The sequence below is a fragment of the Megascapheus bottae genome, chromosome 5 (assembly GCF_031878675.1).
Source record: "Megascapheus bottae isolate mThoBot1 chromosome 5, mThoBot2.hap1, whole genome shotgun sequence".
Classification (NCBI taxonomy): domain Eukaryota; kingdom Metazoa; phylum Chordata; class Mammalia; order Rodentia; family Geomyidae; genus Megascapheus; species Megascapheus bottae.
Window position 1 is genome coordinate 79,153,751 of NC_143513.1, and position 72,089 is coordinate 79,225,839.

Genomic DNA, 72,089 nt, shown 5'->3' on the forward strand with positions numbered 1-72,089 from the left:
AGGGTAGCAGGTAAAGGGTTTTGTTTGTTTTTTGTGGCTCATGGGGCTTGAACTTGGCCTGGACACTGTCCTTGAGCTCTTCAGCTCAAGGCTATTACCTACCCTGGAGCCAAGCTCCACTTCCAGTTTTCTAGAGGTTAATTGGAGATAAGTTTCAGGTCTTTTTGTGCCCATGCTGGCTCCGAATCATGCTTCTCAGATCTGAGCCTCCTGAGTAGCTAGGATTACAGGTGTGAGCCACCGCACCCTCGGGTAAAGTTTTAATGCATTTGATGCATTAAGTAATGCTAGAATAATGTTAAGTCTTTATCTTCTCAATTGTCATTGTTTCTTTTTTCCTTTTCTTGTGTCATTTCTTTATGGTGAAAACTTTCTAAATCATTTCTTCAAACTTCTTAAAACCTATCATGTACTTTTACCTATAGTCATGATGTGTGCAATAGCGTACCTGCTGTTTTTGCTGCTATACGCCTATGATATAATACCTATTAGTTTACTCTTTCCATCCCCCTAACACTCCTCGGACTCTGTAACCACTATTTTGATTTTTTGCTATCAATCTGTGTAAGATCACCATTTGTTTTATATTCCACTAAATACAGTGATCATGTGATACTTCTTTTATGGTACCTGGCACATTTTACTTTAACGTAATGACCTCCAGTTCTGTCTCTAGTGTAAATGGCAGAAGTTCACTCTTTTTTTCATGTATTTTTATTGTAATTAATAGAAGGGTTACATGATATTTGCCAGATAGAAGGTACATTAATTCACATACCTTTCTCATGTTTTGGTCCCCATTTCCCTCCCCCCCACCCCACCCCTCATCTTGATTTCCCCCTTTCCCTATCCAATTTCAAATAACCAAATACAAATATATCCAATATATCAGATAACAAAGTGAGATACTGTAATAATATGAGATAACCAAGGGACAGCAAAGGAGATGAGAGATAACATAGTACATTAAGGACAACAATCACTCATTATATGGCTTTTGTTTCTATATCCTAGAGGTCCTTTCATTTAGCATCATACTATATGGCCTTATGTATCTAGGTTTTTCTCTATTGCAAATTTCTGCTTGGAGAGCCCAAGGTTTCAACTGATTATGACAAATGAGGGAAATTCTTTTTAATGATTATTCACTTCCTGTTTTTGCATCCCAGTTTTATCTGCTCATCAGTTATTTGACACAAATGGTACTTCAATTTATTGATTACTATGAGTAGGGTTCCAGTGATCATGTGGGTTCAAACACTTCTCCAATATACTCAGGTTGCTGAACCTTATGATTGTTTTTAATTTGGGAGGGTGGGGTATCTATGCTATTTCTTCATGAGGCCACTCCAGTTTATAATATCATGAGATCATATATAATTATTTCCTTTCTGCATTCTCGCCAAATTTTACATCTTTTGCAATTTTTATAGTACTCATGGTCACTAGAGCTAAAGGTTTTGATTTAGAGTTCCTTAAGCATTTTTTATATCCACTTCTTGGTCATTCGTATGTCTCCTTTTTTATCTACCCATTCTTATTCCTTTTCTTCTACTTTCTTCTCCTACTTTTCCTTTTCCTCCCTCTTCTTCTTTAGGTGAAACTGGCATTTGAAATCAGGATTTTGCACTGATTAAGCAAGTACCCAAATGCTTGAGCCATATTTGCAATAGGTTGTTTTCCCAGACAGGTTTTTCCCAGAGCTGATCTTTAATGCATACTTCTACCTTTCCACCCTGAATGCCTAAGATTATGGCTGCCAGCTATTATGCCATGCCCTCTTAATGTCTTCTTTGGGTACATTTCTATATGTCTTTTGTCCATCCACTATTGGATGTTTTGGGAGTTCCTAATTTATTTTGGTTATTAACCTCATGTCAGATGAGTAGTTTGAAAATGTTCATCCTCTTCTGTAGGTTGGTCCCTTCTGCTGAGAATTGCAGGATTATATAATCCCATTGGTCTCTTTTGTTTTTGTTTCTTTTATTTGAGTATATGCTCTCACCCCCATTCTTTGACCATTCTGTTGTTCGGAAGCATTTTTCCATGAGTTTTTGTTCCTGTAGATACATCGAGTCAGAATTTCCACTTAATTTTCAATGAACCTTTGAATTTATTTTAATAATAATAAGATAGTGCTCCCATTTCATTTTCTGCAGGTGAATACATACTTTTTCCCAAATTACATTGGAGAGAATACCCTGCCTTCCGTGAGTGTTCTTAACACTTCTGTCAAACACCAGTGGGTTGAAATTATTACTATTATTTAAAGCCTCCGTACTCCATGAAGTTGCCAACAGATTGAATGCAACTCCTCCCAAAATATCAGTAACATTCTTCATACAACTATTAAGAAAAAGACTATCAAAGATTATCTTCAAGCACAGAAAGAAACAGAACAGCTGAAGATATTCTAATCAAAAGAATGAAATAGGAGTCATTAGAGTACTAGAGTTCAATACATAATACAAAGCCTTAGTAATCAAAACAGCATGCTGTTAGTATTAAAACTGACATGAAAATCAAAAGAAGTATAGAAATCCTACAGATACACCCACAGACTTGTTCCTAAATTCTTAAGAACAGAGCTCAGATTGTTAATCAGAGACTTCTCATTTTTTAATGTTAAGTATTCAATGCTATAAATACTCAATTTAGAATTACTTTGACCACATTCTTGAAACTTCAGTATATGATATTTGTTTCCTTCCATTTAATGTGTTTTTGGCTTTCCCTTGAAATTTGTTCCATTCCATATAGATTATTTGGGAGCATGCTGTTGCATGTCTGTGTATTGGAAACTTTCTTGTCTTTGTCTGTTATTGGTTCGTAGCTAAACTATGTGATCTTTATAAATTCAGTTTCCCCAATTTTGTCTGTTGTATGCTCTGGGATACAGTGTAACTCGATATATGGTCTATGGCACTGGGAAGGTAGGAGGGCAACTTTATTACCCCCTCATCAAAAATAAGTATCCAGCTCTTTAACCAGCTATACCCTCACCCCAGGAGTAATGAGCATAAATCTAGGCCCATAATTCTGTGAACAGGAATGGAATTATTACCTTATCTTATGTTGTTTGCTTAATGTATTGTGATATTTTTAAGCTTTCTATAGGATCCTTTTCTTTTCCCTTTCCTGAATCTTTCACTAAAGCAATTGAATTTTTGAAAATGTTTTATTTAGTCATTTTTGGCTGCTCATGTGGGTATATTGTTAGATGGTGCAGCTTCAAGGTAAGAACAGATGAACCCAAAACTTAAATCAAAACAACACAGCCATACAATATAGAGAATTAACAAACAACAGTGTTGTTTCTCACTTCCCAAAGTCTGTAACTACCCACCCTTTTGTCTTATATATCATGTCTTGGAGAAATAGGAAAAAAATATGTTCTATGTTTCCTGACTTTTCCTGACTTTTTATTTTTAGTTTTATTTTTATTATAGAACTTGGTTTTTTTATAAGTAAGAAAAATTCAGAGCAGAGCAAAAAAAAAAATGGAATTCATTGGATATCTTTTTGGGGGGCGGGGAGAGGTCATGGGGCTTGAACTCTGGGCCTGGACACTGTCCCTGAGCTCTTCAGCTCAAGGCTACTGCCCTGCCTTTTGAGCCACAGCCCCACTTCTGGTTTTCTAGTTAATTGGAGATAAGAGTCTCAGGTCCTTTTGTGACCAGGCTGGCTTTGAACCTTGATCCTCAGAACTCAGCGTCCTGAGTAGTTAGGAGGCATGAGCCACCTCACTGGCTGCATTGAATATCTTAATTGATAATATTTTCTATGCTGTGTTTCTACATGGATTACTTGTTTTGAGAGGTAATGGTCGATTTTCATATGAGAGATTACTTGTTTTGAGAGGTAATGGTCAATTTTCATATTGAATTGGCAATGGGAGTTATTCCTGATCAGTATTATGAGGAAAAGAGCTGTAAACCTGTCACCCCTTAGTGTAGAGGTAGTAGAAACACAATGACTATTTAAAAAATAGCCATTAGCCAAACAATCCAATCCCTGCTTCCTGGTGTTCCTGTGACTGTTGATGCACAAACGCTGAACATGCAAAATCACAACACTATCCTATCTTAGCAAAATAAGGACAACTTGCAAATGTGTCCAGACACAGATGTATTATTAATTCCATTTGGAACAATATACTGTTTTTAGAAAATAGAAGGAAAGTGGAACTCACAGCTTCTTGTTGGGCAAATTGGAATAACAAAGACACTATTAATTTTTGTTTCAGTCCCCTTGTCTCTGATAGGAAATCTGGAAAGAAATTTCCTGTGTTGTGATTCCCTAGCAGCTGGTTTTGTTGTAACACAAGCATTACTTAATTTGTAGGATCAACAGGGCTAGTATTAGAGAATTATTTTTCTCAATATTTTAATAATCACAGCTGTGCTGTCATAGGCAGAGAAAAGGCATGAAAGGATAAATTCCTAGGATTTTTGTGATCATAGAGAATATTATTCCTGCGGGTGACCATAGTTCAAAGAGACATTTATTCCTATTCTGCAGATAAACTGCCTAATTAGCAAGATGCCTGGATCCCATGGTTGGGAAATTATATTTGGAGAAAATGAAATTGCAGGCTTATTTGGATACAGAACTGATAGATTTTTTTGGAGTTTTTAAAATATAATAAGAGATCTGCTATATGCACTTAGAGATGCAACAAATTATTTAATGCTTTTCTTAAGCTAATGTGCTTATTGTTGTAACAAATTTGAATACCAGAAAAGTAATTTAAAGGATAACTTTTAAAATAGGGAATAAATTACAATTTTCTTTCCTTCAGAGTTTATTAGAGTGCTGTGTATCTGCAGACTGGTTTTGAACCTGTGAATTACAATTCATTTTAGAATTATAAGAGTTCTACCTTTAAGAGAAGGTAAATTTAGTGGTAAACTTTCAAAAGATAGAAAATAAGACATCAACTAATAGCTTCATAGTGAATAATAATTCAATTTATTTTATTTTACTTGACCACATGCACCAAGCCATGTATACTTTCATACTAAGTTAAAGTTAATGTTATATGATATACAAACTACTATAAATCTCATTATAGGTTATTTTCTCCCTTTACATTGCTACCAGATTTCACCCTAGTTCCAGTTAATTAGCTTATCTTTTCTTCAAGTATCCAAAGTAGTCATAAAAATGGGAGCAATTAAACAGCAGATGTTCAGGGAATGAAGAAACAATGGTAGCACTGTTTGATTAAAATTGAATGAAAAACTCACAAAAATAGATTAATATCATTAGAATCAAATATATCTTAAAGTGTAGGGAACAGCCCTGTTCAATACATTTTTGTGTCAATATTCTTTGACATAAACATCTTCAAATTAACCAATGCATGATAATTCAGATAGAAATTAACAGGAACCCAACCCCAAAGCTTCCCTTATTCACAATTATTTTGAAGTAATGGGAATCAAATTGGTTTCATCTAATATGCCAAGAAAGCAGTCAATTTTGTTCTCTTATGAGTCTGTACAATAAAAATGTTCATTTTCTTTCTTTGGAATTTTCACATATGTATTATTTTTCTTGATATGAACAGCACAGAACTCATCAAATCAAATGAAATTTATACAGACTCACTGAGATTTCTCAAGCCAGTTTCAGAATTTATAATCATGTCACATGCTTGTATTTATAAGACCTCTGAAATTGATGTTTATCTTTTTTCTTAAGAAATCTTGATTAGTTTTGGGGATGTAGAATAGTAGAATGTGAGGAGTACTTGCCTAATACAACCAAAATCCTGGACTTCATTTCTTGTACCACAAAGAAGGGAAGGGAAGGGAAGGGAAGGGAAGGGAAGGGAAGGGAAGGAGCAAGAGAGGGAGGGATCAAGAAAAGAGGAAGGGAAAGAGGGAGGAAGATTGAAAGAAGGAAGAAGGAACCTTGATTATTTTACCTATTAAAAACTCCTTTCTTCTTTTTATCTTTTCCTTAAGTTTAGTACTTTTTTTTTGTCAGTCATGGGGCTTGAACTCTGGGCTTACGAACTGTCTTTGAGCTTTCACAAGGCTAGAATTCTACCTCTTGAGCCACAGCACCACTTCCAGCTTTTTCTATGTATGTGGTACCAACGAATCAAACCCAGGTCTTCATGCATGCTAGGCAAGCACTCTTATCACTCGGCAAAACACCCAGCTTTTAAGTTTACTTTTTCTTTTTTAATCATGTCCTATATTCTTGTTTTCATCTATTTATTTTTTTCATCCATCTATTTCTGTGCACTGTGGGGCTGGCACCATGCGGACCCTAAATTTTTGGCATGTTTTATATAGTATTTGCTACTATAAGTATTTCTAGTTTGGTGGACAAACAGAAAACAGCTTATTACAATCCAGTGATCCACCTGGTATTTTCTTTTTCTTTTTTTTTTTCCACCTGTTATTTTCAATGTGAAGGAAATGATAAGGGCAAAACAGAACATAGACAAAGCCATAAATTTTATTGAGAACTTTAATGAACTCCAAAAGAATGAACTTCATTTCACAACTGAAAGACAAAAGACAAAACAAGTAGAGGACACAGTCCAGGGCATGGCTTAAAGGACTGAAGAATTATTTGGGGGTGGGGGTGTTAGACAAAGTGCATTGAACCTGTTGTACTCTGTATGTTGAGGTTGATAATGAGATACCAGGATAGACAAGGACCAGCTGATAATGTAAGTTCTCTTAGCTCTTAGCCTTTGTGATTGAATCCCCAAAAACATATGAACCGCTTCCTTCTGAAAGCTCTTCTTCCTCACACTTGGAGAGATTGAATAAGAAAAATCAACGCAACTCATTCTGCAAAATGCCTTCCCCAGTCCACTTTACAACGGCACTGTAATTCCTTCAGGTTGACCATTTTATTTGGGATTGGTATTGTAGATAAATAGGACCCTTAAAAACTTAGCCCAAATTAACTTTTCCAATGTAATTGACTTCACACAGAGGGACCAAGAGGGATTTGGGACATGATGTAGGCCCATTTCAATGCAAATGGAAAAGGAACAAAATTCTGCAGACATTGGCTGCTATTCAGCAGAAGACCTGAACCAAATGCTGAAATACACTTACTAGATAACCAACGTCACAACACGAATCTTTCCCTTATTCAAAGCTAAGGCAATGGCTAATTTAGTGAATTTTCAGATACTGCAGTCAGTTATGATTGAACTAAACATATGATCTTTGGGGAAAGAAAGAGGAACTGTCTTCCCTATAGATTATTACCAGAGCTGTGGACAGAAATACTAATGATTCACTTTGAATTATATTTTGAGTTAACATTAACCTTTCAATGTCCAATTTTGAATTTGTAGTTAATTACCCTATAAGCATAGATTTGAATATGAATGTGAAATAGACCAGTTATCTCAACACAGTCAAGCTAGGGAGATAAGAAGTTCTGCATCAATTCATGGAACTCTTGATCATGTTGATGGCAACCAACATGTGAATGAAATATCTTATTGAACATGCATCATCCACCCTATCATAGAAGGTCTTTACAGAGTTACAGGGTTTAAAGCACACAAGGAAAAACTGAGATGTAAATTCATGTTAACTTTATCACTTAATTTTAAAGTTTTAGATTCGGACAATATGGACAACAAGATTTCTCTATGAATTTTTACAATAGAAAGTGGAAAAAACTTGATGAATATAATCTCTTAGTATTTTACTTGGGTTCTAACCAACATTTTACTGTCCTTTGTTTCTTATTTCAAGAAGCACAGTAACAACAGCAGGGAACTCTTTTATTAAATCAGGTAAGCTGCCTGTGGGAAGGCACCTAATTCCTGAATGGCTCTTCTGGGACTTTCCAAATAGCCACTGGAAGCCACTATTAACCAGTGTATTCAAGTTTGTACCTTTATTTAATTTCTTCCTACATCAGAGGATATATAAGCCAATAGGATTCTGGTTCAAATATATATCCTGTAAGAGGCAGGTAATTTAAGATTAACTTATCCCATGCACTTAATTTTAGTTGTCATCAGAAACAATTAACCCTTCTTTTGACAGAATACTCTTAAATGGGATTTAAAGTTGTCTCTAGATCAGCTGTGTGATAAGTTGAGAAGAAGGTTATGCTTTGAGCTGAAGGACTCAAGAACAATGCCCAGGCCCAGAGTTCGAGGCCCATGAACAACAACAATGACAAAGCTGAGTACATTATCCAAAGTTCCATAAAAGCAACCATGGGAAAGTCTAGCAGAAATCAAGGAGTTCTTTTGATATTCAGAGACTTTGAGGTACCAGTGATGATATATAATGCTTGGAAATCAGGAAGCTCTGTCTAGGGAGACTCTGAGAGAACCCAATATGCAGAGGTTGGGTCTCTCCTTGCCTCTTATATGGCACCAGCTACTGACAGACTGCCTGGATTCCAAGCACACCTCACTAGTTTATGATTCATTCTATAGAAAGTATCCTTAGTTTATACAGTAATGAGCTAGAAGAGGATGAAGAAGAGGCCCTTTAACATCTTTTGAGAGTTTTATTCATCTGTATGTCCTCTGTAAGTAATAAGTAACAGGATATTCCTTTTTTTGTGAAAAATTTCATTAGCTCTTTAATGAAATACACAAATATAAGGGACAAAATTTAACTTTCATATCAACAATTGAGTGGTTTATCAGAGCCAATGAGGTATACTACAATTAAATTTAAGATACCTAATATAGGGCCGGGAGTTTGGCCTAGTGGTTAAAGTGCTTACCTAGCATGCATGAAGACCCGGGTTCGATTCCTCGGTACCACATACCACATATATAGAAAAAAGCCGGAAGTGGTGCTGAGGCTCAAGTGGTAGAGCTCTAGCCTTGAGAAAGTCCAAGGACAGTGCTCAGGCCCTGAGCTCAAGCCCAGGACTGGCAAAAAAAAAAGATACCTAATATACAATTTTTTTCTTCTTTTAAGTGTCTTCCTATTTTCCCTCATGCTGCACGATGCAAATCTGATAATTTGTGATCATAGAATTTTTTCTCTGATTAGTTTGTACCCTAATAAGATAGTACAGAAATATGACACCCACAGGGAGAAGGCTGCATTTTATGTGGATTTTCTTGTTTAGTACATAAAAATCCAATATGTTTTTGAAAATATACAGTTAAAGTTTGAAGGCTGTATAGAAGTGTAGAGATATATGGAAGTCAGCAAGGTTGTATTTTTTCATAAGCTGCATAAGAGGGCAATTATTAAAAATTTATTATATCAGTACTGGGACTGTAGTTTAGTGATAGAATGCTTGCCTAGCATGCATGAAGTCCTGGGTTTGATTACTCAGTAACACATAAGCAGAGAAAGCTAGAAGTGGTGCTGTATTTCAACAGGTAGAGCACTAGCCTTGAGCAAAAGAAGCTCAGGGACAATGCCCAGGCCCTGAGTCAAGTCCCAAGACTGCCAAAAACTAATAATTATATTGGTATAATTGATTTGGAGGCCATCCAAACTATGGTCTTAAAGTGTTTCTTTCCCAACACAGATTTGGGAAAGTTAATTCCAATATCTAAAATATGGAATTGCGAAGAATGGACAAATTCTCTAGTGTGTGGATAATTTTTTGACAAAGTTCAATATTGTTTCCTTTTTCCCACCTGACAGTCATTAGGAAGTTAGAGCATGATGGCAGGGCCCACCTTCTGATACCCCTCAGTTCAGTGATCTAAGTGGAAGCAGGTGTTTATTGCTTCTCAGATGCAAATGACCCTTTACAAACATCTGCCAACTCAAGCCCTGCAGAACTTTCGAGATTTGGGTTTGCTACTAAAGCTTGTCAAAAAAAGTTATATTTGGAATGTTTCAGTTCATCTAATGTCCTCAAGTGCATATGAGAAAAATATTGCAGAAAAGACCAGTTAATGCACCAAATGGCCTCTAGAGTCATGGTGATTCTATGACCACAATATGTACACAAAACACCTTTAAACTTTGCCCTGAAATGTAAGCCATGAAAGTCAAGAGAAGGTGTTACGTTTAACTTTGTGGACTTATGGTAGTTAAGGAAAGTTAAGTTTATCATGTCATAGTCACTCTGTTACTTTATATGGAATTTTGTACTTGAAGGGGAAATGCATCGGAAATAAAACAATCTGTATTATTTAAAAATATTTATAGGAAGATAATCTTCTTTATCTGCTATTTGTTCTCAGGTTCTCTAAGTGCTAGAGAGGTATATGTTTATACACAGAAATATGTGCTAGTACATGGGTTTGTACATGTATGCATACATTTCAAGTGGTTTCTTAATTTTGTCTTCAGTTTGCTGATTTCTGTGTATCTGGTTTCTTTTTGGTTTTAGGTAAACTTTGTTTAAGGTGTCAAGTCTTTATAAGATTGCCCAGGTACTGATCCCTTGATCTTGGGCTCAGATAGTCTTGCCTCAGCATCCAGAGCTGAAGGTACTACAGGATTAGAGTATTACACCACTGCTTTCTCTACCATCGTTTGGATTGTTTTTTGTCAATCCAGGGCTTGAGCTCAGGGCCTGAGCACTGTCCTTGGACTTTCTCAAGGCTAGAGCTCTACCACTTGAGCCTCAGCACCACTTCTGGCTTTTTTCTATGTATGTGGTACCGAGGAATTGAACCCAGGTCTTCCTGTATGCTAGGCAAGCACTCTACCACTAAGCCAAACTCCCGGGCCCTATCATTTGGATTTTTATAGTGAGTAACACATGAAAGTTTCTGCCTGTTTTTAAACTATGTGATATTTATGACTGGCTTATGGGGATTTTACGAATGCTACATTCTATGTGTGTATGAATGCATGTTGTAATACACTCTTGCAGCCTGATATTTTCAGTCTAACTCCCGTATCTTCATTTTCCTATTAGGCCCATATATTTCCTATTAGGCCCATTGTCATTCATGTGCATGTTTTAAATAAGTTAATTTATTCTGCTATAACTGTAATAGTTGGAAATCCATAGTCTATGTGTGGACAGCATGTTAGTTCCTTCTATAGGCTGTGAAGATAGAATTTGTTCCAGAACTTTCACATTCCTTTGTTCATGCCAGTCATCTTTGTCCTTTGTACACAGTTTTCTGTGCAGAAATTTGCCATCTCATTACAACACTAGCCACATTGGATTCACAAAGCATTCTCATGACCTCCTCTCGGTTTACATGATTATAGCTGAAACCTTTGTTTCAAGTCACATCTTGAGGTGTTGAAGATTCATGCTTGAATACGTGATTTCAAGTGTGGGAGAGGACACCAGTCCCCTGTTGACTTCTGTGGCGCTACAAACACTTGCTACACCAGTGTGCAAAGATCATGTCCCGAGCTTTAGTCCTCAGCTTTAAAAGAGAAGCTTTCCTATTTAAGTTAGAGATTTGTCTCCGGCTTTTATCCTTGTTGGTTGTGTTTATATTTGTTTCTGCAAGATAGAAATTAAATTTCACTTTTCCCACTCATGATCAAGTGGCTATAACTATTTATAGCAAATGATTTTTTTTCCACACTGATTTCTTTTGTTGCCTTCCTTTAAGATGAAAATGAATTGGCCATCTTTACAATGTTATTCTCTAAAATTAAAATTGGCTGTATATTTGTCAAACCATCTTTGGATTTTCTAGCCTATTGCTTTGAGCTATTTCTTCTATGTCTCTACCAATCTCAGCACTTCATTAATTACTGGAGCTTTCACTGGAAGTCCACTGTAGCATCATAGTAAATCTTGAAGTCCTCTCCAGTTCCAAATAGCAGCTGCCTTAAGAATCCCACATTTGTTTCAGTGTTTCCTCTAACTAATGAGATATCTGTTCTTGATTTTCTCTTCTTTTCTTTTTTCTTTTGTGGTTACGTCTCTGCATCATAGTATTGAAAGTGCTTCCAGGAAACAAAAAAATGCTGCCAGCACTCACATTTAAGACATTGTTCTGAAAATCTCCAGTCTATCTCTAACTAGTGAATGTACTCTCCTTGATGGTTCTAGTTACACATTACCTATGTAATGCTCAGAGTATTTCATCTGGAGCCACTGACAAAACCAAAAAAACAAACCAAGCCACCACCACAGTAAATCACAGCAAAGAGGGGGCAGAGAGAGAGGTGTGCTCATGTCTGCTGTTTGTTTTAGCTGAATATTTGTGTAGGAGAATCATGCATTGTGAGCACACTGCTCTGATCCATACAATTTGATTTCTTGCTGAAATTCTGTCCTAAGAGCCCCTTTCCTTTCTCTCTTGATTATTACAAACTCTTAGGCTCTCAGAAATTCCACCAACAACTTACAGGTCCCTTAGCCACTTGTTCCTTATATATATTGTACAAAGACACACTTTATTTGTGTGACCATGAGTTCTCTCCTACAGGGCGAGCCCTTTTATTAGCATCATGGGCAATGTTGTGTTTATCTTTAAGAACTTCAACACAAAATCTGGCAGCAGTTGGACAGATCTTATTAAAAACATCACCAGTAAATAAATAAATAAGATGTATGGAAGCGACATTTGCATTTTTAATTATGAATAATTTTTGCAGATTACACTAGATACATGGCATGCTTTGATTGAAAGAACATACTTTAGGGTTCGGCGAGATACCAAAAATCTTGTACTGTTAGAAGCACAGCATTTCAGAATGGAAGACCTTTTGATGAGCTATTTAGCTTTATTAGTGTTGCTCTACATAATTTGGGGATTGCTGTGAGGAAGTGCCATATGGTGACAATAAATATGTCTTCAGTGAGTTTCACTTATCCTTTAAAATGAGCATAAAAGGTCAATTATTCCTAATTAAGTCACTATTTTCTTTGGTAAGGATGTGTGTGTTTTCCTAGTCAAGCACCCAGTGATGTTACTATTTCTGCATGACTTATTAAGGACATAGCAGAGATAGAAGCCCAAAGAAAAAAATGCATTTTCTTTCTTCCATAACAATGGAAAAGATTGAACAACAGCAAACACACTTTGGGGGCTACTGACCCCTCACATCATTAACATTTTACATGTATTCCTGGTAAAAAATATTGTTTTTACACGTTTATGGCTCTGCTCACTAGCTGGACAAATGTAAGAAATAACCTAGGATAAAGTCACATGAACATGTTTGGTCTGTGTGTCGCGCATTTGCACACAGCATTTAAGATCTCCCAGCAAATTTACACTCATACACATTGTGAGTTAAGGCACATATTCAGGACAATAACCCCACACATCAGCAATGGGCAACTAAATCACAAGATGCTGAATGGTGTACAAGAAAGGAAAATGCAGCCTGACAGGAAACCAAGAGAGTTATTATCTGCTACAGTCCCTTTGTAAGGGTTTTTTTTTTTGAGAATGCTAATACGTATTATTTACTTTTCTCCCACGTTTTCCCCTCACACCTACTCCACAAGTTGTATAGTTCATTTACAATAGGATCTAGTGAGGCCCACCGATGCATTTGTTCATGATTATCTGTCATTAGGACTGTGAGAGGCGCAGAAATGATGAGCAAGTGGTGAACAAATGAAGCAGCTATAAGAAATTTTGAGAAAAAAAATGCACTTAAACATATGCAATCCCAAAGACTGACAGTTGAATCCCACAAAATGTTGCAAGAACCAAATTGAGCAGGATAATCTGTATACAAAACTATCAAAGCCTGAATAATTATGTCTCCCAGAATTTGTCTTTGTACCTTAGCATCTAACCAGAAAATCCCTTATCAAGACATCATGAGCACCTTGCACATTCTTGTGCATTGCTGCACCATTCACAACAGCCAAGCTGTGGAAACAGCCCAGAGACCCTACAATAGATGAGTGGATATGAACGAGTGGTGTCTATAAACAATGGAATTTTCCACCGCCATTTGACAGAACACTATGACATTAGCACGAAAATGGATGGACCTAGAACAAATTATGTTAAGTGAGGTAAAACAAGCTCAGAGCCACAAATGGTTCATGTTTTCTCTAAAATACATCAAGACAGGATAAATCTTATGTGACTAGGCATTCACAGACGGTGAAACCAAGGGAAGATACTCTTAGAAGAGGAACACAAAGGCACAAATGTATATGTGCAACGGATCATATGAAATAATATTTATCAAACTAACTCCAGGTTATGGAAACAATAAAGTTTTTTAACCTTATTGCTATTGTTGTTTTCTATTTTTTTTGTCTTTTTGTTCATTCATCTGTCTTTGAGAAGATGAGAGGCACTGAAATAGTGGAACAAAGGGTGAAGAAATTCAGCAGCGACACTCACTAGACACTATGCTGAAAATGGAAAAGTACAGCTTGTGGGTGGGGATGGGAGGGAGAAACTCGAAGAGAGTGAGGGAAAGGGTAACATTGTCCCCAAAACAAATGCATTACTTCTTACCTGTAACCCCCAAACCCCCGGTACATCCCTTTATAATAACATTTTCAAAGAATGTGTCTTCTATCCCCTTTCTATCATGATGGCATGAATAGGTGTGGTCTGTGGGGCGGAGGAGAGTCTCCATGAAGGCCACAAAAACTGGACTAATGTCATTATAAAAAAAACACAAAGAAGGTTCCAATGAGAAAACAGGTCTCTGTGGTTCTCACCACACGTGGACTGTGCTGATGTCTTGATGTTGGACTTCTTAGATTCTGGGAATATGAAAATAGTGACTGCCTGCCCTTGTTAGCCACCCATTCTATAGTATTTTTAGGGAACATCAAATGAGCTAAGCAGAAACATACAAATATGTTCCAGAAAAGTGTAACCCAAGATAAATAAAAGCTATGAGATAATATTTTCTTAAATTAATAAATTGCCTAAACAAAATTGTTGAAAGGAGGATGTCATCAATACTAACTAGAAGACACGAGGGATTCAGCAACTAGAAAAGAAGTTTTAAAAGTGGGAAGAAGCCACAGGAAATAATTAGAAAATTTAAAAATTTCATTTGTGTAACAAATTATGTAGTAAGGAATAATGTAACAAATTATGTAGAAGGAACGAGAGGCTGAGTACACATAATAACAAGGAATAGTAAGGAAAGAAAATAATTATTCTGACAAATTAAAATAAGATACAAGAAAGATTTGAGAAGGAAAAAGACTTTGAGACCCAGTTGATGCTGCAGGGGCCTCCTAAAAGCAGCAGGGCATGCATACAGCACGGAAACCAGGGTGTCTCCTCTTACTTTGGGGAGGTCAGAAACAATTTATGATCACCGAGCAGATAATTACTTCACTAGGTGTTTCAAATTGATGATGTATTTTTCTCTTCATTCGATTGCTATACTTCAATTTGTAATCAGTACAGAAAACAAAGAAATGTTAGATGACATCACAGTGAAGAATGAAGAGACAAAAACCTTCTTCCCAGAATTTTCAAATTAATTAATTATAAGGAATGATACAGCGAGAACTGATTGCATTGCATAGAACTCATTTGCATAGTTATTCCAATAAGCAATTTTGAAAAAGAGTTAAAATTTTCACAAAGAATGACTCTGTTAATAATCATTAGTAATTAACAATGATTCAGCAAGTTCAATGATTAATTTACATCTATGAGCGATGATATTTGAAGGGTTACTCAATAAATTGGACAGGCTCATTACTTTAAATGAAAATTATAGCTCATGGGTGCCATCTTGGCCACGTGGTGGATGGTAAGATATTCACTGGCTCCATCTTGTCTTCCTGATAAGAGGCAGGGAAATTCCACCTCAGGTGATGAGCATGCCTGAATTTCTAGGGGCAGGGGAAGGGACCTAGGTGATAGATAGGTCACTAGACCTGTCAATCCTGTGCTTTGACCCCAGCCCTATTTAGCCCCCAACCAGCTCAGGGTCTGTTATGCCATGCTTCTTGTGTGTGTCTCCTGGCCTATCTCCTAGCTCTCTTCCAGTTACCAGGGTGACCTCTTCAGTTCTCCACTGGGGATGATCTGGTTTGTTGGTATTGTTTTTCTGCTCGTTCTTTCCTCTGCTGCTCTCATGGTTCAGTTTTTGAACAGAGTTAAGTAGATTTGAGGGGCTGCAGCTTTTTGTGACAAGAGTTCACCTGCTTGCTGTTCAATAAAGACTCCCAATTAGACCTCTCAAAATGTGACTTCTCTGTTTCTCCTGAGTTTTGCTACAATGGTAAAACGTGGTAGGTATATTACACATTTATTTCTATACTCATGGTAGCACAAAGGCCCATGATAGAGATGAAATAGTGATTTGTTTTTCAGATTTCTGTTATGTCTTTTTTGGTTCAGATGGTATTGGGAACTAAATCCACAACCCATGTTGGTCATGAATGATGCCCCACAGTCTCCTCTGCTTTCAATTTGCTTTCAGACCATCTTGTGTATTAGCAATTAATCTTAGTTCACATGTTGAATAGTAGTGGGATTTGTGCTGCCTTGGACTTGAACTCAGCCATCATTGACCCACAGTTTTTCTCCATCTTCCTCACAAACGCTTGAGACCACAGATGTGTGCCCAGACACCTGGCATATGGTTATTATTTTATTATTATTAACTTAAACTACTTGTCAATGTGGTTTTAATTTAACATGTTCCTTTACTTATGAGTTGCATCTTAGTTAGTGATACCATGTCCATCATTCTTCCTAATGCCTGTGCAGGGATAAGATCACAATTACTCTTGTCCAGTTGACTTGAGTGATTATGTAAGAGACCTAGACCTTAATTCTGATGCACTGCAGACTTTAGAGTTTGGGATATCTGTTGAATGAAATATATCAGTACACTGAAACAAGATTACAGTTGATTGATTCCTAAAGTATTTTCATGGTAAATTATGTGTATTAAAAGTTCATGATTAAATAAAACTTAAAATAATCATAAGAGTTCATGATATTTTAAATCAGTCATAACAGGGTGCAAACCACAAATCCTCCCTGGTTTCAATGTGAAATAATTAATTCATCAATTAAGATACATTTCTCTGGCCAGGAGTTTGGCCCAAGTAGAGTGCTTGCCTAGCATGCACAAAGACCTCGGTTAGAATCCTTGGTACCACATACATAGTAAAGCTGGGCACTAGCCTTGAGGAAAAAGCCCAAGGACACTGCTTAGGCCCTGAGTTCCAGCCCCAAGACTGGCAAAAAAAAGATAAATTTCTTTGTGAAGGAATACTGTCATTCAGAACCCTCAAGAATTATTCGGCATCAAGTTATAACAGCACCTGTTCTCTCTTCTGATGCTCAAAATTAAGAAATTTTCATATTCCACAATTTACAAACATGCGTTGAACCACATTAACGTCTGTAAAATTGTGAACATTCTTCTTACATTCACAAAATGTTTATGTGAGATTTAGTATTTTTCATCCACCGATTTGTTGTGTGTCATCCTTTTAATACATTAAAATCTCTTCACATGACTCTTTCAAGGAAAAAAATGCTATTTTAAAACATAGGATTTGGTTTTGATCTACAATTCAGTCACCCCTCAAATCCTGCCAATCATCTTATGACTGAAACAGCTCTCCTGTTCAGATCATAATGTAACCTTTAAAGCTTGGCTGTCATTTCAAGTTTATACCATTCTAAGTCAGGACTGTGTCCTTTGTAGTGCTCTCCATTGAGAAGACTTAAAGGAGAGCTCAGTTTTATTCTGATTCCCACATTCTAGACAGAGGAAGACTCAAAATGACCCCTTGCTCTGTATTCAATACAGACTTACCCTTTCCTACATTCTGTGATTGGCTCTCTGTACACTGAACAGAAAACCTTGAACTCAGCTTTATAATCCCAATATCTTCTTCACATCTCAGGTCCTGCTTTTGGATCTGCTTCAGAAAGCTATTCTGTAAAACTCTCATAGACTATAAACTCCTCTCTGCCGTGTATTCCAGCAAAGAAGAGTATCTCTACCTTAATAATAAATATACTTTACTAGTGATTAAATTAAGTGGACGTTAGTTACTTCGTTGCTTAGCCTATATCTACTAATTTCCTAAAATAATTATCTTTCATAGCTAAATTTAAGCATGTTTAAATGAACAGGAATTAATTTAAGACAGAGATATGTTTACAGATTAATTGATTAGCCATTATCCCTTCTCTCCAGACTGTTATAATTGTATTCATGCACTAGTTGTTTTTCATTTGTCCACCCTTTCAATTTCTTCCTCCCACTATCTCCTCCCATTGTTCTCCCTCTCATCAAAGCAGGTTTTTATGTCCTGATATTGTTAAACAGTTAATTGTTTAAAAGGGTAACCGCATGGACTTGAGTATCTATGTATGCTATTCATGAGTGCACATCGCACCATTTTCTTAACTTTTTTTTTCTCAATTTTATCTCATGTTTGTGTTATCTATGGCATTGTAACATCCCTGGTATTTATTGTCTCACTACAGCCGACATGTGCTTCATAAAGTTCAGGACCTGCATGTCCTTTTTAACTCATCAATACACACCGAGTGCCTAGAACAACACATGGCTCATAGTTATACCTAAGAATCCTTGTTTGATAGATCTATCTCTCTGTCTATCTATCTATCTATCTATCTATCTATCTCTTTCCATCCGTCTCTCTCTGTCAATATGTCTATCTGCCTGTCTGTCAGTCTATATATCACTCTGTGTCTAGCAATATTTCTCTTGTTTTCTTTGATGGAATAGAAGGTGCAGAGTACTATTTTTAAATGCTTTCCTTTCATTTATTTACACTTACAGTTTCTAATATATTAGCAGATTTATGGGTGTTTCTTCATACCTGAGTCCTAGCTACTGAGCTGAGTAAAGTGCTCTAAATGTCATTTGCTTGCTAGGGAAGATGGCACACTTTAAAGAAGATGACCAATTCAGATGGAACCTTGAACAAAATTTCCTGTGGAATAGCTTTTCTTAAGGGTTCCCATGCTTTCTCCTCTTCTGGTGTGGACAACGTTAGCAATGCCATTCCCTCCTCAGTCCCATGCATTTCATTTCTCTTCATGGTAAAAACAAGTCTCAGTAAATATGCTTGGATGTAGATAACACAATAAACCTACATGAAATGGTTTTAAAATTTGATTGAGAATGGGCGGGGAGTTTGGCCTAGTGGTAGAGTGCTTGCCTACCATGCACTAAGACCCAGGTTCAATTCCTCGGTACCATATACATAGAAAAAAAGCCAGAAGTGGTGCTGAGGCTCAAGTGGTAGAGCTCTAGCCTTGAGAAAGTCCAAGGACAGTGCTCAGGCCCTGAGTCCAAATCCCAACTGGCAAAAAAAAAAAATTGATTGAGAACCTCCCTAAGAAAAATTTCATTTCATGCAGAAGAAAAGAAAACCAAGTATATCTATTAGTAGGATTTAAAATATATTAATGGGAAAATCCAAAGCATCTTGACAGAATGATAATTTCTTTGATCTGGAAGTTAGTCAAATTTGATATCAAATTATGAAGATTCTGACCCAATAAATCTCCAACTCCAACTCAACTTTTCTCGTAAGACTATGCAGTCTCAGAAAGTTCCATGATTTTTATATTTTGAATTGTATGGGCAGGGTGACTTTTATAGAGTGCACATCCAATACACTTCTGTACTGTCTCAGTAGATTTTTCCAGTGAAGGAAGGACAAATTCTGTATCTTTACCTATTTTAAATAGGCCACATCTGGTTGAGCAGCGATCTGCCTTGGTGAGTTTGTGCAACAGGCTCTTGGAACCAGAAATGCAAATGATTTCAGGACTAAATCACAAGCTTGCAAAGCCCATCCCCAAACTTTTTGTATCCTCCAATCACCTTCCCCCAAGACCCCACTTATACTCTTCCACCTTTGAATTCCATGCATACCATGCTTGCTTTTCAACATTGATTTATTTTGTGTTTTCTGGGGTTTGGACTCAGAGCCTGGGTGCTGTCTCTGAGGTTTGTGCTCAAAGCTTATCCTCTACCACTTGAGTCACAGATCCACGTCTGGATTTTTTGGGGTTAACTGGAGATAAGAGTCTCGGCCTGCTCAGGCTGGCTTTGAACTATAATCCTCAGATCTCAGTCTCCTGAGTAGCTAGGATTACAGGTGCCAGCCACTACTCCTTAACACTGAGTTCATCTTATTTTTTAAGGAAAAAAAATGAGAATGCAGGGTTGAGCTGGGATGGTAATCAAATGTGCTCTAAAATTGTGTTTGTTTTTTCTACCCAGAGACACAATTTATGGTCATTATGTAATATTTCTCATTTTAACCCATAAAATCACATTTATACAATTACGTATGCATATTTTGTGGATTTAATATTCACAATACTTACAACTCCAAGGCAGAAAATTTTGAGCCTAGAAAATATTTCCTGGATTCCCCCCTTTAAAATGGCCTTTTATTCAAAAAAACTCCTTGCATTAACATTTTATAAAACATGTGAGTTGATCTCTCTGTCTCTGTCTCTTCATCTCTCACTGTCTGTCTGTCTGTCTGTCTGTCTCTGTCTCTGTCTCTCTGTCTCTCTTTCTCTCTCTGTCACTCTTATTCATTAAATTATCCTTTTGGAATTTTGGCATGGGTTATTTTCATTAGATTTTAACAAGCCTTATCAACTAGAGTGATGAGTATACTTAAACTTCAGGGAAGTTCTTTTGAAAATAATATCTACGACTGAAGTATTTACTTCTTTAATCATTTTCTGTGATATTGATCCCTGTACATGTGAGCAACTTTATTTTTCTGTGTATGTGGTGCTGAGGAATCAAATCTGGGTCTTTGTGCATGCTAGGCAAGCACTCTACCACTAGGCCAAACTTCTGGGCTCCATGAGCAATTTTTACTACATGTAAAAAGTACCCAACAATCAGACTGCTTTATTTGGAGTAAGAGATAACTATTGTATAGTTTTTAATCCAGTGTAGTAGCTTGTTGAGTATTGTTGAGTAATGAATGTAATAAAGCTTGATGAATAAATATCCTGATTGTACGCATAAAGATGTGATTATAGCTGCTCAAATATATTTCTTAGTGAATTTCCTTTAGTGGTACATGGACTGAAATTGCTACCACACCAATCCTTTAGAAAATGAATATCTTAGTGTGCTTTCAAGGAATTCTTCAACCTCAGATCCCATGTCATCAGTCCAAAGAGTATGGAGATAAGACCTAGGATAAATTATTAATGTTTATTTCATTGTAGTTCCTGCTTATAAGCTGCTTTTAATGTGATTGATCTGATGAGAAGAATTTACTAGTCTGATTATCCATAAATGTCTGATACCTGAGAATTACAGACATCCCTGACTGAGAGGAGGCATATTTATATTTTAATGTTCCCTGATCAATTGAAATAAATTGATGAATGGCTTTATACAATGCACAATGCTCATGGATACTAGAGACTTTTCATTTTACAAGCCCGTTTATATTCCATAAATCACCTTGTATTATGTCCCAATTCACGTACTTTATACATTTGTCCACTCAGAAAATATCTGCATGGTATCTGGACTACTTCTCTCAAATTGTATTGGAAGCACTGAGGTTGCATCTGAGGAGATTGCTATTCTTAATGAATGTTTATGTGAGAAAAGACAAGTGACACATTTATGATGTATTGACAAGACCCAGAATGGGACGGAGGGAGTGGCATCTGAGTAGAGCTTTTTAAAAAAGCAAGGTATCTGGAAGATGAAACTTGCAGAAGGAATTTTATGCAAATAGATTCTTACTGAAAGAGCAACTACAGAATGTACCCAGGTGGTTCTAATTGGAGAAGAGTGGACAGGAAGAATTTGTATACCAGCCAAGGACAAATTGTAGAAGTTGCATTGGCCAGTGGTGGAGATTTGGATTCCAGTCAGACTGTCAGTAGGAGATACTGAAGTAGAAAATCTCAGTTAAGACCTTGACAACTGAGACAGTGATGATGTGATTTTGCTGAGGGGAGAATGCTACAAAAGAGCGAGAGAGAACGTCCTGATAGTCTGATTTGAACTATTTGCATTAAATGACAAGATGCAGTGCATGGTAAGAATTACATCCAGTGTCTTCTTCCAGCATGGTTGTGCCTTTTGCCTTCCTAATAGTAATGAAGGAAAATTCCTGGCATCATAGTATCTTCTCAGAACTGATGTCACTCTCAGTGCTTTTATTTATGCATGTTAAATAGTATTTTCCCATATGAGTATTCAAATTCTATCAATTCAACATTTGCTAGCATTGGAATATTATCAAAGTCTGCTCATTGTTTGACTTGCTTTCCATTTTGGCAATTTCAAATAAAGCTGTGGCTGGGCTCATACCTACAATCCTAGCTACTCAAGAAGGTAAGATCTGAGTTCAGTGGCAGTCCAGCAAGAAAGTCTTTCAAACTCTTATCTCTAGTTAACTACTAAAAGTCTGAAAGTGGAGCTATGATTCAAGTGGTTGAGTTTTAGCTTTGAGTACAAAAGCTCAAAGACAGCACATGCCCTTAGATGTAGCCCAAAGACTGTCACAAAATAAGATAATAGCAGTACAGTTGTAATGAATATTCATCATGGTGCTTTGAGACAGGCAGCTGTATTCTGGGAATGGAGAGTTTCTTATTATATTAACTCTATATTAAGCATTTTACAGAATTACCAGATCATGTTCCAAAGTGAATATTGTTAATATCATACCAATTTCATGGTGTTGTACTAAAAATTGCTTTCAAAGAACAATAAGAAGGGAGGAAAGGGGATATGACACTTTGTGGCCATAGCAGTTATCTAATTGCCTTTATAAAACTTCTCATTTTGGTGTCAGTCTGAAATCCTAACAGTGACATGTTGGTTCAACCTACAAAAACTACTTAAGAACTTTTATGAGATGACTTCTAATATTGAATATTTTTATCTTATTCCTAGAAGTAAAATATTATTTATTTTTCATTCTTTAAAGACATGTCACCGACAATGACTTTCCTTTCAGCAGTTGATAGAAGCAGAACCCCTTGTGTTTTTGCTTGTGTTCCTACAAGAAGTCAGATGTGAGTCACACTAAATGTGAATCTTAGTGAGTCCCTCCTGAATGAAGAGTTCTTTTGATTTGTTCGCTTCAATATTTTCTATGTTTTTTGTGTGTTTCATTATACTTACTATGATATTAGTATAATATCTGGATATAAATGTAAGTAAGTATAATGTGTCTGGGTATAGAACTATCAACTATCATACATAGTTTGTTGAATTCATCTGGTGTTAATACTAATGTTTTCTTCAAATGAAGAAAGATTCTCAAACTTATATCTTATCTCCAAAGTTTTCTTTTTTTCTTATCTCTCTGTCTTTCTCCAATGAACACATTCAGTCAATCATTTTTCAAATATCCTCCCAATTTCAGGGGTCTCTTTCCTAAACCCCACATGAAGGAAGCAGTATTCATTAACAGAATGATGCCAACCTTCCTCCTACTCCTGTTTCTGCGTGGGTCAACTTTTTCCTACACATCTAATTTAAGGCAGTTCTACTAATCTCACTCCATTATTTTAGTCTGGCTGATGATTTAATTGATTTAAATTTCTTTGAAATTTGACAAGATTGGAGAATAATATTGTTTCTAATGAACTCTTGCAAACAAATTTCTTTTTTTAATTTTTATTTTACTTTATTGTTACCATAAAGGTAATATACAGAGAGATTACAGTTCCAAGAGTCAAGTAACAAGTACATTTCTTTTTTCCAGCTTATTCTACTTTTTCCCATATATTTTTATTGTAATTAATAGAAGGGTTACATTATATTCACCAGTTACAAGGTGCATTACTTCATAAACATTGATACCCTTTCTCATGTCTTGGTCCCCATTTCCGTCCCCACACCCCCACCCCTCATCTTGTCCCCCGCCCTGTCCAATTTCAAATAACCAAATAAGCACATATACAATATATCAGATAACAAGGTGAAGTACTCTAACAATATGAGATAACCAAGGGACAACAAAAGAGATGAGAGATAACATAGTACATCAAGGCCAACAATCACTCATCATATGGCTTTTGTTTCTATATGCTGGAGGTCCTTTCATTTAGTATCATATGGCCTTATGTATCTAGGTTTTGTTCTATTGTAAATCTCTGCTAGGAGAGCCAAAAGTTTCTACTGATTATGACAAATGAGCCTATGTTCTTTTGGGTCTGGCTTACTTCACTTAATATGATTTTTTCTAAGTCTTTCCATTTCCTTACAAATGGGGCGATGTCATTCTTTCTGACAGCAGCATAGAATTTCATTGTGTATAAATAACAAATCTTGTTGATTCACTCATCAACTGAGGGGCATTTGGGTTGGTTCCATATCTTTGCTATGGTAAATAGTGCTGCAATAAACATTGTTGTGCTAGTGAATTTAGTATGTCCTTGTTTCTGGACTATTGGGTAAATGCCAAGTAGTGGAATTGCTGGGTCATAGGGGAGCTCTATGTTTAGTCTTTTGAGGAACTGCCATACTGCTTTCTGTAGTAGTTGAACGAGTTTGCACTCCCACCAACAGTGTAGTAGTGATCCCTCCTGGCCACATCCCCACGAGCATCTGTTGTTATTAGTTTTCTTGATCCTGGCCATTCTAATTGGAGTGAGGTGGAATCTTAGAGTTATGATTTTGCAAACAGATTTCTAAGACTAAGTTTTTGGTATGTCATGGGGCTTGAACTCTGGGCCTGAGCATTGACCCTGAGTTCTTCAACTCAAGGTTATTGCTCTACCCCTTGACCCACCACTTCCGGTTGTCTGGTGGTTGGTTGGAGGTAAGTTTCATGGACTTTAGTGTACAGGCTGGCTTTGAATCATAATCTTCAAATCTCAGACTCCTGAGTAGCTTAGAATTACATGCGTGAGCCACCCGCACCTGGCTCTGAGTCAATCTTTTCCTAGATGTCTGGTAAAATAGAATGCCTATCACACTGCATCTAAACATGGAAAAGTTCTGATCTTAGTTAAGAGAGAATAAAAATTTTAGTTTTGTTTATTCCCATTTCTGTCACCTAATCATATACTTGAAAAAAAAAGGCAGTCTCTAAGAAATAAGGGCAACCAAAATTGAAGTGAAGTAATACTTGAAGACAAATCAAAGATGGTCAAAATTTGCAAATATGTGATAATAGCAAGCGAAAAGAAGACTGAAATTTCATGGAGAACACGATTCGAAATAGAAGAGAATAGACTTCCTTCTTTAACAACTGAAGGGATGTTTTTTTAAAGTTGGCTCCCAAGACATTCACAAGTTGTGTAGTTTGTAATTATTAGATTATTATGTGTTTCTGTTAAGTTCATTTTTCATAGAATTTAATCACACTTTCATTTATAATGAATTTTCTCAGAAAAAAACATTCAAATACAAAAATACAACAAATGGTATATGATTTTTACTAAAATGAAATTGTTAGTTCACTTTAATTGTAAGTTTAAATTATCATACTTTGGGCATTTGTAAAAAATAAACACAAGAGCATATACAAATCTTTTGAATATTCAGGACATATGAAAGTGATATTGGTCATGAGAATACCTATTAGTTCCTTAGATGCATAATTTATCTTCAGCAATGTTAGTATCTTTGCACCTTTACTGACATACACTTACAGGTTTGAACTCAGAGAAGTACAACAATAGGAATTCTAAGTCCAATTCCAACCCTTGCTATAAGGGCAATTTTGTTTTTGTGTTGATGGGGTATTGACTTGGGCCTCTGTTTATTACTGGTTACCACTTTATGAAAATATTGTGTGGTTGTCACTTACAAAAAAGTTCACAAAGTTACACAATGCATCTAATTTTCTGCCATGTATTCTGTTAGAATTTTCTCTTTAAGCAGAAAGTTGGGCAGGTAAATGTATCATTCACCCAGGTTGCTCAGGAGAGAAACATTCTATATCATGGAGGGATCAGGAAATTTCTTTCATAAAAAAATTTCCAGGAAATTATCTGGTGTGCAAAACACTGACACTGATGACATCAGTGCTTAGAAGCCCATCAAGAGCCACTGAAAAAAGAACTGGCTATTCCACTAGAAATCTGCCTTCTATTCAAACTAGTGATGAGATTATCATCTTTGTATTATTGTCCATAGGCTACAATATTCAAAAAAGAATTTTTGCCTTCAAAGCACCCAGTGAAGATAAATTAAAATATATAAAATACATAGTTTCCTACAGAAGAAATCATTTGTATTAATTCAATAAAAGCATAAAATGTAGTGCCTGATCGTGCTGTCTTTGAAAGGGGCTATTGACTTAGTGACATTCATCCCCAACACTGTGGTTCTTGTTTTTAAATATAAAATTTTGAACTCCACCTATTACCGACCTTCCTCATATTTTTCATCTTTGAGACATTTCTGCAACCTTTCACAATGATTTAAACTGTGAATATTTGAGGTTTTATCAATACCCTAAAAATGGGATTGGGAATACTTTAACCAGTCAAATGTGACAGGTTAATTTGGTTCCCATATTTATAACTATATCATAAAAAAGAACCTGCCTTAAACCATGAGAAAAATGACAGTTTATAATTGCATTAAAACACCCAATGAATGAATTCCATCACTGAAAGTACCGCTATGGCAGGTAACTTCTCTCTGTGTATTCATGTATCTACCCATATCACTTGCCTGGAACTTGGACTATCTAATTTCTGGCTGTCCTAAATCCTTCAAGATCAGCTCCAATGAAACTCCAATCCCTAAATGAAAGTGCACTCAAAATTCGATTTCTTTTTATAAAACTATTTAGTTGAAGGGTTATAAGTGTTCTTTAAGAAGAGAAGTTTCCAGTTGTGTCCTTGATCTTCACATTTACTCGAGGGTATCACACAGAGAAGTAAACAATCTAATAAAAGATTTGAAAATTAGAATTGAATGGTGACTTTGGGGCCCACTAAAACAACAAAGCACAGAAATCTGGAAGTTCCATGAAGATGCCCCCTTGAAATATTTTATTTCTTATGTCTGCCATTTAGAGAACAGTTTCTTCATCCATCTGTAAAAAAGGAACTTATTCTGCAATTCTATTTCCTTTTGTTGGGTCTTAGCCTGGCATGTTGTAGTTGTGTTTCAATGCTATGAGATTTATTGTACAAGATATTCCTAATATGCATACAATAGTTCTTTCATAAGATTTTGCTTAAAACACTAAATCTACTTATTACTATACCCAAAGAGGAACATGTTCAGCTTCTCTATAGATTCTTTTTTATCATACATCTTGCTTTAGGATTTATTAGTCACCTCATGATGTTCCAGCATGAAGAATGTGGAAATAACCTTTGCCATTAGTATGCCAAGACATTCCTGTTTCTCATGAGAAAAATACCATGAGAAGAACAATAATAGTGACCACTGACTGAGTTAGACAGCATATATGTACAACTTTAATCTTAGCAGCAATTCAGTATCATTATTTACGATAATGGTTACCTACAGACAGATGACCAATGTGAGGACTTAGGGACATGCAGAACTGGGTGACCAAAACAGAATAGAAATCCAAAACATCTCGACTCCAATACACTAATCTCGATGTCCACCCACTTTACCTAATTACATTCTAGTAGCAAAGATAAATGACTCGTGTTAAGGCAACTGAATGAATCCATGGTAACATAGATTATTAAGTATACAGTTTATTAAACCAAAACATAATAAGATTAATTCTTAGTGACTAAGCACATTTATCATATATAGATGAACAGTTTCTAATACTTTAAGACTTTTATTTCCTGTCACTCTGGTACTAATTTGGGGAATTGGGACTGAAGATTTTTTTTTGGATACTTAAAAAGAAAACCGAGGGGGGTATCCGTTCAACAGGAAAGGTACTCACTACCTTACATATGTAATTGTACCCTCTCTGCACATCACCTTGATAAGAAAATAAAATTTAAGGGCCAGGAGTGTAGCATAATGGTAAAGTGCTTGCCTAGCATGCACATAGCCCTGGGTTCTATTCCTTTGTACCACACAGTCAGAAAAGGCTAGAAAGAAGTGATGTGGCTCAAGTGGTAGAGTACTAGCCTTGAGCAAAAAGAGTCCAAGGACAGTGTCCAGGCACTGAGTTCAAGCCCCAGGATTGGCAAATAAATAAATAAATGAAAAGAATTAAAAAAAATATGAAAAAGAAAATTAAAAAAAGAAAACTGAAAAAAGCAACCTACCTACAGACGCATCATCAGCACATATGTGTGTCTGCACATGCATGTATATAAATTATCTTATTTTCATTCTTTTTTGCAGGTCCTGGAGATTCAACTCTGGGTGCTGTCACTGAACCCCTTTTGCTCAAGGCTAACACTCTAGCACTTGAGTCTCAGTGCCATTCCTGGCTTTTTTCATGACTTATTGCAGCTCATGGACTTTTCTGCATGGGCTGGTTTTGAAACACAATCCTCAGTTCTCAGCATCCTGAGTAGCTAGAATAACAAACTTGTGCCTCCAATGCTAGGCTCAAATGAACATTGTTAAGTGTTCCCTGTATACAGACATGGAAGAACAAAACTTTTAAAGACAAATACTTGGAGAATTCAAGAATTTTGTGGGACATTGATTTGTGTATTGAATTTTGTGGGACAGATGTCAGCCATGGCTGGTTGAGAATCACCCTGACACATGGTGGAAGTATTTACAGCACAGAGGCTGGTAAACCCTAAAGAGATGCCATCCTGCAGACCCATTGTTATACATGTGCCAGCTCACCACCAGAGATTAGCTTCTTAATTAAAAACAAAAATACACGGACTGTAAAACATATGTTTGACATATAACATGTAGTATATTAAAGATAGTATGAACTCAAGATTTCAAGAACATCTTGAGATTCTATATGTGAAGAACTTAGTAGAGATTCTATATCTTAAAATATTTGTTATATCATCATATTTTGCTGCCCTCTTGATTTGTGTGTGTGTGTGTGTGTGTGCATCACAGGGCTTGAACTCAGTCTGGGCACTATCTCTGAGCTCTTCAGCTCAAGGCTACACCCTACCCTAGAGCCAAGCCCCACTTCCCCACTTGTCCCATTTTCTAGAGGTTAATTGGAGATAAGAGTCTCAGGTTCTTTTGTGCCCCAGCTGGCTCTGAACCTTGATCCTCACTTCTCAGCCTCCTGAGTAGCTAGGATTATAGGCGTGAACCACAGGCCCTGCTGCCCTCCTGATTTTTATCAAATACTTCTGCCTGTACTTTCTAATGGCAAGAAGATAAAGCAAGGGCTCTGTATTTTTAATGACAGGGAAACAAATACTAAACTGACAACACCTGTTCTTCAGCTTACTTAAGGAAGACGTATGGAATAATATGGAATAATAAAGCACTAAAATGGGTTGATATATCTGCATCTGCTTGATGATCTCTTAAAGATCATCATTTACATCATGTTTTTTAGACAATGACCGTGCAGCAACTGGATTTGCAGGCATGGAGGAAGAGGCATATAGAGCATTTATTTTAAGAAATGCCCACCTGTATTTACTGCTTGCCCTTGCTATTTCTTTCTTTTGCATAGAATCTCTTGTTTAGTATTGCATTGTCCTGGTTGCATTTAGTTAATGAGTTTTCTTTGCTGTTGCAGACTGTTACAGACTTTGCTGGTCACACCTAGGATTTTCATCCCCTGCTGCCTCCACTGCCACAGCCTTGAGTGGCTGCAGAAGTCACTTCCTTCTAGTCTCTCATTGGCCACAGGATTGCTGCTTTTCTACCACTACCAGCACCTTTATTGGCTTCTGATATCCCTGCCACCCAGGACAGGTGAGTCCTGCTGCTTGCTATTCTTGTGGCTAGACCCAGCTATTTATTGTATGAGGCACAGGTCATTCTACTGTTGATTTGGCCAGGCTGGGACTGAGGCTCTCGCCTCACCCATCATTTCTTTTCTTCTCTATTCTTTACGTTGATCTCAGTTGCTTGACCAATGACAAGAACCAAAAGTGGGCAAGAGAAATGACTGGAGACAAGTTGTTATTAGACAGGCTGTTCCCCCTGGAGGCAGCCCGGAGAGAGTGTCTCCTAGCTGCTCACTTTGGCTGAACAGCCCGCTTCTGTAGCCAGGTATGGGCGGTGACAGGGTGTCTGCCTCAGGGAGAACAATCCCCTTCTGCAAAAGGCCCTCTGCGTTTTAACCCGCCAAATACAGTCCTTGCCAGGAGTCATGGCGGTTCCTTGTGCAAATGAAAGACTGCAGTGGGAACCAGTCCCAGATCTTATGCTGGAGTCCTAGGGGATGTGAGTTTACATATTTGACTTCATGGCCACCTGAACTTCCCAGAGTCTTGAAGTGGCAAAATAAGTGGGGAAGAAAAGGGTTGGTGAGATGGTGTCTTCAGGAGTAAGCTGTGGTTACTGGTAGCTTCCTCATCATGTGTGCTGGTGTTTCAAGCAGCAAATACTGGAGTCGGGACATAATCATCTAGGGCCTTGGCAAAGTGTCCTTTAATCAGAAAGCTGAGATTTGAAGGGATGGTCTAACAGTTATCAGTGGTGGACATAAATCTCACCGGCCTCCCAAATGGCAGTGCATTTTAAAGAAAAAGTGAAGGATATAAGAGGTCCTGATAATTAAGGCTTATCAGAACTGACAGACGTGTTTCAAGGTGTTTTCATGTTTGACTCTTGACTTGGAAGCTAAGGGATCTGTAGGCTGCTTTCCTAACATCTCTCTCAGTCTACATTTACTACTTGTGTCTCTCATTTTCCTGTAATTAGCAAATGTATCCTAAAGTAATTTCTAGAGATAAGGGATATAGTATATGACAAATCTGGGCCCAAAGACTTACTTTCTATGCTCTACTGCTCTTATCAAGCTTTATGTAAGTTCATTACATTATATAAATTCAAGAACAAAGCATAGACACACATGCCTTCATGGTACACTGGAGAAGGCACCACCTACCTTTTCTTTTTAATTGTCAGGATGATGTATAGTACCTTACATTTGTAAGTACTGAGTACATTGCTTCTTGAACATTGTTACCCTTTCCCAGGTTTTCCTCCCACTTGCCCTCCCCTGACCCAGATGGTTGAACTCAAGGGCCTAAATTGCTTTATTTCACTAATAATTTCCTTGGATTCCTGGATTCCCCCAGTTAAGGAACAATTAAGAAAGCCTCATTAAATTCAATCACAAGCTAAAGCCATATAACCACTGTGACTTACATTGAATGCTTGAGAAAGAAAGGAAAATAATATCAACAATTGTCATAAAGGTACTACTGTTATTCACTCTCTCCAGTTCTGAGAAAATGGTTTTTTTCTCATTAGAATTTTAACTACAGCAGTTAAAATTGTTAAACTTGTGAAGTTATTATTATGAAAACTGTGAAGTCAGCCTTTTCCAGTGGAATTAGGAATAAGGATTGTGCATGGGAATAATTCTTAACTTTAAAGTTCTATGACTTGTTTGGTAATAGCCTGTTCATTGTCTATTGCTGCGATATTCATTACAATAAAGATTTCAGGGAAAATCTTTTCAGTGTTGTTAAAGTGCAGAGTTAACATGAGCATTATAATTATTCCCCAGAAACTATTTAATAAATAAGGAAGTACTAGATATTTCCTTAAACACAAGTGTTATTTTGAAAACATTTTTATTGGACAGTAAATCTGTGTTTATTAATCTAGCTGTGAATACTGTTAGTATTTTACAGTTAATCTTTAGCCATGTTGAATGTGACAGCTGAAATATTTTCAATAATAAATATTTCTTGTGTTACATAATTTTAAAATTTATGGCTGCTTTACATGACTTAATTAAATTCAATAATTTCTGACTTCCCTCATATTCTGATAAAGTCTGTATGAAATCATACCAGTTTAAGTCAGCACCTTACAAGGTCTTGGAAGATAAAGTGGTATTTAGAAACAACTATTATTTTATTTATTTAATACTCAATACTCAATTCCTAGAAATTAAAGCATGCTGAATGGCTGTTAAATATTGGTATAATTAATAGTGTATGAACAATATGAGCAATGCATGTTATTTTGTCATAATAAAATAAATTTGGCTGGGGCCGGGAGTTTAGCCTACTAGTAGATTGCTTGCCTAGCATGCATGAAGACCCCGGCTCAATTCCTCGGTACAATATACATAGAAAAAAAGCTGGAAGTGGTGCTGTGGCTCAAGTGGTAGAGCTCTAGCCTTGAGAAAGCCTAGGGTCAGTGAGTTCCAACCCAGGACTGGCAAAAAATAAATAAATAAAATACCTTTGGCTAAAATCCTAATATACTGGCCCATAATACTTTCAGATCATGAAATTTTCATAAATAGCCTATCCTTAAAGATGTGAGTTCCAGAAATATTTTTAAACTTTCATTGTTGTATTTAATATAAAAATAGAAAGTGGTCATTTTTTGTTTAGGAGTTTATCAGCAATGTCCAGTTTGATATGTGGAAAATAAGAGGGGGAGAAGGAGCGGAATGGGTGAAATGGCAACTCACAAAAATCTCAGATCCTTCACCAAGAAATCTGGTATGGTACAAAACACCACCATTAAGCATTGATGTGGCTCACAAGTGATTGAAAGAAACTACCCCGCACAAATAAGAAAACCTAGAAGTTCTAAAAAATGCATTTACAAAATTGGACAATCCCAGAAGTGTGTAGAAACGCCTCGAGTTCTCTTCTCTACACAGTCTAGTGTCGGGGTCTCTGAAGATATAGAAGCCATGGTTCAAGTTGACCCTGTGACTTGCTGTGCTGTCTACAAACCTTCTCCACCTTCTTTCTTGTCAGAGGGGAAGCTATGGACACATGTGGTAGATGGGGGAAAATTATTTACAAAGAGAACCAGCTTCCACCTCAAAAACAAACAGCTGCTAGACCCTGATGGCTCAAGCCTGAGATCCTAGCTACTCCAGAGGCTGAAGTCTGAGAACCATTGTTCAAAGCCAGCCCTGGCAGGAAAGCCCAGGAGACTCAGAAGACCAAAAGTGGCACTATGATCAAAGTAATAGTTTGCTAGCCTTGAGTGTAAAAAGCTCAGAGATAGCACCCAGGCCTGACTTCAAGCCCCATGGCCAACAGCAACAACAATAACAACAACAACAGCCAGCTATCGAACTTTCCAAAAGGCAGAACCAAGAATGAATGAATTATAATAAAGCAGCTTTGTTACTGAATAAATTGAGCGTGAATGTGATGTGCATTATCAGGCATCTGAAGAAATCTCTCTTTCGTGTACACTAGCAAACACAATCCAACACACGTTTGCCCACTAATTTCTCTATTTCTTAACTGAAGAGCCTGATGACATCATTGGCCACACACAGTTCATCAACATTCACTTTTGAATTGTGTGGTCCCTTGAGTTTGCTAGCTAGCTTTGAACAACGATGACAAGAACTGTCCTTCAGTATGGACGCAGGTAGACCATCAACCTTTTGCACTAAGAAGCCAGTGGAGGGGCCGGGAGTTTGGCCTAGTGGTTAAAGTGCTTGCCTAGCATGCATGAAGACCCGGGTTCAATTCCTCGGTACCACATACATAGAAAAAAGCCGGAAGTGGTGCTGAGGCTCAAGTGGTAGAGCTCTAGCCTTGAGAAAGTCCAAGGACAGTGCTCGGGCCCTGAGCTCAAGCCCAGGACCGGCAAAAAAAAAAAAAAAAGAAGCCAGTGGAAGGCTATGATCCAAAGAATCTAGATTTAGATCTTTGCCATTCCTGATGGTGACAACTCAAGACCTCAAGTAAACAATTATATATACAAGAGCTCAACTTCTAGCACCTCAGAATAGATTTGGATACATTTCAAAAAAAACCAAAAAACAGAAAAAATAGCTGACACATTTTCTAAAGAGAAGGCTTTCAGGGAAAAGTATGAGGGGAGGGTCTCTTTCCTTTTAACAGAGAAAATTGTTGCCTTTAATTTATATTTGCTTTTGTGGTAGACTCAAAGTTATAATGAGTTACAAGGTATTTGTTGGTTTTAAGAAAAGATTTTCTTTTCCTTGTCTGAAAGAAACTTCAAAGGTAGAACAAAGAAGAAAAGATATTGAAGACAGAAACCTAGGAGACAATCTAATAGGTATTCCCTTGCACAAAACAGAGAAGAGATTTACTACATGGACTCAGAGAGCATAATTAGGATTAAAAAGCTTAAATGTGAAGGAAGGACACATGTTTCCACAGAAGCAGGGGAAAAAGAACAAGCAGGGTTGGAATAGTATTATTTTCTGCTTAGTGTTGCCAGTTTTCCAAATCCTATCTAAATGCTTTCCCAGAGAAGAAAGAGTTGATATAGTCTTGTGGTATTTAGAGTGACTGAATTGCAAACAGCTGCTATATAAGTCTTCTTACATTGAGATTTTATGATATATTCATGTCTTTTATAGACAAGAAATATGCTCATATTTCTAATGCAGTGAAGGAACAAATTGATAGAATAAAAACAGTCAAATAAGTTTCCATTCCACATTGAAATCATACAGTATGAGCGATTGCCCGTTGAAAACTTGCTTTGTTCATAACTTTGGCTGTTTTACAGTGTATAGAACCAGAAAGAAAATATTTTATTAATGTTTGTTTTATTTGGTAAGTTTGGCATATTGCTTTGAGGATCGTGGAGTGGAATGTTTAGACTTAGCAAAAAAAAGAAAAAAACACTACTGTGGATGAATAGACAATAGGAAATAGTGCAATGCCAAAGAGAACTGTTTGCACTAAAATGAAAGGAAAGCGGGAAGATGGAATAAAGAGCAAGTTCAATATGCCATGAAAGTCATAGCAGAGAATAATAGTCTTGAAAGAAATGAAAAGAGTGAGCAGACAAGGTGAAAGGCATCTTAAGGAGAAAAAAAGGTCCAGATACTCTAAAGAGAACTGAAGCTAAGAGGTTATTTCAGGGCCAGAGCAAATCGAAGTAGGCAAGACCTTGATCAAAAGATATTTCAACAGCAGAGCAACACTGAGAAATTTCAAAAGAGTTGTGGGCTTATGTTTTGGAACATGCCCAAATAATTGTACTATGATGTTTGTCAAAGAGCTTCAGTTAAGAGCTAAGGAGGGAGTGGCTGACAATAATATTGGTTATCAAATTTTACTTTCATTTGTTCTCTGTATTAAAATGGAAAGTGTTCACTGATAAAACATTTTCGAATGCATCAAATATCAAAAAATAATTCCTTTATGTGTCATTATTCATGAGCATCGTTAATTGCTTTCTTTTTTGCATTGTACTCATATACTGATTTATTAATTGACACCAAATTGCTTTCTTTTGAAATTTTATTCAAGATCTTCTACTGTTATTAATAGACTATATTTTAATACAATATCACATATAAGCTTAGGACAGATTATAGTTTTATGTATAATAGTTTTATGTATAATTACATTCCATTTCTCATTTAAAACAATGAATTAGAATGTAGGCAATCATACTGCTGTGTTTATTATAAGGAATAAATGAAAAGAATATGCAAAAGTATAAAGCTTGGTGTATATCAAGCATTTCATAACCAATAGCATAATTATACTATCTTGGCTTCATATTATCCTTGTCACTATCTTGTTTGAAATTGTATTTTCTTGTCATTGGTGTGTACATTACAGTTGGAATTATGAGAACACATTCCTCAGTTGCTCAAAATAACAATTCCTGAGTGTGGAACATCTTTCAGAATTCTGACAGCATCTCTAACAGCATTTTCTTTTCTTTATTCTCACTATTTTAAGTTTAGCCATTTTGCAAGCAAGGAGCAAGCTCTTAAATTTTATCTTATTTTTCAGAGACATGAAGAAGTGAACAAGAGGCCCTAAAAAGCAATGACCTTAAGAATGACAGAGACAGGAAGGAAAGCTTTCTTGCAGCTCTCTCTGGATCAAATGAACTTGCTCACCATTTTTCCACAGAGGTGTTTACCTCAACTAGGCTAGAAAAATGAGGTTCTAGAAATCAGCTGCCTGTTAAATTTGGTTTAAAACAATTAAGAGGAATGAGAATTATAAATCACTTCCTGTAAAATCATCTAGGAGTCATGGAAGTAGCACTGGGGCGGAGTGCTAACTAACTTTGAGCAAAAAAGCTCTGGGACAGCAGCGCACAGGTCCTGAGTTAAGCACACAAATGATTGATAATCAATCAATAGAATCTAGAAATCTTTAACTCACATTTCCTGTCCTGGAGCACGAAAAAAAAATTTTCTCTCTCTTTCATTTTCCTCTACTTTAATCCTGCTATTTTAAATAATTTTTTGCTAAAATTTTCACCTTGTGGGATGCTCCTTTTTGTGTGACAGACAAAAAGGCAATTCCGGGATCTATGATTTTTTTAGTGGAAGTGGTGTTTCTGCAGTAGCACCTCATCCATTCTTCTGTGAAGAAACTTGGTGAGTCTGAAACAGACCTGGAACCTTGTAAGTTATGGAAAGCACTGAGCTTCAGAACTTTTCTCTCTATCAACCTGCTAGCCACAGGAGAGCCTGTCTGTCTCCCACCTGTCCTGGCCTTGTGGAGGGAGTGATGGGTGAAGAGGAAATGAGGAGGAAAGAAATTCCTCTTTCCAGCCATTCCCCCAGCACCAGTCAGTTTTCTGTTTTCCCAAATAACTCAGATATGGTATTGGGTCTGCCAATGTGAGTCAACTGGAATGCTGAATGGAATGGGGCTGAGGAGTAGAGCTGTTTCTCCACCCCCACAGACCCTGAGTTTGTTCCAATCAGTGCTAACCTCTAACTTTAGATACTTTTCACTGAAGTCCTTCTTTAAGGATAAGTCATATTTGCCACTATGGGCCTGGTAAGGCCAGAGGTAAGCGCTGTGGTATCCAGGTGACTGTAGGCAGTGATCCTGGACCTGCCTATTCTATTTCTTTTTTCCAGTCCTGGGACCTCAACTCAGGACCAGGGCACTGTACCTGAGCTTCTTTTGCTCAAGGCTAGCATCCTACCACTTGAGTCACAGCACCACTTCTAGCTTTTTCTGTGTAGGTGGTACTAAGGAATTGAACCCAGGACTTCATGCATGCTAGACAAGCATTCTACCACTAAGCCACATTCCCAGCCTCCAGCCTATTCTTTGTGAGGACCAAGACCTGAGGTTAATGGCTTCACCCTCAGCTCACCCTGTGAGTCCCTTCACCCCTGTGGCCAGACACTAGTGCAGGAAGCTGGAGATGGGTCCCAAAACAAATGCCTATCCTGGAGGAACTGGAGAGAGAACTGCAACTTTTCCTGTTCTAATGAATAAGCACTTAAAACAGGGAAGAGATGATGAGAATGTTGAAAAAGGTTACATTGATCAAGTAAGATGCATTGTATTCATAAACTGCACAAAGGTTTTTTTCTTTTTTAAGAAAAAATTGGGACTTTATTGAATGCCAGTTATAACCTTAGCTAAAAGAGATCAGGAAAATTTCACCTTGGATTTCATAAGACATTTAAAAGTGTGGTTATGAAATATGTTATTCATGGCAATTAACTTATTTTTGTATGTGATTTGTTAGCCAGATAACCATCATTTTCAGGAGAGATGTAACTCCTTTTGCTTCCCTTTTTACCTGATTGTAGATTAAACGTTCAGAAATCTGGCTTCTCAGAAAAATTATGGTAACGCTGATTTCTTTTGGCGTAGCAGCCTGTGTAAAGTGAACTCCCACACTGATAGCCTTTATCCAGAAAAAAGAAAAAGATATGAGGAGCTAGGTCTACACCCAAAAAGGAGACCCACTAAATTCCCTTTCCAGGTTTGACTAATCTATATGTAAGTCTAGATATAAGTCTGAAGTGGGAAAATTTTGTACAAAAAAAGGCCATTTACTAAAAATGGAGATCCTGTTACAAATACCTTTGTATTCTCTCTTCCGAGACTGAAATTACATTTTGAAAGATTCATTCTCAATGTACAGGAAGTCCCTCATTTTCATTTGATGGTATCATGTTATATTGTTATTTGTATTTTTATTTGATTCCATTCCTGAATGTTCCAATGATATCTCAAGCTGTATTTAATCGGATGTTAACATCTTCAATAACCCAATTTCAGTGATTGTAGTTTATGTGTTCTAAAATCATCTTTAGACTCTCCAGTTCTCTTAGCCAGTTCTATCTCATTTTTAAAGTCTTTATTTTGTGCCTTCTTACTATTTTAAAATATGTCTGGCAATTCAGTTGTATTAATATTCTAAATGAGATTTATTTCATCATATTCTTGCTGTTTAGGTTGTGGCTTAACTTCTCAATGTTTCTTTTTACATTGATGCACTATGATTATTGAAATTCATAGGGAGGGATTGCATACAGCACTGAAATCTATTACTTTCTTCTAGTAACTCTCCTGCAGACCCAGCCATCCTGTACTCTGTTTTGTCTTGCACTCACTTTTGCTTTTTGGGTGTTACCCTTTAAGGAAATAATTCTGGGTGAACAAATGCCAGATTCTTCCTTCCTGGAACATCTTTCATTGACAATTTTGCAATTTCATTAAGAACACACTCTGAAAATTCTAAAAAATTAATATGGTAATATAAAACTTCAAAAAATGTAAATGTCAAGGAAGTTAGTGATAGGGGACATTTATTAGTTTTAGCACTAATGTAATTTGGGGGTTATTTTCAATTGTTTTGAACTGTTAACATGCCATGTATACAAAATGGGAATGTAATTTGAACCATCTTTTTTCCACTTGGTGGTTTTCTAAAACTAATCCTTTTAACTCTTAGGAAACTCTTTCTACAAAAAAATGAGTAGACTAGCTAGCTGATTGAAATCTTACTTGATGTTGTGACAGAAAATATAATATAGTTTTTTTTCCAAAAAAGCAATCCTCCATGTGATATCTGTACTACAGCAACTATACCTTGTTTGTAATAACAAGTTCTGTCTTGACCCAAAGGAACGTAGGCTCAATGGTTTCCCTCATTTGTCATAATCAGTAGAAACCTTGGGCTCTCCTGGGAGAGTTTTAAATAGAGCAAAACCAAGGTACATAAGGCCATATAGGATGAGGCTAAATGAAAGGACCTCCAGGATATAGAAACAAAAGCCATATAATGAATATTGTCCTTAATGTACTATGTTATTTCTCTTCTCTTTTGTTGTCCTTGGGTTATCCTCATATTGTTACAGTATCTGGTTTGGTTTACTGGCATATTGTATACACCTTTGTTTGTTTATTTGAAATAGGAAAGGGAAGGGGGAAAACAACATGATTGGGGAGAGGGAGGGGAGGGAAATGGGGACAAAAACATGAGAAGGGGTATCAATGTGTGAGAAGTAATGGAGAATGTAACTGTAACCCCTCTATACATGACAATTAAAGAAAACAAGTTATGTCTTAAAATGCATGATGATACATCTAATTTTCTCCATCTTTGCCCTACAAAGTGATTAATATAATTTTATAGATGTGTCACTGTTTCAGATTTCCTCTAATGTGCTAATTCTGCATTAATATAATTTTATAGTATAATATGTAGGTTTTTAAATCTACATTTAGAACTAGCGTCACCTCAGCAGAAATTGTTGACCAACACACTTACACCCTAGGTCTTTCTTAAAGCTTTTATGTCTTGAGCAAACTGCATTTGGCGAATAGGGTTCTCGGTTGATGCTGACCTAGTTAATGGTGAGTGGCTGCATGGAGAAGTATTTAAAGGAGAATCAGTCATGTTATATGCTGCTGTGATACTCACTCAGGAGAAAGCAGCTTTGATCAAGTAAGGGTATATTTTCTCCCACCTAGCTTGTCTCCAAGCTTGTCTTACTTCTTCAACTATCAGAGGTCAGTCAGTAATGCACACTGTGGGATTGCCCTGATCTCTCTTCAAACTTTTCTCTCTGACTCTGTAATCAGCCCCACGTCCTTCCATCTTTCAAATAGACTATTTGTTCCCTCACTTTCTGTCCCTCAGATTATGATTTTAATGTGTCCTAGGAGACCTTTGGAAATGGAAATAGAGAATTGCTTCATGTGCACAGATTTAACATCATCCGTCTCCAAAACGTTATCATTTGATGTGTGCATATTCTCATTGTAGCAATCAAATACCCTAAATACCTCTATGCAACTAATTTTGAGAGGAAAAATACAGAAAAGAAGTACTTATGCTTAGAAATATGGGTTAAACTACAGTCTGATCTCAAGAAAGATTTAATGCATCAGTGCAGAGTCAAAGGATTCATTACGCTACAGATTCCTCTCCACTTAGATGAGCCCCCTTATGAGAATCCTCTGATTCTCATTCTTCCTCTCTCCCTCTGTCTCGCTCACCCCCTATCTATTTTGGTAAAAAAAATCATAGTTTCTCATAATTCCCTTGAAATTTCTTTCATACATACACCTATTCTGATGTATGGTCATATACATTACTTTTAAATTTTTCTAATAAATTCTTTTCACATGGAAATTCATTGTTGAACATTTTCATTGTTTGGTTTATTTCATGCTCACTATTTCAAAGGTCCTCTGAATTCCAAAAAGTATACATAAACAAGTTTAATATCTATCTTTTCTGGGAACAATAAGACAACTTTGTATGTGTGTGAATGTGTGTATGTGTGTGAAGCTGTGAGCAACATAATTAGATTTGAAAAGATTTTAACTTCCAAAGGGCAGAAAAAGCAAAAGGAGTTAACTGTAGCTAGGGATTATGGAAAGCTGATGGATTATGAAAGAAAGCCGCTTGCAGAATGAAGAAATGGTATGTAAGGAGCCCAGCTGCTTTCTCCTAGGACACCATACTGGATGCTTTGCTGAGATAATCTGCATGCTTGTTCCCTTTCATGAATGAGGGCCTTTTTTATTTGATAACAGTGGATAAATACTATCACAAAATTTTCTGTGTGCATTTTCCTTTATACTTTCCCTCTTCATTGATAAAATCTAATGTCAAAATAGATTCTCTAGTAATTGGGCCAGTTTTTTTTTAATTTACATTTCTTATTCTGGAAGAAAAAGCCGTACCCTTGGAAACAGAATATGCAATGATGTGAAAAACGATACCAAAAAAGACAAAACTCCAGAAAATACAGTGAGGAGATCACAGCCTCTTCCCGCCAGCCCTTTAGGCAATGCCTTTAACTCTAATGGAACCCAGCACCAAAATTACTCTTTAAATTTCCACATGAAATATAAGACAGACATTCAGGTGATACACACCATGTTGTGCGGACTAGTCTGAAATCGTCTCCCATTTACAGCCTGGAGAGTTATTTCCCGCCACCTGCAACCCTGCTACTGGCCTGACATAACCCACACCTTTTCCTCCTTCAGTAAGCAAAACTTAGAGGATTGTTCCCATGTTACAAAGAGGTTCTCTCTCCTGACGCTTGCTCTAATTAGTGAGTGACTTGATCACTATCTGTCAAGTAACTGGAATGTGATGACACGTACAGAAGTTGGACTCAGAACTGCTTCAGTGTGCTGGGCAAATATAAGGTGCAACATTTCATTCCCCTTATGCTCACTCATCATCACTCCAAATTGTAGTGCATTGATTAATGGGATCATTAATGGATTTTGAAATTAAATACAATCATGAGTGGAAAAGATAAATCATTGTCACAACTGAGTTTCTGTGTCTACACTGTGTCACATGGTGTTGAATAAAGTCACACACCCTTGTCTGTCTTCAGACATGAGAATCAAGTTAGCTGTCGATAGGCCTAGATGATCAAGGAGCAGAAGAATGACTTGTAATAAAGGTAATATGAGGAAACAAGAACACATGAGAAAAATCCAGCCTTGAGTTGACACTACTTAAAACTACATTCCAATTGGATTATGAATACTTATGGGATATGCTCATAATTAGGCAGACCAAAAATGAGTTTGAAGAAATAAGTAACAATGTTAGCCATTCATATTAACTTTTAGAAATGGTTGTTAAAGCTGAGTTATATATGCAATTAATTAATACAGATCTAATGACTAGTGCAAAACTGGGTATATATGAGGCATTTCTGAACTATATACACATATGATTAAAATATCTTAAATGTAGGCCATTAAAACATGGGTCCAAGTTTCTTTAGTTAATTATGCACATAATGAGAAACTAAGCAAGAGTTTATTAATGTCTTCAGTTTACTCGTAAGTATTAGAGTATTGTAATTAGAGGACTAGATGAAAGGAGAGATGTTTCTATAAGCATTAATTTTTTAATTTCAGAATGCAGGCAATAACTTTTTAACTGTAAAAATATTTTTAGCATTGCAAAATACTTGAAAAAATTTTATAATAAATAGTTGTAAAAGTTAAAGGACTTCTTATAGGACTGTGATAGAAAGTTGTCACACAGTTGAGTTCTCTATACCTTCAAAACAAAATTAAATAAGTATTAGAACTCCAGAAAATAGAATTTTACCAAAACTTCAGCATTATGTAATTTTCCTGACCAATTAAAGTTTCCTAACCAATAGTACTTAGTTCTGGGATGAGGTTATCGCTACGAAAGTAATTTTGTATTGGTCATATTGCATAATTAAATAGTTGCTCACACTAGTAAAATATGGAACCAACCTAGATGTCCCTCAGTTGATGAGTGGATCCACAAGATGTGGTATTTGTACACAATGGAATTCTATGCTGCTGTCAGAAAGAATGACATCGCCCCATTTGTTAGGAAATGGAAAGACTTAGAAAAAAATCATATTAAGTGAAGTAAGCCAGACTCAAAGGAACTTAGGCTCAATGGTTTCCCTCATTCATCATAACCTGTAGAAACCTTGGGCTCTACTAGCAGAGATTTGCAATAGAGCAAAAACTTGATACATAAGGCCATATAGTATGAAGCTAATTGAATGGACCTCTAGGATATTGAAACAAAAGCCATATAATGAATGATTGCTGTCCTTAATGTGCTATGTTATCTCATCTCTTTTGCTGTTCCTTTATTATCTCATATTGACACAATATCTCACTTTGTTATCTGATATATTGGATACATTTGTATTTGGTTACTTGAAATTGGACAGGGAAGGGGGGGAAAACCAAGAGGGGGGTGGGGGGAGGGGAATGGGACCAAGACATGTGGAAGGGTATAAATGTATGTGAATTAATGCACCTTCTATCTGGCAAATATCATGTTACCCTTTTATTAAATACAATAAAAAAAAGAACAACAACAACAAAAAAAGAATCTTCTAGCATTTTCTAATACATAAAGGTATTTCAAATATTTATATTTAGTTGTAAAAAATACCCATTAAATATCTGTATGCTCAAAAGTACTGTATTCTTTATCAAAAGTGTTGTCATACAGATTATTTCGAGGAATACTTAAGTAGCCTGTAAAGGTAGTGACCAGAAGAGCTGGAGGAAGCCACAAGACTATTTTAGACAAGAATTGACTTTCATAATCTGTGGATGAATTATAACTGAGAGCGTGTGTGCCAGGAAAGAATGGATAGGTTAACTGTACATGACTGTGCCAAAGCAGATGGTCCGTTTACATTTAGAGTGTTCAGATGAGACTCCTGAAGCAAAATCATAGCCTCCATTTTGGAACCAGAATTTCCCAATATTATCCCGTATGTGGTAAATAAAAATAAATGCATTCTTTTACAGACCAATGCTCTCATGTGAAGATAGCTATTACAGATGAAATATTGTGTCTCGTTATTGCTCATTACAGGATATGTTTCATGATTAGTGCACTTGTGTGTTTTGTAGCTGCTGCTGTATGCAAGCAATAGGATATCTGTTTGAATGAGATTTACTGTATCTGTCATACAATTAAAAACAATCATAATGAAGTTCGCATATAACCAGTGGAATGTCATAAAATCATTTGATAATGGTGTAGGCAGGTAGAAAGTATAACACAAAAAATAGTTTCTGGCTGGGCACTTTGGCTCATGCCTGCAATCCTAGCTACTAAAGAGGCTGAAATCTAAGGATCAAAGCTAGCCTGGGCACAAAAGCCCATGAAACTTTCATCTTCAATTAACCACCAGAAAACCAGAAATGGTGTTATGGCTTAAAGTGGTAAAATGCTAGCCTTGAGTTGAAGAGCTCAGGGACAGTGCCCAATCCTTGAGTTCATGTCCCACGACTAATGAAAAACTTGAAGTTTAAATATACATAGCTATCAACAGCATAAACATAGATATAAGTGAATCAATAATATCATCATAATCACATGATTGATTTTTTAAATTAGTTTTTATATTCCTGTGGTGTTAAAAATCTATTATCATTATTGTGTAATGAATTCAGGGGTATGTTTCTAAACACCTTTATCTGATCATAGCATGCTGAATATTTTTGTGTAATTTCATAAAGAATTACTAATAAAGGTATGTCTGTTGTACTTACTTATTACAAAAGTTAAACAGATAAAATATTTTGAGCAATTCCAAAATTTAAATGTCATAAACCCTGTTATTAAAGAGAAAAAACAGTGTTATATGAACATCCAAATCTATTTATTATTATTTTATTGCTTATTATTATTTGTATTATTGTTTGTTGTTATCGATTATTTTATTATTTTAAACACAGTCTTATTGAATGCTTATGATGTTGTTTTGGTAAAACCCAAAGTCCTTTAAATGTTTGTCAGGCCAATTGAAGTTCCTTCTTAAGGATTGTTGAACTGAAAATGTGTGAATCTTCTCTATAGTTTCATCCTGAACCTGGGACCCACACTATTTGCCCTCATAACCACTATGGGACTTAACATCTCCTGCTGCATTTTCTCATTTACCCTTTTTTTCTCTTATGCTGCATTGTATGGAAAGCTTATATAGAATCTTTTGTAAATTAGCTTAGCTATAATAGAAAGAAGCAAACCCTTGGTTTACCTCTTCTGGCAACATCCTTCATGTACCAGAGAAACAGATTTAAGCTTTTTGTCAGTTTCTGATTTCTTTGAGAAAAAAAAATGTTGCATGAGGAATTTGTCAACAGTGGAAAAATGCTAAACCTGCACTTCCTTGACTGCATGTACTGAGGTGGAACTGAGGAGAAGAACAAGAACAAGGCATGGCTTCCAAACCCTAAGTGTAGACTGCGAACTACAGGCCTTCTTACCCCTAGCTTTCCACAGAAAAGCTTTAAAGAAAGGTTATTTGACAAAAGCATATTAAAAAGCAACAGTAAAAATATGGATCTCATATACAGTAAAAGATTCACATACAGGAGCGCAGATGAGAATAACCCTCACCACCCATGCAAGACCAAGAGTACCTAAACTACAGCACTGTCTTCCATGCATCACCTTGATAGTAGGTGAATGCTTGGGTAAGTTTAGTCTAATCCTTTCTGGTTAGAATATAAAACTTGTGTGTGTGTGTGTGTGTGTGTGTGTGTGTGTGTGTGTGTGTGTGTGTGTGTGTGTGTGTGTGTGTGTGTGTGTGTGTGCACGCAAGTATGATACAGGAAAGGAATAATAAAATAAAGCTTAGACAACAGCAAATGCTGGGTAAACAATTCATGTACCTTCTTTTCACGAACTTTATTTTTGCAGTTTTTCTATACGTTAGAACTTGCTTCAAAGAGAGCTTAAAATGATGGTAGGCCTACAGATCCTCACACAAAATTTACTTCAAAATAAAGTAACTATATGGAGAGGTCATTACTAGAAATTTCTAAATCTACTTCTTTTGTTGTTGATTTTTCTGACTTAAATACACTTAGATTAGTCTTTGTTGTGTTCATTGATTATTTTTTTAATTTGGAGGTCTTTTTGTTCTTGTTTGAGAGTGTGTCCCATGTCCAGGGCTCAACTGTTGAGCCACAATTTCAGCAGTGGCTTTTTTTGTTCATTAATGGGAGAGCAATGTTTCAAAGTTTTGTTTGCCCTGGTGGACTTCAGATCAGATCTTCATATCTCCTGAGTAGATAATATTGCAGATTTTGCAAACTGATGCTCACTCATATTTTTGTGTCTTGCTTGGAAATAATGTGTTGATCTTGTCCCTGACTTTGTACTTCTTATTTGAAATTTTCACTAACTTCATAAGATTTAGCGCATCTCAGAATAAATCTTTTCATTCATGTAGTATATGCTGTATATGTTTAGTATATTTTAGTATAGAGAGTTCATATTTCTTATAAAAAGATTAAAATATCTTAACATTTTTAAGGTCAATATGCACACTTTAAAAAACAACTTCCTCAAAACATGATTCCTCTAGATTCATAAAGATATCATTTTACCTTATAAATCTCATGTGGACTTCATTTTATAATAATATTTTTCACTTTATGTCCAAATTAGAAATTTATTAGACCAAACTAGGTATGAGAAATAGCATCTCCTGGCCGGGAGTTTGGCCTAGTGGTTAAAGTGCTTGCCTAGCATGCATGAAGACCCGGGTTCGATTCCTCGGTACCACATACATAGAAAAAAGCCAGAAGTGGTGCTGAGGCTCAAGTGGTAGAGCTCTAGCCTTGAGAAAGTCCAAGGACAGTGTTCAGACCCTGAGCTCAAGCCCAGGACTGGCAAAAAAAAAAAAAAAAGAAATAGCATCTCCAGAAATTGCCAATTCATTTGTATTAGTGGATTTAGCAAAAGATTGCCACAGAGATGGAAATTTTATTGGCAAATTGAATTTTAATAACCACATGCTCATGAATCTCTAATGGACACTGTTTGGTGTAAATAGATTTATACCTTTAACACCTAAACATCCATCCAGAAAGGCTAAAGTCAAAAGACTATGACAATAATCTATGTGAGCATTCTCTCTAAGAAGATATTTTACATATCCACAACCTAATAGAATTACTTCAGGAGCTTGTTTCAAATTTTAGATCTATTATCTAAAATTACTCCAGGACTAAAATGTAGCACATTTGTTCTGTCTAAGATATAGTAATGGACCACAGTAATTCTTGCAACCAGTGCTGAGTAAAAAACAAATGAGAGGAAAAACAAGCAGACATGTGAATAAATTATTTAAGGGAAGTCATCAAGCATGTATCTCTTCTGGAGTTTGGGAATTGAACACAAGGAACAATGCTTATAATTTTTAGAATGATCTGTTGAAACCAAATCTATGTTGTAGGTTGAAAGACGTTTGATGTTCCACCACTTTGAGCATTAATTATATATAGATTGCTCTTAATTTCCATTATTAGTTGTTGTTAAAATAGTGTAAGTGTGTCTAGATAAATATAAGTCGACTTTTGAAATTTGAAAATGTTGTTTTAGATGTAACTAAAACTGGCATGGTCAATGTATTCATACCACACAAATTTTATCACCTAAAATTGATGGGTAGGTAGCTCATTTTATTACAACTAATTCATTCTTATGTTTAGATAATGGATTGCACTGTTATAATATGCAGTGTTATTTTAAAAAACTAAATCGGTATCTCTTTTTTCCTTCTCTATTGAAATATACTTTCTTCTCCATTTTCGTTTGTTCATGGATTCTGTGTTGCAAAGAATTTCCATTGTACAAGCCTTTTTTGGCTTCTCACAGTTATGTAGAGATGAAAAAGAAGAATTAACTTGGAAGATGAAATTCTCAATTCAAGGACAGAAAAGAGAACAAAATTACCATGAAATAGGCTAAGTTTGAAAAACTACACTGAGTGGAATTGCTGGGTCATAGGGGAGCTCTATGTTTAGTCTTTTCAGGAACTGCCATACTGCTTTCCATAGTGGTTGAATGAGTTTGCACTCCCACCAACAGTGCAGTAGTGATCCCTCCTGGCCACATCCCCTCCAGCATCTGTTGTTATTAGTTTTCTTGATCCTGGCCATTCTAACTGGAGTGAGGTGGACTCTTAGAGTTGTTTTGATTTGCATTTCTTTTATGACCAGAGATATTCAGCATTTCTTCATGTGTCTATAGGCCATTTTTGTTTCTTCTTCAGAGAAGACTCTGTTTAAGTCTTTGACCCATCTTTTAATCTTTGGAGATTTTATATTTGTATTTGGTTATTTGAAATTGGATAAGGAACGGGAGAAAACAAGATGAGGGGTGGGGGTGGGGGGAGGGAAATGGGGACCAAGACATGTGAAAGGGTATCAATGTATGGGAATTAATGCACCATCTATCTGGCAAATATCATGTAACCCTTCTATTAATTACAATCAAAAATATATGAAAAAAACTACACTCAGGAACAGGATGAGAAACGCAACCAAAACTAAAAATACAAAGGATAATTGTTCTTGAAAACTTATTATTATTCTTAAGTAGTTATATAATAGCATCACCATTTAACAAAGAAGTTCATGGATATAAAATATCTCTACCACTAAAATTCTTAAATCATGTGCAATATTAAAATGTGTGTCTTGCTCTGGGCAATCTCTGGTTTTCATTAGGTTTTGCGCCTTCTTCTCATCCCCTCTTCTTCAAGAGTGGTGTTCCTGTCAAATGCTTCTTGATACATCATTAGAGGTGAAAAATTGGTTAGAGAAAAGGATGGAAATGTGAAGGTGTCTTGTGTCTTGTGGGCAGCCTTGGTGGAGTCTCTGGCAATGGCTGCCTCTGCTTGTAAGCCCCAGCTCCTTCCAGGCAAAGCCAGCTTGAACATTGCCCTTCTCTCTGGTGCTGTTATGACTTTTCCCTTTTCCTCCCAGTTAGAAGATTTCACTTGACTGTGGCTGGTTAATTCTAGGTTGTCCAGCATCTACTGTGTGGCTTCTCTACAAGTCTATCACCTCCATATTGATTCCCTGTAGTAAATTCTCTTTTAATTAGACTAGCTTCACTTCCCAGTTTCCTATTGATGGGTTACCAGGTGTAAATATCACTCTAGACTTTTTATTATAACAGCATGATTTCAGGATTACTAGAAATGCAGTGGTTCAAAATAAGACATTACCCAGAGTCAACATAAAGTGAATGATAACTTGGTTTGTAACACAGTGAAAATCATGCCTTATTATATGTAGTCTATTCACTTTAATTGGACTCAAAAATAAATCCTTCAAATACCAGTAGATCAACTAAATTTCAAGTTTCTCATGTCTCCTCCAACCATTCTCTGCAGGTGCAGTGCCCACCTCTTTAAGGAAATGCTGGCTCAATCAGCACATGTTTTCACATTGCCTTCCCATGGGGCTTTTGCTTGCTGGTGATACTGCATTGGCTTTTGTAAGGAGAGGTGTTGTGAAAGAGGCCAGCTGAGAGCCCTGCCAGAGAACTAGGTGCTTCACCTCTCTCACCTCTGAGATGAAAGCTCCCTAGAATGGAAACCCAGCTTTCTATCTTTTCTCATTGCCCTCTTCTCGTAACTGGGCTCCTTCCCTGCTCAAATGAATACTGTCCTTTAAGTTCTGATTTCCAGATTTGTTCCTGAGGCAATTCAAATGTAGAGAGTTTATACAAAAAGTACCTATTAGATGCAAACCTGATGATCCTAGTTCCCTTGACAGATTCCAGACCTGGTGAAGGCCAGCTACATGAAAGTCTGCCAGAATTCTTACTGCGATTGTCTCAAGTGTGGACTCAGGCCGGTAGTGTGAAATGGAGCCCCCTATATTGTACTTTTCTCCAAACTACTTTACCAGTTCAGTAGCAAGTCAGAATCAGTATGGAATCCTAGTTGCTGTTGCAGACATTTCAGTGCTGTGTCACAACCATACCAGCTGCATTGTTTTCTCTGTAGTCTGTCCTACAAATATTCAGATGTAAAAGACTAGTTGGAGGTAATCTTATCAATCAGTGGTGGATACAAGCACCAGCACGCTGCTCAGCTTGGCAATGGCACCACTCCATACAAATGTGAAATATTTTATATTTAACTAATGATTTAGAAAACTAATTATTTTAATTGAAAGCAAAAAAATAGCCACATGAGACTTTTATTCCATTACTTTGGTAGTAAAAGATATGCATCCATTTTTTTCCCCTCAGAATTACATTAGCTACCTTGTTCTTAGTCATAATATCATGGGAAACAATGGGAAAGAGCCAGGTACAGGTAGCTCATTCTTGTCACACTATTTACTAGAGGAGTTCAAAACCAGGCAAGAAATTCCATGAGGTTCTTTTCTCCAATTAACCACCAAAGACCTGGAAGTAGAAATGAGAAACAAGCAGAGCACCAGTCTTGTGAAAATACTCAAGGACAATGACCAACCCTGAATTCAATTCCCAGTACTAGCACACAAAAAAAAATGTGTATGTGGTGGTAATAGGTAACAGATTTGTTCATTTTGTTCTGGTTGCTTTGAATTTTATTGAGAAAATGTTAGATAATACTATCGACACAACGGTTTTGGAGTTGATCATTCTGTGCAAATGAGGAATTTATATCAACAAAAGTTTTGAAAAAAATGAAAACATGATGCTATGCAAATGATTGCCTGTGGCTTAGACAATTAGGATAAAATTAAGATAAAGTTCCCAGAAATGCTTTCATACTTAGATTGACAAAGTATAATACTTAGCCCAACTTAGATGAGAACAAGAGATAATCTGCTACTGAAAGCTATGACAGATATTTCAAAATTTGCCTACAATGATGACAAAAATACTGATGTACAATGTAAAGGGGAGCACCCTTTCCTGTACCCTTTTAAGGATGTCCCATGTCTTAAGAGGCTCAGACAGAAGGGTAAAAGAAATTTTCATAAAGCCCAGAGATGAGATGGTAAAATTCCTCTCTGGATCCTGTCTGGGGTTACAGCTGGGAAAAACAAATAAAGGGGAGAATTGAAATAAAATTAACTCAGGAATATGATAATAACAATAAAAATTAGAAAAGAAATGTTTCTAATATTATTAAATTACATGGTAAAATATGCATGGAACTAAATTTAATTATCATAGGTAGATTATTAGTACTCAATTATATTTTATTTTTAAAAAGTGTTTCTACTAACTAAGAATGTAAAGGACCTTTATGATGAAAACTTTATTTTTTTCACAATTAATATTCTTTTTTAATGAGGAAATATGTAAGAAGAAATTCCTTAATTGAAGATACTCAAAGAGCCAACAGTTAAAGTTAAATATGCTATATATGATGAAAACTTTAAAAGCCTGAAAAAGGAAATTAAAGCAGAACTAAGGTGGTAAAACCCACGCTTGTGGATTGGAAGAATTAACATTGTGAAAATGGCAATTCTGCCAAGGGCTATCTACAAATTCAATGCAATACCCATCAAAATCCTAATGTCATTCTTTAACAAAATAGAGGAAGCAATCCAAAAATTTATATGGAATAATAAAAGACCTCAAATAGCAAATACAATCTTTAGCAGAAAGAACATGCTGAAAGAAGATCAATACCAAACCTCCAACTCTCTTACAGAGCTGTAGTACTCAAAACAACTTGGTACTGGCACAAGAATAGGCCTGAGGACCAATGGAATAGAACTGAAGGCCTAGAAATAAATCCACAGACCTATGGCCACCTAATCTTAAATAAAGGGAACCAAAAATTAGGATGGAAGAAAGATAGCCTCTTCAACAAATGGTGCTGGCAGAATTGGTTAAGCACCTGTAGAAAAACAAAGTTGTATCCTTATGTGTCACCCTGCACCAGAATCAATTCCAAATGTATCAAAGACCTTGAGGTAAAAGAAGATATTCTGAAAACTTTACAGGAAGGAATAGGAAATACACTAGGACTCCTTGGCATAGGTTCAAACTTTCTTAATTAAAGGCCCAGAAACACAACAAATGAAAGCAAGCTTGGGAAAATGGGACTGAATTAAATTGCATCGCTTCTGCATGGCTAAAGACATAGCTAGCAAATTAAATAGAAAGCCCACAGAGTGGGAGAAGATCTTCACTAGCCATACAACAGACAAAGGCCTCATATATAAAATATACCCACAGCTCAAATAATTGAATCTCTCAAAAACAATTCCTGAAAGAAACAACCATCCCATTAAAAGATGGGCTAAAGATTTAAAGAGAGATTTCTCTAGAGGAAATAAAAATGGCCTATAGACACATGAAAAAAATGCTCAACATCTCTGGCCATAAAAAATACAAATCAAAACAACTTTGAGATTCCACCTCACTCTAGTTAGAATGACAGTTATCAAGAAATCTTTGTGTTTCTGGAAATTCTTCCTCTGGATTTTTTTACATTTTTTTCTGCCCACTATCTAGTCCATCAATGCTTCTTCTTCCTTCTCTATAGTAATTGCCTAAATAATACAAATTTATCATGAATACTATTATTTTTCCCTCAAAACATTCACAGATTCATCTAGGTTCCTAGGGGAATGTTGGTAAACTGTTAACCATTGTCTAATTTTAGATCTTCACTTTGCTTCAGATTATCCACTTTTATCAACCAATTTATAAGGAATGCCTTGGGACAGGAGAATGTAGTTTCGTAGGAAGGCATTTCTCTAGCATGTGCCACACTCCTGGTTTCTCTTCTTATACCGAATATCAAACAAGCAGAAAAACAGCAAAAGGTAAGAAAGAAAAAGAAAGAAAGAAAGGAAGGAAGGAAAGAACGAAGGAAGAAAGGAAGGAAAGAAAAAATGAATTTACTGCATAGATTGCTATTATCTTCACTAATGAATTTCTCATAATGGCTTCATGGAAACCAAGATTCCTGGACTTGTCATTTGAATCAAACTAAGACCTTTGTGCTGAGTTATATTTGTTCACTACTTATATCATGAATAAATGCTTATAGCTATTTCATTTTCAGCTTCAAAATAATAATTGATTAACTGATCAATAAATAATAAATACCTAGTAAATAAATCATTCCTTATTAATTGCCCCACAACCAACAACAACAAAAAGACCTCATACCTTGAAATGATTAAAGCATAAGGAAAATGCTTGAAATCTGCCAACTAGATGTAGACAAAGACTGTATAGAACACAGTAATTCAGAAAATTAAAACAAGAAATAGCTAATAGGATTGCATCAAATCCAAAGATCTATGAAGAGCCAAAGACACAATCAACAGAAGACACAACCCTAGAAAACACAGTATGGATTCTTTTACAAACATTAAAAAGCTTGCAACTCGATGACTTATGAGTGCATGCCCTAAAGAATCAATGTGAGGTTAGGAAGGAGATACTATATAGCTATGTTCCACAGTGAACTGTTCTCAATAAGATACTTATGAAATCACCAGCTGAAGACCTGTATATATACATAGTAGAGTTTTACTCCATCATTGAACTTATATTATTTGTAGGAAAGGAGGAGGAGCGGTAACAATCAAGTTGAGTGAAATAAGCTTGTTCCATAGATATGTCTTCTTGCCTTTCTGGTAACTTGAAGAGCACAAACCAAGCTCAAAAATAGAAAGTAGGGGGGGGATCACTAAGGAGGTTGAGGGGGGCAAAGTAAAGAGGGAAACGCTGGTGGAGAGGGCATAAAGCACTTGTATGTGATTACAGTACATCATAGGCATACAGAGTGCCAGGATGAAATGCATTACCACATACAGTTTGATATGTGCCCATGAAACTATTTGGGTAAAATATAGAGGATAAAGTTGATATGCAGGAGAGGCCAGAGGGATGTGACTGGTGGTGATCAATTCTTTTCTTGTAGAACACCTTACTTTGTGAGAAGCCAGCACACAGTCATTTGCACTGTTAGAAATGAGCTGTGATTTCCTAATTAGAAGTCACAAGGTCACAGGGGAGGGCAGGCACATGGGGAAGTGACCCTTTCAGTCCAAATTTGACCTCTCACCTTTCCTATTCTCATACTTCCTAAGTACTTAATCTCATATTTGCACCCATTAGAGGAGGATCAAGTTATTTAAAAGCATTCGGAAATTATCTGGGTTATTTCCTAACCATTTTCTCATATGTGTGACAGTTTTCATTTATTCACAGTCCTTATTGCAATTATCAACTATATAATGCACAAACAAAAATACTGGCTAGCATTATACGAACAATTTCCTTACCTTTATAGTGTTAACTCTTAAAAATAAATTATAGAAACACTAGAAGTAGATTTTTAAATCAGGAGATACCAATAAGAAAAAACAATAGTAAAAGTAACTAGAGGTTATGAAGATAATATTACAAAAGCACAAAGGTAAATATGTGAAGAATTATATACATACATTAAAGGATTATGCAGTTACCAAAACATTTGTATTAAAGCTATCTCCTCAGTATATTTACCAATGACCCACTGATAAACTATTTTGATTTAAAATGCCTAAAATTAGGTGTCTATACTTTTCATTTGATTATATTATAGTATAATGCATTAATGGTGATACTTTAATATATGACATGAAACTTTTGAGACTATCAGAAGATGAAAAATTAAAAGAAATTACTTCAATTTACACAATTAAGTGAGTACAGATAACTATTTCCTGAGAGTAAAAATGGGTACTGTTCATGATCTTGCAAGAGGTACACAATTGGCATTCATTAATGATATAATGAAAACATGATTATTTTATAATTTCATAACCTTAGGCCAAATACCCAAAAATGTTAAACACACAATTTTGCCTAAGTGGTTATTAATTTATTGTTGAGGTGTGAAATTTTAAGGCAAAATTGGTGGCTTAAGTATCCATGGATTGGGAGTCAAAGGTCACGTTCATGTGTCCATCCTTTGTTTTCATGATTTTCTGAGTGTTTCTTACATCACTGGGCCTAGACCTTCTATTAAAAGCATTCACTCAACTAGGTAACTTCACATGAGATAATCATTCTCACTATCCTAACATCAGTTGACTGAAGACTAATTATGCCTGTAAGATTTTTTGCATTTTCTTCACACAAGTTTGTTGCACAATTATATTCAGAAGAAAAGGATTACACAGGACATATCAATTTGGAGGTAAAAGGCTTGAGACTGTTTTTGAATTCTACCTGTCACATCAGCAAAAGAAAAACAAGCTCCGGAAATCTGTGTTGTCTAAAAATATTGACTGAATTATCCAAAACTTGCATTAAAAATCAGTATAAAAATATGGACTAAATCATCAAAAATCTTTTTTCCCAATGATACACTCTAGATCTATGTAGTCATTGATCAATTCCATAAAAAATGGTAGAAATATTGAACTTTTTAAAATGTAATTTTACTTTTAATTAGTATACATTTTCAGGAAAGGGGCTATCACTATGCAAGTCAATAGCTGTGAGTAGTCCACCTTGAGAAACAACAATTCTGTTAACATCAAGATTCAAAAATGAAGCCAACTGGTTTAGGAAATGAGTCTCACACCAAAACTTTGGTAATACATAAGCAAATAAGAAAGAAATACAGCTCAATACCCTATGTTAAAAGAAGAGTAACATGCATGAAAAGATGAAAAAGACAATATGATTTAGAGACAAAATATTGTAATAAGTTCTATTTCTGTTAAGACAGCTCCTGCATTGAAACTTCAAAATATTCATCTTGTTTTAGGCATCTTTTTCTCTCTAAAATCTTTAAGGTACTTTTTTGGTTGAATTTTACTGAAAGTTCTAAAAGCCTTCCTCTCAGTGCAATCATACCAAATGGATAAATTCTACTTAGGAGAAGTGGTAATTTAATGCTCTGTTCTTTGAATTCAAAATTATCATATGATTTACTTTGCACCTTGGGGTATTATAAATTATTGGCCTTTGTAAAATTATTTGAGTGTTTGGAACTGTTAGAAATCAGATTTTTTCTTCTTGTTTTCTCTTCTATTGAATTCTACTTTTTAAACTAAGAAGTATATTGCTTTGTATATATATATATATGTGTGTGTGTGTCAATTAATGTATTATATTTGGTCTAGAAAATTCTATCACAATAGAAACAAAGAGTGAAAAATAATCTCATTTATACTTTTCAGAAAAATTGATTATTATTCATCTTTGCATTTAAAGGGTCTTACATTTTATCCCCAGTACCACTAATATATGAGATAAAGCCTTTGTAGATAAATTTATAAATTTCAGGAAGAAGTTAATCATCATGAATATGAAATATGAGAAAGATGCTCTATCTGGATAAAGCAGATATGTACTCATGTAGCCTGAATTAAAAGAAGCTGTGCCAGAGACATTAGCAAATGTTTGCTTCAACAATGACCCAAGGCCCCAAAGGTTGTAAAGGAACATTAACACCTTTTCCAGCCTACAAGAGCCTATTTCCAGCCTACATTGCTGGTTGGAATTGTGTGTGTGTGTGCGTGTGTGTGTGTGTGTGTGTGTGTGTGTGTGTGTGTGTGTGTGTGTGTGTGTTTACCGGTTCTGAGTCTTGAGATCAGGGTCTCACACTCTTTCTTAGCTTTTGTGCTTAAAGCTAGCACTCTGCCAATCAAGTCAGACCTCCCCTGTAGGCTTTTTGGTGGTTAGTTGAAGAAGCTAGGCTATTTTCCTAACCTGGCTGGCTTCCAGTCCCAATCTTCACATCTCAGGTTCCTGAGTACCTAAGAGTACAGGCCTGAGGACTGGCACCTGGCTTGGAATCATCACCAGTGTTACACATAACCATCTCCGTGGAACTATTGCTAAGTGGGGAATCCCATCTTGAAGCAGTGCTTCTACATCACTGCCCTGTTACTCGGGGGTAATATTCAGTACACTGGGCATCTCCCTTGAATGACCAGACATAGAAAGCTTTGTCTCTCCTCCAACAATTGCAAGAGATTCCACTAACTGTGAGTCCTCCATCATGAATTTAGCGAATGTCACACAGTTTATCACGTGGTCACAAGCCACTGTATTCAATGACCTCTGCGGATCTGGTAGAAAATTCAACTCCAAATGTTAACGTTAGAACAATAATAAACACAATGAGTTTTCAGATATATCCTGTGATTCCATTGTCCTGGTACTTTCAAATACTAATCATGGCTGGCCAGGTGTGGTGACACCTGCCTATAATCTCGAGTGGGAAGACTGACAGGAAAAAAGAATAGAAATTTGAAGCTAGCCAGGGTTATTTATTTAATTCAAGGCCCCATTCAACTATCTTGTAACCAAAATCTCAACTTCAAACAGGTAATTGACTTTAAAAAATGACTGTTTAGAAATAAGATTAAGATGGTCTGTGTTAACTTAGGGAACATTTGGTTATAAAAACAGCTACAGCATTATAATCTATTCCAATTTGTATTTTATAGGAAATGAGGGAGACACGGCTGTTTCAGCCCTTCCTTGGGTCAGTTGTCCTATTTTTGGCAGAGTTAATCTCATCAACTACATCTTCATTACACGAATGTAAAACTTTTATGAGCCTGAGATGGAATTGTGCTTGTATAACATTTGAAATCTCAGCAGCTTGATGGTGGTGCCTTCACATTTCCCTGTGCTCATTAATCTCAGAGTTTCAGAGATTCTGGGAATGACAGCTTCCTCCCCCAACTTCCTTCCTCCCAATCTCAGCTATGGTAGATATCTTTTCTTGTCACAGCACCAACAGTGGTCTCTGGGCTCTCTCAACAATTTCCTGTTCAAAAAATGTTCACCAAATCCCAAAGAAAACAAATGTACTATTTTATGATTAAAGAATGGTTTATTAATGTTACAGTAGCAATTGGTTCATTTGAACAGTGCTGTGCTATTGTATGGTAACTGAGTCTAATTTCATTCATCACACAATTAATATATCCCACTTTGCTGTCTGCTTCTCTTATCTGCTCCCTTTCACTGCTGCTGGAAGCCACGAAAACCTTAGTTAACCAAGAGTCAAAGAATCCTCAGTCACTCAGAAAATCTCCACAAAAGGATTGAAAAAACTAAAGTGAAACTGATGTGAAACATTAAAAGCCCACAATTGAAGATTGTACATTTTTTTGAAGCTCTGGGGTTCAATCTTCTTTTATTGTATAATTTATAAATTGTGCTGCCTCAGAATATACCATTTTTATGTGGGGAAAAAATAATTCAATTAAAGGAAGGAAATCTCCTGTGGATAAGACGTCATCCCTATTTTATCAGCAATTGCCACTGAGGTCTTTGTGACAATCAAGTCATATCTGCGGTAGTATTAAAGTATTTATGCTTGACACAGGATCTGTTTACTTGTGATGGACTTACTGCAGTTTTGCTATTTTATTTATTTATTTATTTTGTTTGTGGGACCTGAACTCTGGGCCTGGGAGCTGTTCCTCAGCTCTTCAGCTCAAGGCTACCGTCCTACCCCTTGATCCACTTCTGATTTTCTAGTGATTAATTGGAGATAAGAGTTTCATAGACTTTAGTACCCAGGCTGGCTTTGAACTGTGATCCTCAGATCTCAAGCTCCTGAGTAGGTAGTATGATAGGTGTGAGCCACCGCTCCTGGCTTCTCATTATGTTTTCTTGGCAAGGATCAAGGCATGAGCATGGATGCCTTGGAGAAGGTAACATCTGTCAGGCAATAAGAATATGGCAAGCAGAGTGCCGAGTGACAATGAGAAAGACTGTCTTGGGAGGTATCCAGGCCACCTAACAGCACCAGCTTGTTAATTCATGGTGACAATAAAAGATGAGGGTATTGAGTTAGAAGAGAAGTGCGCCTATGTTTTGGCTGAAAATAATAACACATGTGAAGATAAGATTTTCTTTGAGACAAACACAATAATAACCATGTCTGGCTGTGAGAGAGGACCTTGCACGTCAGTGGGGGAAGGGATTGGATGCAACTGAGTGGGACAGAGCAGAGCAGACTGATGGGTGTGGATCTCAGACCAATGGCTGTGGAGTCTAAAGGTGACGTCTGTTTTCCATGCTGTCACCTACTACCCATGCCTGAATGTGAGCTCTTTCTCAATTGCTAATCCCTTCCCTTTCATGGGAAATGTTCTTAATTTCTGAAGAAATTCTGCATCCTGCCGGATCTGCTTGTCTGGGAATCACTTGGTCACGCTCTTTGTGCACTGGGTGAGATTGCACTGTCCATTATTTTCTTATTGACTTTTAAGAATGGCAACTGTTCTTTAAGTGGTTTTATTTGCTCATTATGTTTCTGACTGTGTTAATCTTTAAAAATGTTGCTGACTAGAAATTCTCTAATTATGTAAATACATTTAGGGCTTCCAAGACTTTTATTACATGTGTGCAATAGGATAGCTATATGAAATAATATACATGGCGAATGAGGATTAGAAAATATGTTGGAGATAAATCTTATGCACTAATATTGATTAAAGAAATGACCCAAAATTAATTTTAACACATAAATAGAAAGAAAAAAACAGGAAAAAATGGAAAAAGAATTGGAGGGGCTGGGAAAGTGGATTAGTGGTAATAAGAGTGCTTTTTTAGCATGGATGAATCCCTGGGTTGGATCCCTTAGTGCTGGAAGCAGCACTGTGGTTTAAGTGGTAGAGGACTAGCCTTGAGCAAAAAGAAGCTCACAGAAAGTGACCAGGCCCAGAATTCAAGTACCAAAACTGACAAAATATGTATTGATACAGATTCGGAATATGACCATATGTGAACAAAGACACTTGAAATGGAGATAAGGCCTCTTGTTCATCTGGATTCTCACTGGCTAAAGCGAAAAAGAGGTGAAGTTGTTCAAGATGTGTTGTATTCATGCACAACTTTGCTGAATGAAAACTATTTTGTACAACTACTTAAAGACAAAAGTAAAATTAATAAAATGAGGTAGGAATCAAAGACAGAGCTCCCTGTTGCAGTCTTTATCTAAAGGTAAATTTTCAAAGAGGAAAGCTCAAGAGTTAGAAACAAATCATGCACTAACAGTCCAGCAAATATGTATTTTAGGTCTTGTGACCATTTGTATAGATGAGAGAAAGAAAACTTAGAAACATGAGAATAAATCTGTAAGAAAAAAGGAAAGAACTTGAATGTATTACTAAATATGGAAAATCATTTAAGACACTATCCAAAATTAAATGCACAAAATTGGAATAACGCAGGACATGACATAAATAACTCAAATGCTATGGACAGGCTTACTGATATGAAGTGGCCAATGTACAGCTTAGAATCTCTTCCAGTAGAGCCATTCATTGTGGTTATAGCACAGTTAATTTGAGTGAAGGTAGATTAGCATATTCCTAGTCACAAACACAGTGTAAGGTACATAAGTGAAGGTAGACACAGTGCCACAGCAGCTCTGCAAACTCAGTGTAAAGGGTCAAATTATAAGTCAAATCTAGTTCTTCAAACCTTTTTTGTTTTCTTTTAATTTGATGACATTAGGGTTTGAACTCAGGACCTGTGTGTTGGTGGGTAGGTGTGCTACCATTTTAGTTACATTTCCAACCCAAGAGACAGTTCTGGAGAAATAGGTTTTCAACTTTATAGGGGAAAGCTATTCCCAGAGATAGATACTGTAGAAGCCTATTTCAAGAACCAGTTCCTCTATGAAAATCTGCAATAAGTTTGGGAAGTGTTTGAGCTTCGTATCAGATATGAACATTAATTGAGGAAGTTAAGCAAGTTTTCATTTCTATTTTCTTGTAACTGAGAGAATTAATATTCTTGCATTTCTAAATAGTTCATATTTCAAATTGTCGATTCATTCATACTAGACTGAATCACATTCTTGTACTATAGCAACAGATAAATAAGCAAGAAAAAATATATAGCAAGCAAAAAGCAGAAGAGATTATACTCTCATATTAGTAATTGCACTTATTTGGGCTAAAACATCAGTCTATTACATGTTCTAGAGAAATAAAGGATCTTTCCAAAGGCTAGAGGTTACCCAACATTTAAAGTTTTATAGCAGTAGTCTTTGAACATGTTATGCTTTAGTTCACAGTTTTATTATGGTATTACCAAGGAACAAATATTTACTGATTCTTGCAAGGACTTCAAACTAGCATATTAGCCTGCAGTCCATAATTAATGAGATAAGATCTGAAAAAACATGCCATGAGCAATTAATATTGAAAAGTATGATGCACTGAATTAATAATGCATTTCTTCAAACTACTAATAATTATTTATAGCAAATGTGTCTCCTCTATAAAAAATAAGTAGCTAGAATGCTTGAAGGTAGTTTATTTGTGAGCATGTATATATATTATCTGTAAATATATATATATATATTCACACATATCCTTGGATCACCTACCTTCAGTATTGACAAGTATTTTTAATATAGAAAGTTTTGTAAAAAATGGTGTTATGTGAATACACAGTTAAACTTATAGTCAATGTTGACTGGAAACTCGGTCTCTAACAGCAGTTAGCAAAGAGTAGGAAGAACCCCAACAGTTGCTGGGTGACATTGGTGAGTTGTCAGTAACCACAGCTAAAATATTACTTTTAACTAGTATGTGGTGTAGAAACAAAGTAAAACTATATTGTGGAAAAAAATGTTCTACATATCCTTTGTCCTTCAAGTACTCAAATTTATTTCTGTTTTTTTTTTTGATTGATTTCCAAGTTTGTCTCTATCACAGAGCGTAGGTATATTTTTAACTTGCACTAAATCATATGACCTTGCCATGTTTTATTCTCAAGAAATGTCAATTTCATATCAATTAGCTGACTGTTTCCATCATTTCTCATTTACACATTTTCTAATTTTAGAATTACTTTGGTGGAAACTTATTTTCCCATGGCCATTTAGAAGAAACTTGCCCCTATAAATAATGTGATACGTAAGATACTGCAATATTCAATACAAGAGTCAAATGAAACCAACTTCTAAAATTCCTCAAGCAAGTTTGACTTAGAAAATAGAACTGACAGAAAAATACATATCTGAAGTTTTTAATTGCTACTATGTCCCTATAGTAATAAACAAAATTCTTATCTGTGATTTGTCTGAATATTTTTACAGCTTTGTCTCCTATCTATTGTTTTTAAAAAGTTCCTCCACTCTGATTTCAAACCACTAATCATCTCTCCTGAAAAAAAAGTGAATTCATCTCTTTGATTCAGCTGTCATGTAAAAATATTATATGTGTTATAACATTAATCCTGTTTCTTATTTTGTCTCTAATTTATAAAACATTACAATAATTATAATATGTATTGCAATATTTTGTCTCTTGTTTTGTATCTAGCCTATAGAATTTTCAAATATATCTTAATATTCATTGTGATCAGCCATAACATATCATTTAAGAGCTAACACATCGTGGCCAGGAGGGATCACTACTACACTGTTGGTGAGAGTGCAAACTCATTCAACCACAATGGAAAGCACTATGGTAGTTCCTCAAAAGATTAAACATAGAACGCCCCTATGACCCAGCAATTCCACTACTTGGCATTTACCCAATCATCCAGAAACAAGGATATACTAAATCCACTAGCACAACAACATTCATTGCAGCACTGTTTACTATAGCAAAGATATGGAACCAACCCAGATGCTCTTCAGTTGATGAGTGGATCAACAAGATGTGGTATTTGTACACAATGGAATTCTATGCTGCTGTCAGAAAGAACAACATCGCCCCATTTGTAAGGAAATGGAAAGACTTAGAAAAAATCATATTAAGTGAAGTAAGCCAGACTCAAAGGAACATAAGCTCAATGGTTTCCCTCTTTTGTCATAATTAGTAGAAACCTTGGGCTCTCCTAGCAGAGATTTACAATAGAGCAAAACCTAGATACATAAGGCCATATAGTATGACTGAATGGAAGGACTCCCAGATATAGAAACAAAAGCCATATAATGAGTGATTGTTGTCCTTAATGTACTATGTTATCCCTCATCTCTTTTGCTGTCCCTTGGTTATCTCATATTACAGCATTTTACCTGTTATCTGATATATTGTATATATATTTATCTGGTTATTTGAAATAGAATAGGGGGAAACAAGATGAGGGGTGGTGGTGGGGGGAGGGAAATGGGGACCAAAACATGAAGAAGAATATCAATGTTAGTGAAAGCACCTTCTACCTGATAAATATAATGTAACCCTTCTATTAATTACAATATATGAAAAATAAATAAAAGATGTTTTGTCATAGAAAAAAAGACCTAACACATTAGCCATTCATGAAGCTTTATTTGTTCTCATATGATATATGACAAGGTGATGCTCGTTTAATATGAGATATGAGTAGATATCAGAAAGAGCTCATGGAATTGACAGCTTAGTTAAGTTTTGATTCATATGATTAATAGTGCATTTTTGCAGTATACAACTAAATCAGAATAGTGTAAGTCATATCTAGAATTGTAGTGTCTACAGAAACTTCTTTCATACGATAACATGACTTATTTGACATATAAGTGTGATGAAATATATCTTTGCAATGGTTTAATTTAGGGACATCCCGTGTCTCCATTGATACAGTATAACCACAGTGTAATATGTCTATACTCAAATGTAAGAAAATGACTTACGCTGCCCCCCATGAGGTGTAAGTAGATAACTCGTACTGTTGAGACAGATCGGGGATTCATGAGGCCATGCCAGGGGCAGAAAGACTGGAAATAAAGTCCCAGTGCCACCAGGAATGAGAATTTTCCTTCCTGGACCTGTTGACGATTTCTTCCTCTTGAGTACACTGCCCTTTTGTTGTCTCTTTTTGTAAGCCAAACAAACTGCCCCAAAATAACTCCAAACAAATTCCTCTACTGATTTGTGAGAGTCATTGAAGATGTTTCTGTGAACAGCAATGTATTAATTGTGGATATTAACATAACCATGTTTTACTTTTGCTGTGCCTGGTGGATTCCCAGCTCAGTCGCAGTTGATACACATCAGTTGTCATGGAAACCCCATAAACTTTGACTCCTTTTTACCAAGAATGAACAAAGAAAAGAACAATCAAATGCTGAAGGGACCTTCCAACACACAAAAATATAGGTGCCAGTGGAAATCAAGAAGTTTCAACTCTAAATTTCAACTCTAGACATATATGTATATACATATATATGACAGATATTTCATGGTAACAATAATAAACTTTCACAAATAAGTTTAATAATCCAAGTTTATTTTACTGTTATTTGAACTACTTGTTTTAATTCTGATTTCATAATAATTCCTCAATGTGCTGTTTTAAAAGTAAAATATTACCAAATACAAATGGCTATGTTTGGAAAGCCTTTATAAATAAAATGACATTTAGTTGCATTTTTAGTACCAACCACTAGTAAGCAGTTGGTAGACCCTCTGAAGTAATCTGAAAAAACTTCCAACATTTTGTAACTTACAATGATTTAATTTCTGGTCATCTATAAATGCATTTTATTTCTCATGTCTTGGTCCCCATTTCCCTCCCCCCCACCTCCACCCCTCATCTTGTTTTCCCCCCTTCCCTATCCAATTTCAAATAACCAAATAAACATATATACAATATATTAGATAACAAGGTGAAATACTGTAATATGAGATAACCAAGGGACAGCAAAAGAGATGAGGGATAACATAGTACACTAAGGACAACAATCACTCATTATATGGCTTTTGTTTCTATATCCTGGAGGTCCTTTCATTCAGTGTCATACTATGTGGCCTTATGTATCTAGGTTTTGCTCTATTGTAAATCTCTGCTAGGAGAGCCCAAGGTTTCTACTGATTATGACAAATGAGGGAAACCATTGAGCTTATGTTCCTTTTAGTCTGGCTTACGTCACTTAATATGATTTTTTCTAAATCTTTCCATTTCCTTACAAATGGGGCTATGTTGTTCTTTCTGATGGCAGCATAGAATTCCATTGTGTATAAATACCACATCTTGTTGATCTATTCATCAACTGAGGGCCATGTGGGTTGGTTCCATATCTTTGCTATGGTAAACAGTGCTGCAATGAATGTTGTTGTGCTAGTGGATTTAGTATGTCCTTGTTTCTGGATGAGTGGGTATAATGCCAAGTAGTGGAATTGCAGGGTCATAGGGGAGCTCTATGTTTAGTCTTTTGAGGACCTGCCATACTGCTTTTGGAACAGTTTTCTATGATAGAATGGCTTTATGTCATCCTCCTTTGGGACTAGAAGCCAAGTCACAGAAACTATGCTCAGGGAATATGAGTCACTTAAAAATTATAGCTTTTTAAATGCCTTGAGTTCATTTTCTTTGAAAATTTGGTAAACCTGAGTTACAATGATGCCAGTCCCTACTTCTCAGATGTCCATCTTACCATTCCTATCAAGCAGGAAATGTGGTAATTCAGCTAAGACGTGAATCTGATTTATGCCAAGGAAAGTACTAAATGTTTATCTTGTTTCATTTATCCCGGCTTCAGCTCTGCTTCTTGGATATTGTTACATCCTGGCTCTTGCCTTTTCACGAATTTGAAGGCAGAGGTTTAGAGACATTAAGAAACTTGAGCAAGTTTGTTAAGCTATTGTATTTGTACAAATAATTTTTTTTGCTTAGGACAATTAGACTTTTGCTAATGCCTTGTATAGCATGTGTTGGAGTCCAGCTTCCTAAAGGATCTGTGAATTGTCTGGATGGTGGCTGATAGATGACCATCAGTCATTGCTACGAGGATAGGAAAGATGAGTCTCCTGTCGTCTAATTGCTACCATGGAAATTTCCTTCCAAATTATTTCTTTATTCCCTAAGTAAATCCTGCAGAGAGGGAGGGTAGGAGCTTATGAGTTTTGTGAGTTATCACAAAACTTTCCAATTTCACAGAATCAAGATCCCTGAAAATATGAAGACAGACATTGCCAAAGAAAGCCAATGCAGAAAAACTCGAGGAAGAGTTGGCACTGAGGGGAGCCGATCTCAGACCACAGTTGCTTCTTTACATCAATGTATGGTTCGTGCAATTGAATCATTGACTTACATGAGACTATGATTGTTTTCCTCTGTGTCTTAGCTTGTCTAGAATGTGTCGAATGAATTAAAGTCCATCAGAAACAAAGGAGCAATGGACAGTCAAACTGAAGATTAACACTACAATTACCAGTGAAAGTTAAATGATTTTGCAGCATTACTGGTAATTATTTTTCATTATCTAAAAGTAAATCACAGCTAAATAAAAACTAAACATATAGAGGTAGAGAGGGGGGAGAGAGATGAGAGAAAGAAAGAGAGAGAGGCATATAGGTGTCTGTGTATGTGTTTAAATGCACTCCTCAGAAAGAAATGATAAAATGTGACCATAATGAATCTGATTGCTATCTAATGGATACAGGAACCAGTACATCGTATTTTACTTCATAAATATATTCAAAATTACTTGACAATCAAAAAATTAACCTAAAAATATGAATATTATAGCTCATTATGAGCAGGGAAGAAACAATTAGTGTTTAATGAGTCAAACTGAAAGGAAATGCTACTCTGGCAATGACTATTAAGCTTTTTTTCCCAATTGATTCATTAAATTAATGCAAACTGGTCCCCTACCCTTCCAGGGAGTTCATCTAGAAGTTTCCCTAAACAGAAGTTTCTCTGTACATAGCAACTTTGCTGACCCCACCTCCCCAACATGAAAGTGTAAGTTCTCTCTGTCTCCTGATTGAAACGTGAAGCTTCACCTAAGAGAATCATAAAGGGAAAACAAACACCTGTGGAATACGAAGGAAAGAGGATCTCGGGTCTGTCTGGTTGATTAACAGTTCTAGGTAAGTAGGGGAATTATAGGGAAGAATGGATGCAGCTTTTAACTCCGTGTGTGCTGGTATTGGTGGAAGTAGTTTGAAAACACACCACAATCTAAGAAGCAGCCCTGTATGTTACTCAAGGTTTGGGGAAGGCATGCAAGTCATAAAAGTAAGTTACTCTCTAATAATTGGCAATTCCTATCTGGTTTCTAAAATCCATTTCAGACATCTGCTTGGCCTCAAAATAATCGGATATGATCTCTTGATGTACAAGATTAAACTGCTCTACCTTAGCTAGGTGAATTGGGCACCACATAACACACGCGCCACCTACTGGTAATTCATGGTAATTTTACTCTTTTTTATTTTTTAATTACTGTTTTGGATAGCATGCAAATTACTCACGTTTCATAATTTTTTTTAAAAAAGAGGAAGAAATGAGACTATGAATGAATATGCTTATGCCAGGGTCATGATATTTCCACCAGGTCTAGGCATGGTGAGTCATGCCTGTAATCTCAGCCACATGTGATACATATAAGTAGAAGGATCTGGTCCCATAACCAGTCCAAGCTCACAAATACACAAAGAAACAAATTCCAAGACTCTGTCTTTAAAAAGAACCCAAAGCAACCAGGACAAAAGGCATGGTTCAAGAGGTAGAGACGTGTCCATCAATTTGTAAATGCATGGATGTTGTAATCTGTATATGGGAATGTGGAAATTAAACTCAGTTAAATTGACAGTATATAATCTCTCTTTGATTGGATCAAATTAATAAAACATTATACAAAAGAGAAGTTATTCAGAAGGACACTGAAAATGTATAGTCTCTGCTGAATTATTTATCTAGTTTCCATTCAGTAACCCACACTGAGGAAGGATGGGGTGTGCTCTCTGTCTCTGTCTCTCTGTCTCTCTGTCTCTCTGTCTCTCTGTCTCTCTCTCTGTCTCTCTGTCTCTGTCTCTGTCTCTCTCTCTGTCTCTCTGTCTCTCTGTCTCTCTCCCTCTCTCTCTGCTCTCTGTCTGTCTGTCTGTCTATCTGTCTGTCTGTCTCTCTCTCTCTCTCTCATCTCTTGATTTGAAAACTTCTACTACACCAGTGGGTGAGAAAAACTAAGGCCTAAGACCATTTTCCCTCTTGCTTTTCTCTCTTTCCCCCATTGCATTAAGCCCTTTATCAAAGTCCACTTTTGAGACTCAAAGAATCTTTGATGTTGGAAATTCAAGCCTATCATATGTCAGGAAAGCTTCTAGTCTGCTCTGCTTTGTCACAGTGTAGGTCATGGCTATGGAGTTTGATTTTATCATTTAATACACCAAGACCTCATTCTCAGGTAGAACCATGCTCCAGTGAGTAAAATTAAACAGGGTCATAAAAGAATCATACAGGGTTATTATGTCCGCACCAATTTCTGAGGGACATGAGATTTTTCCGTTGTCTACTTATAATCCTGCATCTGATGGCTAAGACTTCTGTATTTTCTTTTTTCCTTTTTGGCAGTCCTAGGGCTTGAACTCAGGACCTAAGCACTGACTGTCCTTGGGTTTTCTCAAGGCTAAGGTTCTGCCACTTGAGCCACAGCACCACTTCTGACTCTTTTCTATGTATGTGGTACCGAGGAATCGAACCCGGGTCTTTGGGCATGGTAGGCAAGCACTCTACCACTAGGCTAAGCTCACATCCCCAAGACTTCTACATTTTCTGTTTTTAACTGTGACAGTACATAGAATCACATGAGAGATTTCCACACTGACACTTACCAGGACCTCAGCATGCAGAAGGAGCCACCAGACCTGTAGACAATCAGGTAAGGATGTCTCTGTACTGCTGAAAGATGTTCCCCTCTCTGCACTTGCACATGAATCCTGACATTAGTGGAGTACTATTGTTTTTTTGCCGGTGGGCCTTTTTTCCTCATTCCTGATTTTGTCCTGCTCTTGTATTAACAACTTATCACTAGTATCCTACACACATCCAGATGACCAAGTACACACACCAAATGTTACCCCATATAGTAAGTGTTTGCATTCAGCACAAAATAGTCACACTGAAATGTAATAGGGAAAACAAATGTGTAAGTCATGTGTGAAGTGACACTAATACCAAAGAAAGGACATTACTGTCCCCGAAATATGAGAGAGGTTTATTCCTGAACACAGTCAGGTTTTCTTATCCATTCTATCACTGGAATGAGTGTGCAGTGTAGGTGTTTTACTTCATTTCAAAGGCTTTTCATAGGCGAGGTCTTAGACTGATTCCCAGTAAACGTTCACCTGGAGGAAACGGGGTTGGAAGTTTTGCGAACTAATCACGAGTACTGTGAAATGCATTCACAGAGATTAGGATGAATTGTTTTGTTCAAATGCATTTTAAATTTGTGGTGCAATGGTAATGCACCTGACCCCAGAAAATGACTATTTTCAAAGAAGTTATGAAACTATGTAGAATTTAAACATTCAAATCTTGTAATTTGCACTGCTATTTGAACCACTTCTCTCACACACAGACAGGCATACACATAAAAACAGGCACACACAAATATTCTCTTTCTCTTTCACATACACACAAACACTGACAAATGACTTCACAAATTAATTAAAAACGAAAAAGTGCCGCCTTGGAAGTCTTTGAGCCAAGTTCACTCTTGATTTGATGATCAGTGGCATACTGGATCTAGCTTAGGCCAGCTTACTTAGATACTAACATTACATACTAACGAATCAGAGAGGTTGTCTAAATTACACAAATTTTTATTTAATTTAATTATATTTTGGAAAAAATGTTCAAATTTATCATCATAGTTAGCAAATTTTAATTTAATAACATTGAAAACCATGGTAACCACTCAAAAGGGCTTGATTTGCAAATTGTACTGTGTTTCGCCAGTGCCCAAGCACTTGAAGTCTTCCCTATCTGTCTATTTTCTCAGTCCCGTGGAGAGAAGTATGTTATGGCCAATTGCATATGGGTCTGAAAGTCTTCACTCATTGATGTCACGAGGGGACCCAAAATCAGCCTTCCTGGTCATCGTTGTACCATGGCAATTAGCATCTGCTATGACTTGAGACTTTGCTCTGCTGGCAGCACCTAGCTGTCAATTACCCACCATCATCACAACAGCAGGTCAACCTTCACTGCTGCGCACAAGGCCTGGGTTCCAGCCTTGGTCCTGCCACATCATCCTGTGACTGACATTTCTTAAGCTTCACTACACTCATCTACAAAACGAAGTGCTGGACAACTGGGTTTCATATCTCTATTGAGGTTTTTCTTTTCTCTTTGTCTGTTGCTATTGTTTCATTTGCTCAATTGTATTTTATTGTTCTGGTTACAGTTATATTCGTCAGGTAGTGGGTGCATTACTTCTTGAATATCGATACCCCTCCCCATGTATTTCTCCAAGTTTCCCTCCCCTGCCCCTCCTTCCTCCCAATCATCACCTAGTATATATAATATACTAGGTACCACAGTCAGATACAGTGACAACATGAGATGAACTATAAGGAGAGAGTCCAAAACGAACAAGGAGAAGAAGAAGAAGGAGGAGGAGGAGGAGGAGGAGGAGGAGAGAGAAGCTATAACCTCACATAGCACGTTGAGAGCAATAAACACAAAAATCAAGCTATTGTTTCCATATCCTGCAGTTCATTTATTGACATTTTTTCAATCTAACATTATTAACTCGTGAGCAAAAAGACAGTAAATGGCAGCTTGACATCAAGTTAGCATTCATCTTTGAGAATGGCATTCATTATTTAAGAAGACCCATGTTCTGTCTAAATGATGTGCCATCTTCATTGTCAAGATATACACACATATATAGTATACATAAATATATCTATGTATGTATATACACAGAAAAGGATACTCAGGAAAAGAATCTAAATCTCTCAGTGAACAGTTTAACAAGTTAACTATCCATTAATTTCTTTCACTCATTCATTCATTCATTCATTAGAAGAATGACTGATTCTATAATTGATTTCAAAAAGTGCAATTCAAAATGCAAATCTGATAATTAGATTTTCCTTCTATTAGGCTAACTTTATTAAATATGATAAAAATAATATTCAAAATTCTCTTTTGAATGCATTTGTCATGTTTGATTTTACTTCTTTTATAAACAGAAAAACTTTGCTTTGCAATGCGAAATGCTTCTGATTTCAATCATCTTAATTGCAGCATGCAATGTTTAAGAAGATGTTTTTATAGTAAAAGATGTTCTTTATTTTTGAAGTAAATAGTGACACCATTGTTTTTGCCTCAGGAATTAGAAAAACAGAATGGAGCATTTGACAACACATTTGAAAATCTAAGTTATTACCCCGGTTCTGTCACTTGTAGCCTTTTGAAGAAGTAAAAAGGAAGAAAAAAACTTCAGTGAGATGAATTGTCTATAAAACCATGTAGCTTCTCTAGAGTGAATTTAGTTTTCCTCTCATGATTTATTAACAGTGAAATCTTTTAAGTGTCATAGAAACTAGTGGCAAATGTTAATTGCTACTAACTTACTTTGGAATGTATCTGTATTGATAATACATTAGAGCACTCCTTAGAAAATTCAGCGATTGCCTTGCAGAAATAGAATTAATTAAGCATCGTCTACGTGGGTACCTCATAGGCCCTCAACGAAACCACTGAAAGCCATATACTTTGGCAGATTTTCTGCCATTTTCCTGTTGAGATTCAACTCACAGCTTCAAGTGAAAAGAGATGGGAGAAGGGACTAAGAGATGAAAAAGCAATTTAACACTCATTTCTAAAATGCAAACGTACATTCTCTCTGCTTCTATTCATTCTGTTCTTGCTAGTTTGAAGCATTCTCAGTTAGGGCTCTCTGGCCCTAACTGAGTGTGCCACTGTGCATTGAATTGCGCCAGGTGCCATACTGAGCTGAGGCAGCAGCATACCCCTTGTCTGGATAAACTGATCATTTATATCCATAAGGATACTGCTAGATGATACTTTTTTTTTTGCTATAACCAACTTGACTTTTAGCAGGAATTTAACGTTACTAGTTCAATTCTATTAATAAGCTTTGTGTCTAGGAGGGTACTGGGACTTGAACTCAGGGCCTGGATGCTGTCCCTTAGCCTATTTGTTCAAGGCTGATGTTCTTAACTTGGGCCGTACCTCCCTCTGGCTTTTTCCTGGTTAATTGGAAATAAAAATCTCATGGACTTTTCTTTTCTAGATGGCTTCAAACCACAATTCTTAGAACTCAGCCTCTCAAATAGCTAGGCTTTTAGGCATGGGCCACCAGAATTTGATCAATGGGCCATATTAATGAGTCTCTGATATATTAGTGTTTATTTGAAAAGTGGACCTGTCATATTATTCTGTATGCCAATCTACTTCTTAAAATGTGTTTTTTTAACTTCTACATACATATAAGAGAAAAAAATGTTGCTTGTGTAATTCTACCTTTGGTTTATTTTGTTTAACATTATGTCTTCAAGTTCCTTCTGCATTTGCTCAAAATGATAACCCTGCAATGTAAGTAAACCGTGTTTTCTTTATTCTCTCAACCATTAATGCTCACCTAGGTTGAGTCTATAAAAATAACAGTAGCATTCAAGAACCCCTAGGCTATGCTAATTTCCATTCTTTGTCTATTTAGGAGTGGAAGCATTGGAACATCCTGTATAGAGAATCTATTTCTTGTCTCTCCCATTCTCAGAAGCATTGGTCACGTTTTGGTTTTGGTTTTGTTTTCATCAGAGTCAGCCTGACCCCGGTGAAATGATTTCTCCTTAAAGTTTTGAATTATATCTCCTTAACAGTTAATTTATTGAGCATTTTAATAGATTAGTTATCCACTTATATTTCTTACTGAGACCTTTCCAATTCATTTCTTCATTTTTCATTAAGTTAGTTGGTTATTTTTAATTGTTATTTTAAGACTTGGAAGTCCTCATACCTTCCAATATCATACCCTTGCCAAGTATTTACTCTTCAAATTCTGAAGGTTTC

General features: G+C 36.3%; 1 non-coding gene across 1 annotated transcript; it reads left to right on the plus strand.

Annotated features, from left to right (window-relative positions):
• Nucleotides 1-50,296: 50,296 nt before the first annotated feature.
• Nucleotides 50,297-50,417, plus strand: LOC150063740 (small nucleolar RNA SNORA26). Its single transcript, XR_016535761.1, has one exon. It is a non-coding gene; the product is annotated as a small nucleolar RNA SNORA26 (small nucleolar RNA).
• Nucleotides 50,418-72,089: the final 21,672 nt, after the last annotated feature.